General features: G+C 38.6%; 1 protein-coding gene across 2 annotated transcripts; it reads right to left on the bottom strand.

The window, feature by feature from the left end:
- Positions 1 to 12623: 12623 nt before the first annotated feature.
- Positions 12624 to 56223, bottom strand: pdpk1.L (3-phosphoinositide dependent protein kinase 1 L homeolog). Of its 2 annotated transcripts, none has more exons than XM_018234378.2 (14): positions 56040 to 56223; positions 41224 to 41482; positions 39227 to 39269; positions 38568 to 38705; positions 36094 to 36238; positions 34598 to 34695; positions 32576 to 32651; positions 30293 to 30361; positions 28417 to 28513; positions 27192 to 27365; positions 25762 to 25979; positions 24489 to 24546; positions 21202 to 21354; positions 12624 to 13815 (listed from the first exon to the last, which is right to left on the bottom strand). In XM_018234378.2, exons 2-14 carry the CDS (start codon positions 41359 to 41361, stop codon positions 13702 to 13704), a joined length of 1521 nt encoding a protein of 506 aa, XP_018089867.1. In that variant the 5' UTR covers positions 41362 to 41482; positions 56040 to 56223; the 3' UTR covers positions 12624 to 13701.
- Positions 56224 to 64006: the final 7783 nt, after the last annotated feature.

The following is a 64006-nucleotide window of genomic DNA, read 5'->3' as shown; positions in this document are numbered from 1 at the left end:
AATTTTGTAGGCAATTATAAGTGATATATGGTATTGCTTTTACATGGTGCTAAAAATTAATATCCCCTTTATTAGAGTTCCCTATAGATGCTCTCTGGTCCCTATTTCAAACGAGGGTGGGTGTGTCCTAACCCAGCCAGAAGCACAGTAGGAGGGGGACAGCCAATCACAACCCTGCAGTCACACAAGCACAGACAGGATTCAGTTCCCTATCAGGTCCTGCTAGCTGCTGATTGGTTCCTGTACTACAGTGCAGAGAGCTGAGAGCCGCCGGCTCCCCTGCACAGCCTGGGAATTCAGGGAGCAGGAAGTGGAAGAGAAGGGAGGGATTATTAGGGTTTTTGCAGAAATATTTAATAAACCAGCCTGAGACACTACTTTTTATATATATTTATATATATAAATGCATAGAATATATATAGCGCTATAGTAAACTGCTTTGTATTTAGCAGTTTTAGCTACTTTCCTTTGTGGGCTGATACCACAAATGAGCTCTCTTTCTCAGGGGCAAGCCCTCGCAGCGGGGTGGACTCAGGGTGTTGTGTAACTGTAACTATGTGCAATAGCACAATGATGGGTGCCAGTAGTTCTTTAACGGTTGAACATAGAACTGTATTTATTGAACAATAGCACATAGGTCATTCAGCACATTGATCCACAATGGAGCATAGAATATACACAGCATACCTCCCAACTGTCCCTTTTTCGGAGGGACAGTCCCTCTTTTGACAGCTCAACCCGCAGTCCCTCATTTGTACTGGAAAGTCCCTCTTTTCTCTGCACTGAACAGCCAGAAAAAGAAACAAAGTTTCTCACTTAATTGGCTTTTAGCAGAGAGCCCAGAATAGCTAACAGGTGCAAATAAGATACTTTGTAACAATTTTGAGACAGAAAAACACAGTTTAGACAAGGAGAAATATTTTCAAACTTTCATAACCTGCCAAATTTTGTAAAACAAACATGGTAATTAGGGGGTGTGGCCACAGAAAGGGGTGTGTTCAAAAATTGCTGCGCTACATGCGAAAAAAAATGTTTTGTCCCTCTTTTTACTTCCAAAATGTTGGGAGGTATGAACAGCAGCATAAAGGAAGCATATACTCACAGCACATATAGGCTGAATCCCCACAGGCTAGGGAATACACAGCAGAGAGTAAGTTGGCAGCATGTGATGGGTATTGCCCAGTTTTCAGGATATCTTCCAGTGACAGACTAGGGGAATTCCTATCATCCCTAATCTCAACACTTTAGTCCTTACTCCAGGTCAGTAATACCCTGGGATCTTAATCCCTCTAATCCCCTCGGCGGAGCCTTGAGCTGCTCAACTATTTAGCCTCTCTCACTCCTAGAGTGATCTATAATTGAGTATAGCTGTCTAATTACTAGGTCCAAAGCAGCCTAGGGTCGACACTACCCATTCCCTTCCAGCCTGATTGGTTGGGCTAAAGTAATGGACCCAGAGCACATGGTTCCTCAACCTTTTATACTCTGGCACAGTGCCATCTGGTGTACACTGTGAGAACTACAGGGGTTACATAAGCACAAGGTCCCCATAAGGACCTTTTAGGCGACCATATAACTAGGGATGTGCCTGACTGTAATGTGTAAGGGTGTCTAAGATTTTCACATCCCTACATATATATATATATATATAATCCAACTGAAGTAGGAACGCACAACCAAAAGGGTAATCCGAATGCTGGGTGCCAGGCCGTAAAACTTTTACAAACATCTCCATTGTGGACAGCACTCCATAATCAAACAAACTGAGTAAAGCATTAGATCATTGAAAGGTTTATTGGTGGACCAACGTTTCAATTCCGCACAGGAATCTTCGTCAGGTATATATATAGATAGATAGATATAGATATATACGACATTTGGTCATATTCGGGCAATGTTGCACAGTTGAATACGACAAGATTTTGCAAGTGTTTGAATGTGTGGTGAAAAAGACAGATGCGAGTCTAGGATAACTCCTAGGCAGCGTGCCTGTGTGGTGGAATGAAAGGTGGTGTTGTTTACTGTGAGTGATATCTGAGGGACAGGGGAAGATCTTGGAGGAAATATAATGAGTTATTTGAGAGGTTCAGTTTCAGGTGGCGCTGTGTCATCCAGGAGGAAACAGCAGAGAGACAGTCTGTGACTTGGGAAAGGACAGAATTAGAAAGATCAGGAGTAGAGAAGTCGAGTTGGGTGTCATCAGCATAAAGGTGATACTGAAGTCCAAACGACTGAATACGTTTTCCTAGTGAAGTTGTATAGAGCAAGAACAGCAGAGGGCCTAGAATCGAGCCTTGAGGAACTCCCGATAGAGAGAGGGAACGTAATAGTAGAAGTAGAGTTAGAGAAGGCAACATTAAAGGAACGGTCAGACAGATAAGATGTAAACCATGAAAGAGCAGTATCACAAATGCCAGATGAGTGTAGAATGTCTAGGAGGAGTGTGTGGTCAACTGTGTCAAAGGCTGCAGAGAGATCTAGTAGGATGAGTATGGAATAGTGACCTTTAGACTTTGCCAGTAGAAGATCATTACTTTGGTTACTTTGGTGAGTGCAGTTTCAGTTGAGTGTGATGGGCAGAAGCTAGATTGCAGGGGGTTGAGAAGGAAGTTATAAGTGAGATGCTGGTTCTAGGGTTGCCACCCGGCCGGTATTTTACCGGCCTAGCCGGTAAAACACCTGCCAAGGCCGGGGCCGGTATTACAAATTTACCGGCAATGCAGTTGCTGGTAATTTGTAATATCCTTTAAAAAAAAAAAAGCCCTCTTCCTGCCCTCATTTGTGCAGAACTTACCTTTTTTGCAGTGTTCTTCACATCGCCGCGATGTTGCCCCGCCCCTTTTTGTGTCATACTGCGTAGCCCTGACCCTTTTTGCAGCATGGACCGCCTCCTTTTTGTACCCGCCCCCCACCGGCCGGTTATTTTTTTCACTAAAGGTGGCAACCCTAGCTGGATCAGGCATTTGTAAACAAGCCTTTCTAGTAATTTGGATGCGAATGGAAGATGGCAAACCGGACGATAGTTAGCGGGAGAGCTGGCATCAAGGGATGTTTTTTGAGGATAGGAGTGATTAGTGCTTGTTTATATAAGGATGGAAAAGTACTAGTAGAGAGTGCAAGATTAAATAGGTGGGTAAGTGCAGGAGAGCTGGATTGAGGAGATTGGATTGAGGAGGCAAGAGGGTATAGGGTCAAGGGAACAGATTGTGAGTTTTGAGCAGGCTAGAAGTTTGCTAACTTCATCTAGTGTTGCAGGGGTGAAGGAGTGCAAAGTGGATGTGAGTGGACTGCACGTTAGTCTGAGATTGTTGTCAGACAGTATGCTCAGCCTAATGAGATTGATTTTTTCATTAAAGAAATGAGCAAGATCTTGGGCAGTTACATTAAGGGGTGGAGGGGGTGGAGGGGGCATAGGAGTGAGTTAGAGGACAGAGTGGAAATTAAAGTAGAGAAGTATTGTTCTTTAGCTAATGATAGAGCTCGATTGTAGCAGGAGAGCATGAATTTAAAGTGGATGAAGTCAGGATCAGTTTGTGACTTTCTCCACCGTTGCTCAGCTGATCTACTACATCTTCTGAGGTACCGAGTTACACCAGTTTGCCAGGGTTGGGGTTTAGCTGGTCGCCTGTGATGGGTGATAGAAGGTGCAAGGGAGTCAAGAGCTGTTGAAAGGGCATCGTTGTATAGAGAAGCTGCCATATTGGGACCTAAATAGAGCACTGCCGCCAAATGCACGAAGAATGCCCAAGTGTTAGAGCTGTTAAGAGCAATAGCTTTGATTAGATGTTAGTTAAAGGAAAACTATACCCCCCAAACAATGTAGGTCTCTATAAAAAGATATTGCATAAAACAGCTCATATGTAAAATCCTGCTTCATGTAAATAAACCATTTTCATAATAATATACTTTTCTAGTAGTATGTGCCATTGGGTAATCATAAATAGAAAATTGGCATTTAAAAAAATAAGGGCCGCCCCCTGGGATCGTAGGATTCACTGTACTCACAAACATACCAACAAACCATACATGTTAGGTCACATGAGCCAATTAACAGACAGAGGTGTGTCTTTTGCTTCCTCACTTCTTCCTGTTACAGTTAGAGTTGTAGTATTTCTGGTCAGGTGATCTCTGAGACAGCACAGAGACCATCAAAATGGTGGCTCAAGGCAAGAGATGTAAAAGGGCAATATTTACTTAAATATATATTCCAGTTTGGTAAGATTCTTTAATATGCCACTTAATATGATATGAACTATCTGTTGCTTAAGTGTTCATTTGGGGGGTATAGTTTTCCTTTAAGTAATCTAATTATTGGCACTGAAGCTCCTGGCAATCACGCAGTGTTATGCTCTTTAGGTGCTACACGTGGTGTTTAGGTGTATAAACACAGGCATAGAAATGCGAATCAGCTGTTCTCAGCCTGCACATAGGGTAGAACTCAATGGGCGATTTCAGGACGATCCGATGTGCTGAGCAAAAATGTAGGCGTCAAGTCGGATGCAACGGAAATAAGGTAAGCAACAGGAACGTCGGATGGTGTTGCATCGTTCGTCCAATACGACACGACTGTCGAATGCAGACAGCAGACGCTGCACGCAGTGGGAAACTCTGCTTCCAAATATACTTAACTAACAGGCAGAAAACAATGGTTTTACCATCAGGTAACACATTCATGGGCCCTAGAGATGGTGAACCACAACTACTACCATCCCATGAACAGAATTTATATTTCAGATCAGGATGCCACTGGTCCCGCATCTAAAGGATACACAATGTCATGCCAATGCAAATTTAAACTTGGATCCACCTCAAAACAATAGGCAGTGTTTAAATTATACTATGACTTCGATTTTTGTGTCTGGTTATATATTGCTAATGCTAAAACCCTATGGAAAAACACAAGGTGTAGAAAATTAGACCCATTATACCTTACAACAACAAATTCATACCTTGCAGCACAGATATAAACACGGTTGCCTCCTTAGATAATAGATCTAGCAGGTGGGCACAAAGGATCCTTTTTTGACCTTTGGGAAGTGATAGAACAATGGAATTCCAGAATGTAGAGAAAATAGACAATTGACAAATAGCTTTTAATACTACTAATAACAGCTGTTCAAATTGAGCTACCAAAAAAAAAAAAAGGGTGCTGTTATGAACACTTTTGCAATTTTTTACATGAATAATTTTTCTAAATATCATTATTTACACTGCAAATATAAGGGCCACCTGCTGGTCAGTTCTGCTGATCGCCAGACAGTCTGAAAGAAATTTCAGAAGATGTTGCTCTGCTTAGAAAAGAACAAAGAAAAGTGACCCAATGTTTCACTGGTCTTTTCTAAGCAGAGTAAAATCATAACAATTTCCTTGTTTGAAACTACAGGTTGGTAGAACTGCCCAGTAGGTCGAGCTGTTGTTAACAGTCTTTTAGGGGCAGATTTATCAAGGGTCGAATTTCAAGTTTATGGGAGTTTCTAAAAACTCCCATCAACTCCCATCAACTCAAAATCCGGAAAAAAAACGACCAATCGAAATTTATTTTAAAAAAATAGAATTTTTTAGAAACGGGCGAATTTTTTTTAAAAAGTCCATCAAATGACTCCAAATTGATTATAGGATGTTCCCCACAGGCCCCATACACAGATTTGGCAGGTTTTAGATGGCGAATAGTTGAATTCGAATTCTTAAAGGGACAGTACATGATAAATTTCAAAATTTGAATTTCGCATTTTTTCAAATCGAATTTGGACTATTCCCTAGTCAAATTACACTAACAACCCTTGATAAAATCTGCCCCTAAATGTATGTAATAACTGCTAAATTGAAAAACAAAGTGAATGCAAATTGCAAACATGTTTAGAAAAGCTCTTTCAGCAATTGTACAGTCATTTGTTTTAAGGGTTTACAGTTCTTTTTTTTTTTTTTTTCTGTTTATTGAAGTTCACACAAAAATGTGACAGAATGCAATGCTTTGTCCTGTCTATACAAACAACAATAAAAATCTTTACTGAGATACATTCTCGTCTGTCTCATTATATCTCGTGTACATACCTTTTTGTGTTTTAAATGTTTTTTATATTTCCTTATATAGGGGAAAAAAAGAGGGGAAAGGGGGGGGTGGGGTTGAGTGAGACCTTTCGGTGGTTGAGATATTATATTCGTCTTTGCAACAATCCTTCTCTGTAGAGCCAAATATTCCACACGTCCTCAAATTTACTGAGCCTATTATTCATTAAAGCAGTAAGTTTCTCCAAAGGTTTACAGTTCTTTTAATCACTAAAATAGAGGAAAATAAACATGGTTGCCACCTGTCCGGTTTTCACCCAGACAGCCCAGTTTTCAGGAGGGCTGTCCCGGTGGAAACTGCCTGTCTGGATTTCCAAATTAGAAAATCTGGACAGGGCTTTAAAGTGAATGATGCAGTGATCAGCCAATCGTGATTGGCACGTAATCAGACCCCCCACGATCAGACCCACCCCCAACATCGCTGGTCCCGACCCTAAAAGCACCCCCACCCGGTCTGCCACTCAGCAAAAGGTGGTGACCCTAAACAAAAAGGAGCCATTAAGGAAATCAGTGCCTATGGGCTACATGTATTAAAGGGTGCAAGTTAAAACTTGGGAGTATTCTCACAAAATGAAAATTAAATAAACAAGATTCATCACAGCATCAACAGTTTACTAAAGGGAGAGTGAGAACATTGTTGGTGAATTAACTCCGTATTGGCCGATCTGCACATCTTTTACCAGCTGAAATTTCCCCAGCGAATATTCACCAAGGATTTATTAGTATCAATTCTCGCAAATAGAAACTTCTCTCACAAGTGTACTTGAGGATTTTTAGCCCCCGTTAGTGAATTGAGGAGAACTTTGGCGGCGAGAGCTTGATCTTACTGCTGCAGGCAGAGGACATGAGAGAGCGAAGAGAGTCTGTTTCCTATTTGAATGTTTGAAACAAATTTCCTTGGCTGCTGGAACAAAGGGACCTAATTTTAGATATTTCCTCATTCTAATATTTGCATGGTAATATTCATCCAAATCTACGTGTGCATGAAATAATGAGACAAGCATGGCCAGCCATCATTTGTTTGTCCTGTTCCAGCAGTTTTGCATTGATCAATTGTGCTGTCATTTCTGAAGGATTTTCCAATACATTACAAATTTCTAGGATTCAGGGCAGCGGCTGCAGCACAAGTCTTTTTTGGCCTGGTGGAAAATAAAAGGCATCCTATCACTTTTCCTTTCCTATGATTTTCCCCCTCTTCAATTCTGCTTTCCTTTTATACTCCCCATTGTTCTAATCCAGGGGTGTCCAAACTTTTTGCAACGAGGGCCAGATTGTGTGAGGGCCGACTATTCAGCCTGACATCCATTCCGAGGTAGCTAGCTTGCGTTTAGGATCATTCACTCCTGGAGGTGGACGCGTACAAGGCGTTTAGGAAGTGGAGTCTGTTTGGACTTATTCTCCGCGCCTCATTTAAACAAGAAATTGCGTAGCCATAGCCGTAATGTTTGGGCACATGATTAGTGAAATGATCGTCTATACTGCTGCCTGTGTGCTGAAGGTGTTCGCATTAGACACATACGGGCATCTAGTGATACTCCTTTCTATTCTCATCCCTTCCTTTGTTGTTTTCATCTTCTACCCTACTTTAACGGTTTTACCCTTTATCATTGCTTTTTCTCCTCCTATTTTCTCAATTTTTTCTTTCTTTTATATACTCTCCCATTTCCCCTTACACACACAGCACTGTTTCTTTTTAAACCCCAACCTCTTGAGACCTGGGCACGTTGCTGCTATTCCTGGACATATATTCCCTTATCATACACGGATTGAAAATGTTTATGCCTGAATAGTAAGGTGATCGATGGTAGGAATGTGCCTCAGAGGCAATATCAATTCTCTTTAGAATTGATATAAATCATTACCACACCCTCTAAAAGTATTTTTTTTATAACATTACATTGCACTCTTCTATTATTCAGCGCTACAAGATATGTCGGGTGCTTTAGAAATATCCAGCAATATGATTTTAGGAGTTGGTTTTCTTTTAAATACTCATTAAAGGAGAAGGAAAGCTACCGAAGCAGTTGATTGCCAATAGATTAGTCACAATAGTGCAAGCTATAACACTATATTCATTCTGCCGCATGATTTACCATACCTGAGTAAACAGCTCTAGAAGTGCTCTCTGTTTGTTTAGGATAGCAGCTGCCATATTGGCTTGGTGTGACATCTCTCCCTGCTCACTCATAGCTCAGATTACAGCAGGGAGTGGGGAAAAGGGAGGAGGCGAGCGAGAGAGTTGCAAACTGAGCATGCTCAGCCCTAGCCCTGGAGGTTAATGCTGAAAACAAGTCTGATACAGAAGTCCATGTGTACACAATAGAAGGAAAGAAATGTGTTTTTTCTTTTGACAGAGGACTCAAAGCAGCATTACCTTGAGGGTTTACTAGTGTATTGATATACACCTTTCTGATAAAGCTAACTTAATTTGAGCCTTTCCTTCTCCTTTAAAGGGCATGTAAAGGCAAAAAATAAAATCCCATTTTTACTTTAAAAAATGTGTATGGTTTTTATAAGAAACCTGACCGTATGCAAAGAAATTCTCCCTTCATTTACTGCGGTGGATGGGAACTGTCAGACGGTTCCTAACTGCTGAGCAGGGAAACAATCATACTTATGAACAGCAGGGGGAGCCCCCGCCTTACTTCCCAGCCATGCAGAACTCAACAGCTTTGTTTATGACGATCCCTAAGCAGCCCAGACCACACTGAGCATGTGCACAGTCTTAGTCTTGCAAAGATGTTTAACAAAGTTACAAGATGGTGACCCCCTGTAGCCAACTTTGAAAGCATAAATTATTTGTTTGATTAGGCTTGTGGTGCAGTAAGTTCATGTTTATATTTAGTATACAAAATACAGCATTTCTAGCCTTATCAAAAGTTGCTTAGAATTGGCCATTCAAAAACATACATGGGGGTTATTTACTAAACTACAATTCTTTCTTGTCTGGGTTTTTTGGGCAAAAACTCAAATTTTTAGAGGGAAAAAAACCCTAAAATCTTTCGAGATTTATTATACCCCGAAGCTGCAAAAAGTCAGAATCCAAAAATCCACCATCTCAAACCTGCTGAGGTCCTATAGCAGTCAATGGGAGATGTCCTTTTACATTTTAAAGATATTGTGATCTGTGCTGGGTTTCGTCAGATAATCTAAAAAAAATTGGGGTTCTGGGAGATAACCCAAAAAAAATCAAACGATCGGGTGTCAAATCAAAAAAATTCATACCGTTTGAGTTTGCGCTCGATTCTATCACGTTTTTTGAGTTTTAGTAAAGAACTCCTAAAAGTTAACTTGAAGATGAACCACTCCTTTAGTATTAATATTTGGAAAGGTCACCACTGTCCTGCTCCAATCTTCAACATTTTATTTACCTTACAGTCTTGGAAATATTGAACTCAATCGGCAAGAAATAAAGAGAGACCACTTTTACACCTATAACCCTACATGCCTTTTATTAGAAGACTAAATCGAGCATATGTGTGAAAAAAAAAATCCTCATTCAGTAACTACATTTAGGGGCACAAATATCTGGAAAGAAGAAAACAGGTTCATTAAATTATGAGAAATATGATTAAATCCTTGACCAAATAGAAAATTCATATAATAAAGCCAGGAAAAAAAAAGTTGTAAAATATAGTTTACAATAATTATTCACATTCATGGCTGTACATGAATACATACAACAACATGGCCCGGAACATGAATTCAATCCAAATAATTCATATATTAGAATTTAAATAACACAGACTGAACTAGAGGCCAACAATTAGCCACCAAATAACCTTATATAAGAATAAAAATACAAAAAGTGAATATCCTATCATTGCATTATTTGTTTTTTAAATGGAAACGATACCGACAGGCAAAAGTGACTCCATTTATTTAACCATAAAGCATTAGCATCGCCTAGCAGTTGGCCCGATCAGAAGGATTCCGACGGGTTAGGTTTTTGCTCCATTAAATAAAGGTGATTGCTTCTATTAAATAGCTGGAACGGCCATGGGTACAGTTTCCATTTAGTAAGATTTTTTTATTTTCAGTTCTTAAAGGAAATTGTTCAGTATACAAATAAAAACTGGGTAAATAGATAGGCTGTGCAAAATAAAAACGCAATATAGTTACTTAACCAAAAATGTAATGTATAAAGGCTGGAGTAACTGGATGTCTAACATAATAGCCAGAACACTACTTCCTGCTTTGCAGCTCTCTTGGTTTCCACTGATTGGTTACCAGGCAGTAACCAATCAGTGACTTGAAGGGGTCATATCTGTTGCTTCTGAGCTGAATGCTGAGGATCAATTGCAAACTCACTGAACAGTTATGTCCCATGAGGACCCCCTTATAAACGCCGACTAACTCAGAGTTAGAGAGCTGCAAAGCAGGAAGTAGTGTTCTGTTATATATCCAGTCACTCCAGCCTTTATACACACAAATTTTGGCTAACTATATTAGAAACATTTTTTATTTTGCACAGGTTATCTATGTACAGAGTTTTTATTTTTAAACTGAACTGTTCCAGCTTTGCCTGTACATCACAGTCAGCTACAAACCAGGTAGAGAATTAAAAAAAACAAAAAAAAACATGTTTATAACCAACTGCCACCAACCTGAAAAAAAGAGCTAACATTAACTACTATCAAGCTTGTTTTTAATTTTTTTTTTTTTTTAATTTTAACTTCTGTAACTAGACACAGCAGTACTGAAACACTGCCACCAGATAAATGCAATTAGCGGACACAACGTGATACCTAGAGCATAATCATGGGAAGAGGTTTTTCACCAGTAATTTTCTCCTTACACACACAGTCGAGCAGACACATTGTGCGTACTAGGGGGCATATTTATTATGGCATGTAAAAAATGGCAGGATAATACACCATTTATCGCCATGTGTAAAAAACACAGTAAAAAATGGCATAAAACTTTGACGCATTTTTTTCTTGGGAGTGACTTCTGCCGGAAGCAATGTAAAATAAGGGCGGTTTTCATGGTGGAAAATTGCACACACCATTCGATATTTAACACCGTTTTTCCGGCGAATTTAGTTTTACACAGCATAATAAATATGCCCGAGGTGTATGACCTAAATTACTGAATGTGTGTAGCAGAGGTTTCACTGAAATCACTGTGAGCTGCAGTGTCACATTCTAAACCAAGTTTTGGGTCCGAGACGAATGTACTAAGGCAGAGGTGCCCTCACTAAAGTAGTCTCACCACAAGCATTTGCTATGATATGAAGACATAGAAAGGCAAAACACCAAACTGTTTCAACCATGAGCAACTTGAACGAGGGTTGGGGGGGGGGGGTGATAGCAGTTGACCGCCCTCCACTTAAGTGCCACCTTGTCTTCCAGCTTTCAAAGTGGTAAAAGGGACAGTGTTGTCGTTAAGGATTCATCAGACACAGAAGCAGATTTTTCCTCTCTTTTGTGGAAAGTGGACATTAAGCACCAAACGGCATGCACCGTGACATCTCATCTCTTATTACAAATCATTTATATATAACATCTGAATGTTAAGGGGGTTATTTATTAAAGTCCAAATGCCAAAAACCTGAAAAACTTGATTTTTTTTTTTTAGGGATGCACCGAATACACTATTTTGGATTCGGCCGAACCCCTGAATCCTTTGCAAAAGATTCAGCCAAATACCAAACCCTAATTGCATATGCCAATTAGAGATGGGAAGAGAAACTTTTTTTACTTCCTTGTTTTGTGAAAAAGTCATGTGATTTCCCTACCCGCTCCTAATTTGCATGCAAATTAGGATTCGGTTTGGCCGGGCAGAAGTATTCTGAATCCGAGTCCTGCTGAAAAAGCCAGAATCCTGCCCAAATCCTGGATTCGGTGCATCCCTAATTTTTTTTACTATACCCAAATTTTCTGTGATTTTCAGGATTTATTATCCCCCGAGGATGGAAAAAGTCAGAATCTGAAAATCCGGCATCTCAGACATGCCAAGGTTGTATATAAGTCAATAGGAGAAGTCCTGAAGATAGCCTGATCGGGGCTGGGTTTCGTGCAAAATTCCAAAGATTTTATGGGTTTCGGGTAAAAATTTTAAACATTTGTACAATTTGAAATTTCGGACGATTTTTTTCAGAGTTTTTTCTTGAACTGGAAATTTTTAGGAAAATGTATTGATAAATAAAGTGAAATAACCTGTGCGGATTTGGTCGGAGTATATTTCAGAAAAAATTAGATAAATTCGGACTTTGATAAATAACCCCCTAAGTATCAATACTTCGATCAGGGTGCACACATCGCCTCTTTTCTCATTTAAGCACAGAAATGTTTCTGACCACAAAAAATGCAGGTAATAAACCCAAAATCTTGGCTATGACATAAGTACCATCAGTATTTAGTAGAATTCAATGGACTGTGATCAGTTTTGTGGCCTGGTTATCTTGTAAATTAAAAAAGAAAGAACTGAAATAGCAGCAGATACAGATCACGTGAAGCCGGCAGTAACCCAAACACACAACCCTATGCTAAAACACCACTTTGTAGGCAACTCTACATGTCGTCAGATTAAGGCTTAACAGGACAGGCGCTAAATGTTTTAAAAATCCACAAAGTGCTTTATTTTCAGTGGACGACCGACTTCCATTCTGTTGATGCAAAGAAAAGCATCGGCTATGTATTTTAATTTGTGATTAATAAAAGTGTTTTTTTAAAGAATATTAAAATTTGAATCGTAGGTGAGGAATTTTTTTTTTATAAATTCGGTGCGAAAGATCATCAGTTTGCTTTCCCTGCAGCCTGATGCCACTGGTTTGAAGGTACCATGGGTAGACTGTAACGAGGAACGTGTTCAGCCGTACCACATACAGGAAATAGTGGAATAAAACTAAGTTAGGCCAACATCTAAGTGCAGAGCAATTAACCTCTCCGTCTGGTTGGAAGGAAAAGAAAATTAAGAGGAACGCCACTGTTTAATATATGTTGGGTGCCGGTATATACATAGATACAAGGATTTGTGTTAGGGATGCACCAAATACACTATTTGGGATTCCCAGGAATACTCGAATACTTGGTGAAAGATTCAGTCGAATACCAAACCGAATCCTAATTTGCATATGCAAATTAAGGGCAGGAAAGGAAAAAGTAGAAAAATTCTACTTTTGTGACAAAAAGTTCAGTGATTTCCCTACCCGCCCTAATTTACATATGCAAATTAGGATTCGGTTTGGACAGGCACAATGATTCAGCCGAATCATGCTGAAAAAGGCCAAATTCTGGCATAATCCTGAACTGAATCCTGGATTCGGTGCATCCCTAATTTGCGTTTCTACCAACTGTAAGTGAAGCTGGCATAGCGAGGCCTACTCACTAGTTTACAGAGGATTAAGAGCGGTTGTGCATAAAAGCAAGATGCTCAGGGCAATGATACGCACATTGGAACCCAACAGAGGTACAGAGAAGATACAAAGCAACCCTGAATTCCATTATTTCAAACGTTCTGTATTTTGCTTTTTTTTTTTTCCATTTAAATATGAGACATATGACGACGGTGGCCGAGAGATGGGTGAAGGGCTTTTCTTCTGCTCTGCTGTGTAAAGCTCATCCGTTGTGTCAGGGACTTTCTAGCAGCAAGAGGGGAAGCTTAGAGGACACCGAGGAGAAGCACTGGATGCTATATGACGCTGTTCTGATGATTCTGATATCTGTGCCGCCACACTTCCTGGATCTTTTTGCACCATTTGTGAGCATTTCCACTCGGGTCCATTAGATAATAGGTTCTGTTTGGCTGAAAAAGAACAGGGAAAAAGGAAATGAGAATGTAAACTTTACTCAATATTCCAGCCAGTAGCATAGCCACATTTGTGTAATAACTGAACGTAACGTTAGCCGAAAAGCTCTTTACCCCCCCCCCCCATCCCATTATATCAGTAATATTCTCTATGGGCTAATGCAAAGATTACAGTAGCAGGCAAACATCAATAATGGCAGATTTTTGTCCCTTTAACCCTACACCCCCCCCCATCCCAAAACATCAGAATATTCACTTTCAGTTTAGAAAGTCAGATTCATAATGGTGTTATCTGTTATCCACTATTTAACCTTACCATATAGCCTTTTTTCAATTTCTGCCATTGCTACACAGCAGCTTATTTATATAAACAATAGTAGTGTTTCTGAAGCAAACACATCAGTTTTACCAGTGCAGGGCAACACTACATAATATTTTCATTACTTTAAAACACTTATTTTTGGGTGTTATTGTTCCTTTAAGCTGGCCCTTGACACATCAATAAAATTGCAATGGGCAATGTTTGAAAATCTCATCTGCCTATTTTGAACAGTGCATTGTACATTGGTAGATGAGAAAGTGAAAAGGAGAAGCAGCTCCATCTCCCTTCCTGCTGTTCTGATTATTTGGGCTGTGGGCCTGAATGAGCAGAACAATAGAAATGCAGCCATGCTACTATTAGTCACATACAGAGTGTGATTGGCTGGTGTATGCCCGTCATTAGGAGTAAAGCACTGCACACATTGGGGGTGCGATAGGTAGAGGGGAGAAAGGAACTGCATAGACAAGGAATGTTGATGAGCAGGAAAAGCATTCTAAAATTGAGCAGCAAGGTGAGTAAAACCTGATAAATTAAAAATGTGACATTAAAGGAAACCTATACCCCCAAAATGAACACTTAAGCAAAAGATAGTTTACATTATATTAAGTGGCATAGTAAAGAATCTTATCCAGCTGGAACATATATTTAAGTAAATCTTGCCCTTTTACATCTTGTCTTGAGCCACCATTTAGTGATGGTCTGTGTGCTGCCTCAGAGATCACCTGACCAGAAATACTGCAGCTCTAACTGTAACAGGAAGAAGTGTTGAAGACAGAACTCTGTCTGTTAATTGGCTCAGGTGACCTAACATATATGGTTGTTTGGATGCACCGTAAATCATACGATTTAAAATGGAAATGTTCTATTTAGGATTACCCAATGGCACATACTATTAAAAAAGTATATTGTTATGAAAATGGTTTATTTCCATGAAGCAGGTTTTTACACATGCAGTATATTTTTAGAGACCTACATTGTTCGGGGGGTATAGTTTTCCTTTAAGTTAATAGAGGCCATTCCCTGTCCTGTTATGCATTTCTATAGAGTGTATGATCCAGTCCTTTGGCATTTAGTCGTGGTCAAACATCCCATCACAGATATGTCAGTCTGCAAATTCTATTGCTGTTGTCTGATGTACTGGAAACCCAACAAATAGCCAACTGCCAGGCTTTTAAGTTTAGATCCAGGCAAAAGAGATACAGAGCAGTATACTATTTAGATCCGAGATACAGGCCATGAAATCTGAACTAGATCACCTGCTGGTGTGATGTACACATTTTACATACAGGACAGAATACAACAGAGCCCTGTTAGCACCAATATAACCATGGTAATGCTAGAGATGTGTAATGGAACAGCGGATCTCTGCCCCAGAATGCAACAGCACTGGTTGATTTGGCAATAAGGACAGCTTTATACAATAAACCAAAATATCACGAAAAGCATAAATCTAATGTATCATTAGGATAAGCTTACCGCTCTCCTAGTTGGATCCGGGTTGCAACAATAGAAATTTGTCTTTTTTAAGTATAATAGCTATAGACAAAATTGTTCCAAATAGTCTAGGAGGAACTACGACTTCAGATTTCCTAAAAAAATAAGCTAAATGGACTTTTTACCTAGCTACCAGACAACTAATGGGGTTAAATTTTGAATTTGATATCTCTTGCTTTATCTAAATGAAACCCTTTATTTATTAATTTATCTATTGATATATGTATTGTTATATTTATTTATATATTCATATAATTATATATTGTATTAATTATATTGACCGTAATATATATATATATATATATATATATATATATATATATATATATATATATATATATATATATATATATATATATATATATATATATATATATATATATATATATATATATATATATATATATATATATATATATATATATCTATATATATATCTATATCTATATCTATATATCTTTTATATTATGCATCTAAATAGTTTTGGATATTAATGAATTTGTACTTTTGTGGATAAACAAACAACTACAAATTGGCCACTAGAGTTATTATGCCTTAGGCTATTTTACTAACTCCGCCTAAGTGATCTCTTATTGGCTCCCTTTCCTTTAAATACTTTGTCTGTATCTCAAGAAAATTAGCCTACGATTAAGAATCCTTGCGCGACACGAAACGCGTCATATATGTAATGTAAAATAAAGTATTATATTTTTTATATTCAATTTCTGGCTCTTGGATTCTACTTTTGTTGGACGTTCCGGATTGGTGCCTGCCTAATGCTGTTTTGTCGTGAATAAGGACAGCTTGGGGAAAATTTTTTAAAAGAGGCAAACTGCTCCCGTTTTGAGACAATCGACTCATGAAGAAAAGGTTGCAGCCAGTCGGTTAAATACTTCAAAATGTTTTGGATTCTCCTAAAACCCTCAAGTATTAGAAAGAGATCACTGAAGTTCATAGTAGGGATGCACTATTTTTGGATTCGGCCAAAACCCCGAATCCTTTGTGAAAGATTTGGCCGAATACCGAATCCAAACACTAATTTGCATATGAAAATTAGGGGTGGGAAGGGGAAACATTTTTTACTTTCTTGTTTTGTGACAAAAAGTCACACGATTTCCCTCTCCACCCCTAATTTGCATATGCAAATTAGGATTCAGGTTCGGCCAGGCAGAAGGATTCGGCTGAATCCGAATCCTGCTGAAAAAGTCTGAATCCTGGCCGAATCCTGGATTCGGTGCATCTCTAGTTCATAGATCATATGCTAGCATTCCCCAGCAATAAAGAATGAGAAAATATTTGGTTGACCCACATTCAGTGAATCAGAGACAGAAGAGTAATGAATACAGTGTTCCGGCTGGAATGTTCCTTGGACTGTACACAATTATGGACATGTTGCAAGTACCGCAAAGCCTTCCTTAAATATTTATCCTTAAAGGAGAAGGAAAGCCCCAGGGCGCAAAACCCCTCCCCCCTCCCCTGTGTTGCCCCCCCTCCCTCCTCCCCCCTGGCCTACCTGTCCCCCTGGGCAAATGCCCCTAACTTGTTACTCACCCCTCTGCGCAGGTCCTGTCCACGGAGTTCACAGTCGCCATCTTCTCCCACGCGCGTCTTCTTCCTGCTCTGACCGGCGTCTTCTGGCGCATGCGCAGTAGGAACAGGTACCGGTACAGCTCTATTGCGCATGCGCCGAATGTCACGAAGTGAAATCGGAAAACTTCGTGACATTCGGCGCATGCGCAGTAGAGCTGTACCGGTACCTGTTCCTACTGCGCATGCGCCAGAAGACGTCGGTCAGAGCAGGAAGAAGACGCGCGTGGGAGAAGATGGCGACTGTGAACTCCGTGGACAGAACCTGCGCAGAGGGGTGAGTAACAAGTTAGGGGCATTTGCCCAGGGGGACAGGTAGGCCAGGGGGGAGGAGGGAGGGCAACACAGGGGAGGGGGGGAGGGGTTTTGCGCCCTGGGGCTTTCCTTCTCCTTTAAAGGCTTTATAAACTTGGGGGGGGGGGGGTTCCATTATGGCTGTAAATTAAAGGCAGACAAGAGAATGATATTATTTGTCTGTCTAGTGTTAAGCTGCATCACTGCATATATAACGGAAAGTCCAATATAAACCCTGCATGTAAGAATGAAGCATAGTGATTACCAGGTGTAGGCAACTAAACCTTGCAGCCATCAGCTGCTTTGACTAGTGACCTGCAATTCAACTGAAGTACTGCATTCCATTGTCTCAAGGGATCTGGACAACGCCCTACATTTAAAGGAGTCGTTAAACTTAAAGAAAACATTTAGTATGTTATAGAATGGCAAATTCTAAGCAACTTTTTATTTTATGTCTTCTGACAATTTCCAGCTTTCAAATGGTGGTCGCTGACCCCATCTAAAGAACAAATGCTCTGTAAGGCTACAAGTGTATTGTTACTGCAACTCATCTTTCTATTCAAGGCCTCTCCTATTCATATTCCAGTCTTTTATTCAAGTCAATGCATGGTTTCTAGCGGAATTTGGACCTTAGCAACCAGATTGCTGAAATTGCAAACTGGAGACTTGCTTAATAAAAAGCTAAATAAGGCAAAAACCACAAATAATAAAACATGAAAAACAATTGTATATTTCCTACATCATACTAAAGGGGTTGTTGCTTTCTAAAGGGTTTATATTTTATTAATTTTTGACTGTTTTTTTAATATTGACATTTAAACTTTAATTTTTCACCTTTTTATTTTTTCTAAAGCCAATGGGGGGGGGGGGGGTCGCTGACTCTGTAAACGGTTCTGATTGGATACATTATTTGAGACATTTGTTATCTTTGGCACTACTGAGCAGAATCCCCAAATCTATTTCTGGTGAAATAACAACTACCGTATATACCCGAGTATAAGCTGAGTTTTTCAGCATCCAAAATGTGCTGAAAAAGTCTACCTCGGCTTATACTGGGGTCAGCGGTACCCGATATCACACAGCGCCATCTGTTGGTTATATGAAAGAATAACAGTGACTGCAATATCACACAGCACCCTCTGTTGGTTATACGAAAGATTAACAGTGATGGCAATATCAAACAGCACCCTCTGCACATGGTAGTGGGGCAGTGGGACAATTCACACAGTAATCCGTTTGGCAATTCTCTGTCACCATCAACTTTGAAAAGAAGTCCGGTTGATCGCTGGGGGGGGGTCGCTTTGGCAGAATGTGCGCTGCTGGGAGACAAGGCTGTAGTTGTGTCTAGGCTTATACTAGAGTCAATAAGTTTTCCCAGTTTTCGTAGGTAAAATTAGGTACCTCGGCTTATACTCGGGTCGGCTTATACTCGAGTATATACGGTAAACTGAGAAAAATGTTTGGAAGTGAACAACCCCGCACACTCCCTTGGTAAAGACCAAAACTTTTGTTGTACAAAATGGCCTCTCCAGGGTTAGAATGGCTGCTTGGGAGCGAGAGGGATGCAAACCCTGGACAACCAGGTCCAGACCAACGCTTTATAAGGAACTGATGAATTCCGTAAAGCAACAGACGAATTCCGTTTCAGTAATGGAAAAAAATTCAGCATACAGCAACAGAACCTCTACTGACCAGTTACTGGTTCATTTTCAATACAATAAAACAAAATATAAAGCATTTAATTAACAGAATACGGAGAGTGTCTGAAAAAACAGCAGGTTCCTGTAAAAAGTGGCTGTTCTCTTTAATACAGGTATGGGACTGCTTGGGACCTGGGGCTTTCCGGATAACGGCTCTTTCTGTAATTTGGATCTTCATACCTTAAGTCTACTAGAAAATTATGTAAACATTAAATAAACCCAATAGGCTGGTTTTGCTTCCAATAAGGATTAATTATATCTTAGTTGGGATCAAGTACAAGCTACTGTTTTATTATTACAGAAAAAAAGGAAGTGATTTTTAAACATTTGGATTAAATGTATACAATGGAGTCTATGGCAGCGGGCCTTTCTGTAATTCGGAGCTTTCTGGATAATGGGTTTCCGGATACCTGTACTACGAAAATATTTAATATTAGGAAAAGCCACAATTTGCAGCCTGAATGGCTTAAGTCTTTTGGAGGGTAAAATAGCTATACATACTATATGGAAAAGCTCTTGGCCCATTGTTCCACAACCTCTTCCTATCACAGTATCTATCTTTTTGGGGAACTATTTTTTTGGGGCCATCTTTTAGCAGAATACGTCCCACCCCCCCAGTGGTGTAACTACATATTACTTTGCCCCACAGCAAATAATTTTCCAGACCCCCAAAATGTCTAGAGGTTGACCCGTTTTACCAATATTTATTAAAATTGTATATGAATTAGGGCCTCATGGGGCTCCTATACCTCCTGGGCCTCCCTGCAGCCACAGGTCTGCTTCCTCTGTAGTTACGCCCCTGAGTACCCCTATCATGAAATCAAAATGCTGGTGTGACTCAAGAACAATAATCTGTGGGATTATTTGGAAATTGGAGTGGAGAAGCATCATCAGAAGAACCTGACCAACTTGAAGCAAAACCTCTAGAGACTAAAATCTCTCCAGAACAGCATGAAAAGCTGGCACATCCTCATGTAAAGGCAAAAAAATAAATAAAATAAAACCCAATTTTTACTTTTTTTAATGAAACAGAAATCTATCCAATATACTTTAATAAAAAAATGTGTACCGGTTTTATAATAAACCTGACTGTATGCAGTAAAATTCCCCCTTCATTTACTTGCATTGACTGCTGCGGATAGGAAATTTCAGACAGTCCCTAACTGCTCTGCAGAAAAACGCTCATTCTTTCAAACAGCAGGGGAAGCCCCCTACCTTACTTCCCTGACCTCGAGCAGCTTTGTTTGATTCCCTTTAGAGCAGCTAGCGACCATGTAGAGATTCGTATCTGCAGACCCAGTGCAGTCTGTATATTCTGATTCATTTATCAGTCTTGCTTTACCGGCTTCTATGGCAGATATTATTTGACTTGTGCTGTTGATAATTTATGACGACCCCTAAGCTTAACCTCCCAACACAAGCCCAGACCACACTGAGCATGTGCACAGTCTTGGTCTTGCAAAGATGTTTAACAAAGTTACAAGATGATGACCCCGTGGCCAACTTTGAAATCATAAATTATTTGTTTAATTAGGCTCCTAGTGCAGTAAGTTCATGTTTATGTTTAGTATACAAAATACAGCATTTCTAACATTATTCTATTTCAGACTTTAGTTCCCCTTTAAAAACTCAAGGCTGTGTTGTAACTATTACATTGCTTTTGTTTTAAAGGGCATGCAAACTGTGTCACTGAACTAATTATTGTGAAAAGAAAAAGGGACACATACCCAGCCCTCCCATTTTGCTACCCTGTATAACGAACCACTCTTTATACATTATATTTCTAAGTGCCCAGGGTAGGTAGGATCCGAGCACATTCAGCTTAAGCATATAACGGCCCCAAACTACCTTATTTAAAGTTATTAAACAATCGACACTTATACACACTACAAAAAAAAAGCAAAATGTTGGAAGGTAACTAGAAATACAAGGTAATGACCAGTTTCATAACTATATATCAAGTTGATCCATTGTACTGATACTTACTGTGTGTACGAAAAAAGTTTTAAAATTCTTAGCCTCTGGGCGAAGTTCTTGTGACCATGGGATCTCGCCTTTCAGTACTTTGTTAACGGGATCTACATAATATAAATGTGGACCTTCTGTCAGGAGTAGCTGCCGCCGCCGCGCAAATAGACCCTAAAGTAAAAGACAATTGAAAGCTTTTTACATTTTTTTCATAAAATAGAATTAGAGCATTTTTTTAAGTATCACATTGACATCCATTTCAAATTGAACGTTCACCAATTGTAAATCATCTTAAGCAATACTTATATATATATATATATATATATATATATATATATATATATATATATATATATATATATATATATATATATATATATATATATATATATATATATATATAATCCTCCAAAGAAGCAGCCGCACTCAATGGCTATTGACAGGGTATTTAGGGGTGGTTTTTATAATACTATGTAACTTTGACAAAGGCTGAGTTGCAGCCGAAATAGTCAAAGTATTTTCAAAGTTTCCAAATAAAAGCATTTATACTTATGGATAAATCCTGTGAGTGCGGCTGCTTCTTTGGAGGATTGTATGCTTGATACTGTGGCGTGCACCCAGGCAAGGAGAATCCTTCCCAAAAGATTTGGCCAAATACCGAACCGAATCATAATTTGCATATGCAAATTAGGGGTGGGAAGGGGAAAACATTTTTTACTTCCTTGTTTTGTGAAAAAAAGTCAAAAATTTCCCTCCCTGCCCCTAATTTGCATATGCGAATTAGGATTTGGTTCAGCCTGGCAGAAGGATTTGGCTGAATCCTGAACCAAATCCTGGATTCGGTGCATTCCTAATATATAAATATATATATATATATATATATATATATATATATATATATATATATATATATATATCTATCCTCCGTGTAAGTCCGCACACGTCACTTCATAAATTACTTCGGGTGCAGTGTGTAGATTGTAGTAGACAGCATTCCAAGGTTACACGCACACCGTATTGAAAGTCAATAATTTATTTATTAGCACATTAATGCATCCGCATCGACGTTTCGGTTCATGGTCTTGAACCTTTCTCAAGATGCTTTACCATATAAAATTTAGCAATAAAGTTACAAAATTTAAACCAAACATAATCCCGCCCATCTAGTGACACCACGGCAAATGATTGGTGGAATCCAACGTCTCAATTATTACAAAAAATTAATATATCAATGAAAATACAAACATATTCATACTTAAAGAGAAGGAAAAGAAAAAGAAAAAATTGTCGGGTGGCATGAGAGGAATCAGATCTTATAATTTTGCAGAAATTAACGCTGGTCTAGAAAACAATTAAGTGAGCAATACTCATTGAGTCCATTAGGTGAAATAGTACCAAGTGTTTTAATCCAAAAGGATTCACGTTGCAGTAATAGCCGTGATCGGTTTCCACCCCGACGGGGTGCCGGGACATGGTCAATTGCTAAATATTTAAAAGTGGGTAACCCATGTCCCATCTCTAAAAAATGTTTAGCCACTGGTTTAGTGGTCTTATTAGCTCTAAAAGCAGTGTTAATTGCCGATCTGTGGCCATCGATGTGTAATCTGAGCATGAGGTCTGTCTTGCCGACATAGGACAATCCACAAGGACAAGTGATCAAGTAAATGACATGTGTGGTTGTGCACGTAATATGGTGTCTAATCAAAGATCGATGTCCTGTTCGAGGATGTACAAAACTTGTCCCGGGTGTCATATCGGCAAGACAGACAAGAGGGGCATCTGAAACAACCACACTTATTAGAAGATAGCCATGATGGTTATATATATATATATATATATATATATATATATATATATATATATATATATATATATATATATATATATATATATATATATATATATATATATATATATATATATATATATATATATATATAATACACAAAAGCCATGAATATCCTGTAAATTATATCCTTATAAACGGTGAGTTCTGATGTCATCAGTTATAAACGGTGAGTTCTGATGTCATTTCTGTCACATGACTCATTGAAATTTGTGTATTATAATAAATAAAGTACCCCCAGTTGTAAAATATGAGAATATTAGAAGTTACCTCGGAGTTCCATGACCTGTATAAAAACACTCGGCCTTCGGCCTCGTGTTTTTATATGGTCATGAAACTCCTCGGTAACTTATAATATCCCTATATTTTACAAAAGGGGGTACTTTATTCACTATATATACTTGTAAAGGGTGAATACTGATGTCATCAGTTATAAACAGTGAATAGTGACGTCATTCTGGTCACGACTCACTGATTCTTATGCATTATAATAAATAAAGTACCCCCTGTTGCAAAATATGAAGATATTAGAAGTTACCTCAGAGTTCCATGACCTGTATAAAAACACTCTGCCTTCGGCCTTGTGTTTTTATATGGTCATGAAACTCCTCGGTTACTTATAATATCCTCAATTTACAAGAGGGGGTACTTTATTCACTATATATTAGGGATGCATCGAATCCAGGATTTGGTTCGGGATTCAGCCTTTTTCAGCAGGATTCGGCCAAATCCTTCTGCCCGGTCAAACCGAATCCTAATTTGCATATGGGTGAGGAGGGAAATTTAATGACATTTTGTCACAAAACAAGGAAGTTGTTTTCCCCTTTCCACTCCTAATTTGCAAATGAAAATTAGTATTCGGATTGGTAATAGGTTGAATCTTTCGCGAAGGATTCGGGGGTTCGGCCGAATCCAAAATAATGGATTTGGTGCATCCCTAATATGTACCTTAAGGTTAGTTAAGCGACCTGGGTGCTCAAGTAAAAAAATTAAAATAGTCTGTCCATGGTACTGGCACTCACAGGATTTGCATAAAGAGACAAAAAAGTCAAAATTTTTAATGAAACAAAAGGTTTATTAAAGTGACGTTTCAGTTTAGTTCCATTGTGCTCCATTTACTCCCAGGGTAATTTCCTACAGGGCAGGCTGCCATCTTACCTCAGCTTTCCAGTAACTTGGCACACGCAAAGTACAGTACTTCTAGCTGACATTATGGGCTATTTCCTTGTCCTTATAGTACATAGTGCAAAGCAGTGAAAGTCATAATATCAATTTAAGCATTCTTAATTTGTGCAATAGATGATAGATATATATAGACAGATTGATGGATAGAAATAATGGGCAATGCTCACACAAACAAAAATGCTACTAGTGTGATTGTACAACTTAAAAATGAATTTTGTTCCAAAATAGACTGTACATTCAAGAGAGTCTCAAAACAAAATATAATTAAACTTACCTTTCTTTTGTCTACTGGACCCATTTTTAGAATTAAATTATTTTGTACAAACTGGTGCCTGGGAAGATAAAAACCATACCATGTTCAGTGCAACCTACATCATGTTCCAAGACTTAGCATATCAGTTAACATATTAGCTGGTACAGTATCTTTCATTTCCATTCATGGCAATGGCAGTACAGTTAATTTAAAGAATTCATTCAGTACCATAGACTGTATCATAAATATGTTTGTAATGTGGACAGTACATATGTGTAGATCTTTTTAATTCATCCATATTCAAAATGATAAGATCTTTATTAAAATGTTCAGGAATCACTGGACTAGGGTAACAGATGACATGGTAAGCTGTCCAATGTTATGTTATACCACCAACAGAAACCTATTAAGATGCAGTAGGTGCTATTGCTTCAGCCAAAGTAGGGGTATTAGAAGAAGGGTCATTTATTAATTAAAGGGCAAGTGATGGGCTGGGCAGAAACAACAAAAGAGGGAGTGATGGTAACATAATAACAGAGAATTGCTCATTCAACAAAGTAACTCATCAGGTAAGATTAGAAGCTGTAGAGTCAGAAGTACAAAAGAAAAATATTAGGACTACGACACATGTGAAGATTAGTTGTCTGCTACAATCAGCTCTACCACGGATGATTTATCTCCTGAGTACTCTTTCCCACCAGTGATAATTGAAATCTCCAGTAGGAAAACATACATGTCGCTTCGGTATTTAAAAGGGGTGGTTAACCTTAAAGTTAACTTTTAGTGTATAATAAAATGGCAAATGCTAAGCATCTTTTCAATTGGTCTTCAATATTTATTTTATATATATATATATATATATATATATATATATATATATATATATATATATATATATATATATATATATATATATATATATATATATATTTAAATGATTTGCCTTTTTCTTCTGGCTCTTTCTGGCTTTCAATCTTTAGCCTAAAAGGATATACAAATCATGGCTGAAAGTAGAAATTCACATTGAATTTAACGTTACTGATCCTGGGCCTAACGCTTTGGCTGTGTTAATTACCTAGTAATTGATGGTTTATTGGGGAGGGCTTGAAAAGAATGATGATCAATAAACAATACGGGTGATAATAAAAATCTAGCCTTATAATCTGCTTTCTAGCAACTCATCAACAGGTATATTATTAGTTCATTCTAAATATACTATTTAAACAGAAAAAAAACCTATCATTTCCTTTAAAGTGCCTTAAATTCTTAAAGCTTTCCTGTATTTTAATCTTACCACTGATTTCCTCCTGTTTGCTTTTCCAGAAGTAGTCGCTTCTCTTCTTCAGAGAACTGGAGATCAAGTTCAAACGAGTTGTTATCAAGGTCGTGTCTGTATTGCTCTATGTTGCTTCCAGACCTCTGGGAAAGAAAGGGTTCTAGAGGTGCCAGTGAAGGGGAAGACGCTGATGTTGCTACCTGCATGCATCCAAACTGACTCAGGAGGTCATCATACTAAAACAGAAAAACATCCAATTAATGTTTTTAATTAATTAAGCAAATTATTTTAAAACCTCAGTTTCATATACCATGTTCAAATCAATGACTAAGTGTTTGCAACACGAAATGCGTAGGGCTGCTACTTTGTGACATAAAGTCTTTACTTGTTCTTATCCACCTGGTGGAAGATTGCCTTATTTGAGAGCATGCTCTCAAATATGCGGAACTAAAAGCTGAACTTTAACTAAAAAGTCGGCTATTTCAATCAACTACACATGTGTTTGCCCGGGGAAATTTGAAGAAAGAAGATTCCAGAAGAGGATTACTCTGTGGTGCTCACTGGTATAAACCCGGGCCGGTGCAGTTTTCTGCTGAAAGGAGCACTGGCCGGAGGTTTCAGGTAAGTAAATACAATCACTTGGGGGTGCCTAATATTTGGCACCCCCAAGTGCAAGATGACTTTCCTTCTCCTTTAACAGGGATGCTCGCCTTCCAACAAATGTCAGAATTTAAACAGCCCGTCACCAGAAAACGTTCTCTACTTTCTCTGTTGATCATCGTTTTTTTTAAATAATCAGATGTCAAGATAATTACTGTATATATTCAGACATTTGTCCAAAGGTAGACATCTCCATTAAGGATACTGACACACTCCAATTAAAGACAGAAATGATGTCAGTATCACGGACATATTGGTGCCTTTTTCATGTAAAAATCCTTCTTTGCTTTACCCCTAGCAGTATAGCATTTTGAAGTAAGTTAGGTTAAAAAAACACACACGTCCATCAAGTTCAACCTTTTAACTTTTTTTGACCTGCCTAACTGCCAGTTGATTCAGAGGAAGGCACAAAACCCCATCTGAAGCCTCTCCAATTTCCCTCAGAGGGGGGGGGGGAATTCCTTCCTGACTCCAAAATGGCAATCGGACTAGTCCCTGGATCAACTTGTACTATGAGCTATCTTCCATAACCCAGTATTCCCTCACTTGCTAAAAAGCAACCCAACCCCTTCTTAAAGCTATCTAATGTATCAGCCTGTACAACTGATTCAGGGAGAGAATTCCACATCTTCACAGCTCTCACTGTAAAAAACTCCTTCCGAATATTTAGGCAGAACCTCTTTTCTTCTAATCGGAATGGGTGACCTTGTGTCAGCTGGAAAGACCTACTGGTAAATAAAGCATATTCTAAGCTATTCAATGCTGTAGTAGTGCTACAAAAAGCTTACATTCCCATAGCAGTCCTCATCATCTTCGGACATTGCCGGTAAATATGCTGTAAGTTTTGGTGGAGTTTGCAGGTGCAGATCTTGCCATGTCACGGTCTCAAAAAATGGATGTGCTTTAAGCGGTCCATAGCCTCCAAACCCTTCGCAGCCTAATCGCTTAGTAGGATCTAGAACCTAAAGACAGAAAATCAGGTAATAGTAATAACTTATGAGATCAAGCATTGGTTAATGCTACATATACAAATTTACTTGACAAAATTCCCTTTGCTTGAAGTATTGATAGCTTTTTAAAGGGCAACTAAAGCCTAAAATAGAATAATGTTAGAAATGCTGTATTATGTATACTAAATATAAACATGAACTTACTGCACCAGCAGCCTAATAAGACAAATGATTTATGCTTTCAAAGTTGGCGCAGGGGGCTGTCATCTTGTAACTTTGTTAGACATTTCTGCAATATCAAGACTCGCACATGCTCAGTGTGGTCTGGGCTTCAGTTGGGAGGTTAAGCTTAGGGATCGTGATAAATTATCAAAACAGCACAAGTCAAATAATATCTGCCATAGAAGCCAATACAGCAAGACTGATTAATAATCAGAATATAAAGAATGCACTGCATCTCTGGATACAAATCTCTACAGGGAATCCAACAATGCTGCTCGAGTTCTGGGAAGTAAGGTGGGGGGGCTTCCCCTGCCATTTGAAAGTATGATCGTTTACCTGCACAGCAGTTGGGGACCATCTGACAATTCCTATCAACAGCAGTAAAAGAAGGGGGAATTGCACTGCATACAGTCAGGTTTATGATAAAAACTGTAGACATCTTTTAATTAAAGTATATTGGAGATAGATTTCTTTTTCATTAAAGAAAGTAAAAATGGGATATTATATTTTTGCCTTTACATGCCCTTTAATGGACAATATATCACAGAAAAAGAAAAACAGTGCAGGTTTATATATTAACACTGTAGATTAACTAATGGGCAGGTTACAGTATAGTGTTAAATGGATATGTTGCAGCACTCAATAGGCCAGCAATTTCTAGGATGGTAAAAAGGGTAAATTACTAATTTTAATCAAGTGGAAGAGCTTGGGCAAGATTTGTAAAATGGGCAAATCCTAAATTTCTGAATACTTTTAATATTAAACCAAGATCAATAAATAATACAACTCATTTCCAACACCAGACAGTGAGTGATTCTCAAATCAGTAGTTCAGCACTTACCAAAAGTTTTTCTACTAGGTCTTTAGCCTTTGGAAAGAATTTTTCAGGGAAATTGTATTCCAGCTTTATTATCTTCTGAAATATAAGATATTCATTCCTACAAGAAAAAGAAAAATCATTAAAAAAACATATATTCTTGTAAAGCTATGTCTATTCAGCATGAAACTGTTTGAAAACATCAGGAAGTATATACATCAAAAGAGAAAAAAGTAATGGGCACGATTTACAAACTCTCACTCCGTTAATCTCAAATGGACTGGACATATTTTGGGTCAGGGCGCACAGGCAGATTCAGGGAGATTCGTCGCCCTGGCGACAAATATCATCTTCTTCGGGGCAACTAATCTCCCAAACTGCCTCCCCGTCAGCTAAAATGTAACTCGACGGCGGTATGGCACCCAGCTCGATTTATTTTCCGAAGTCGCCCGAAGTCTCAACGTCCCCCGAAGTTTCAACTTCGGGTGCCTTCGGAAAATAATAAATTTTAGCCGGTGGGAAGGCAGTTCGGGGAGTTTAGTCGCCCCTGAAGAAGAGGAGACTAATCTCCCTGAATCTGCTTGCCTTTAGTCATTGCCTGTTACTTGTTATCCCTGCTAGATGCTCGATTGGTGGCACCATAATTGTATGTTTTATATTTGTCACGGTAACACCGTGCAGAACTAAGCCTTTCTTTTTTTTTTATACATTTTAAAATCATTCATACTTGATTTATTTCGTATGTTTCTTTAATTTACAAGCAGTAGATTTTTGTAATGATAATCTAGTTAAAAATAAAGTATAACAAATAATAGAGTAAAATACAGATAAATGTTTGTACTAGTCAGAGAACTATTAACATGTCAGTATCTAAGAAGCCGAACTTCCGCACAGAACTAAGCCTAACGGCTGTGTGAAGTAGCGTTACTTAAATGGAAACCAGTCATGTGTGTGGATTTCAGACAGAAATTGCACACAGCGGTGATGGCATTTCAAGGCAAAATATACCCCCCTTTTTTTTTTTACATAAGTTCATTAAAAATCTAAAAAATCTATATATTTTTTTTCTTCACATTACACAAGTTAGGAATGATCAGAGCTTTTAAATCCTTGGCAAAGGAAAATGTAGCAAACTTATCCTTGCAAATATCTTTTACAGTATAAATGATTTGTTTAAAGGACAAGGAAAGTTAATCTAAAGAAGTAGCTAGAAATGTTGTACATGATGTTTTGTGCTTCTGTACCAGGCCAAGGCAACCACAGCCCTTAAGCAGTAAAGATCTGTGTCTCCTCATCTTCTTTTCTGCTGATTCACTGCACATGCTCTGTGCTGCTGTCACTTACTGAGCTTAGGGACCCACTCACAATATACAGTACACGTAGAATAGAAATGTCACAATATAAGGCTGATTAGTAATTAATACAGATAATTACCGCAGAAACAAGTGCAATTAGCATCAGAATTTAATAATCAGCCTTGTAGCATCAGCTTATATTACAGACAAACCTAATTTTCTGCTGGATAATTAGTGACGACCCCTAAGCTTAGCTTCTCAACAGCTGCTCAGAGCCCACTGAGCATGTGAGTGTCACAAGACACTTTCCAAGATGGTGACAAGTTTGAAGTCCTGGATCATTGCTGCTATTGACAAGCTGAAACTTTAGGCTGGTGCAGCAAGTTCACTATATAAATATGCCATTTTTAGTCCTATTCATTTTTAGGGTTTCCTTCTCCTTTAATACCTGGATCAGAGGGTTGCATTGCACTTTAAGATCTACCCATCTGATAGTACCAGTGCATGCATAGCATTACAAATAATTAAAAAAAACCCTATAAAAGGCCTAATATAAAAATGATATATCAGTCAGTACAGGTAATGTATAATGCCTCTGTACTTACCCAGCTCTGAACGGTGGCAATCCTGCTACCAGCTGATAAACGATACACCCTAGTGCCCACAGGTCTGAACTAGATTACAAAACAAGAATAGTTACAAATACAACAGAACACTGGAGAAAGTTCACATACGCTGCTCTATGAAGAAAATATTGTGTATGTTAATATTTCGTAAATTTACTGTATAGTTAACAAGCACAGCTAATACTATTAAACAATAGCAGTGATCCCCAACCAGTAGCTCGTGAGCAACATGTTGCTCTCCAACCCCTTGGATGTTGCTCCCAGTGATCTCAAAGCAGGAGCTTATTTTTGTATTCCTGGCTTGGTGGCAAGTTTTGGTTTCATAAAGACCAGGTGCACTGCCAAACAGAGCCTCAATTTAGGTTGACAATCCAAATAGGGGCTACTAAATGGCCAATCACAGCCCTTTTTTGGCACCCCAGGAACATTTTTTTATGCTAGTGTTGCTCCCCAACTCCTTTTAGGTCTGAATGTTGCTCACGGATTCTAAAGGTTGGGAAACCCTGAACAATATTATACTAATCTCCATTAGAAACAAAACACAAATCTCTTTAAATAAAAAACCCAGGCAAGTGACAAATCACATTTGCTAGTGTTTTCTATAGATCAGTAGGGGTTTCGGTAATTTAGGTTGTAGCATATTGCACGCTATTCTCTCATTTAAATACTGATACACCAGTCACACCAGGACAACTGGACAATCAGGACAACTGGTGACAAAGAACTACCCCAGCCATAATGATGATTGAAATCAGAGTATAGTAATAACCTGATGTTATATAAATATGTCTATAGAGTCAATAGCCGCAGTGGGTCCCTAGGCGGAGAGACCTTCTGTTATTTCATAGCCATTATTATCTGTAATACAGGTATGGGACCTGTTATCATTCTTCTTCATACCTTAAGTCTACTAGAAAATCATTTTAACATTAAATACACCCAATAGGCTGGTTTTGCTTCCAATAAGGATTAATTATTTTTAATTAATTGGGATCAAGTACAATGTACTGTTTTATTATCACAGAGAAAAAGGTAATCATTTTTAAAAAGTTGGGTTATTCGATTATAAAGGAGCCTATGGGTGATGCCCTTTCTGTAATTGGGAGTTTTCTGGATAACGGACCCATACCTGTACAACGAACATAAAAACGTAACTGATTCAGGCAATGGCGGAAATGCTGCCAAAGGTGGTGGCCGCCAACAAAATCAGGCAACTCTTTAGTTTGGGAGGTACAGGTATTTACAAAGTTTTGGGAGGGGCCTGTACAGTAAATCTGCATGGGGTGAATTAGTTGCTTTTCTTTAAATTTTGTTTTTATTTTCCAAGTTATACTTAGCCACTCCCCTTTGACCATGTTAAATATGTACATATATATTGTTCGATTTCACAAAATCATTCTGTATAACAGATCACTGCTTAGCATTTATACAATCGGGCCTTATACCCTAGTTTTCATTGGAGGTAGTGGCCGGAGGAAAAAGAAGAAGAAAAAGTATGAGAAAGAAGCAAAGAAGAGAAAAAGAGAACGTTCTAGCGAAGTAAAATCAAGTAGCATAAAATCCAATACAAACTTAACAATAACAAATATAACATTGTGTTGTCACCGTGTCATTACACCCCTAAAGTCACTAAACCCGGGGTGTAATCTGGCTTATTATGGATAGAGGCAACAGCACTTGGTGACCCTCTAAAGTTTTAATGGAAACTGACAATAGTCCCATGATTTAGTTGGTTTTTAAAAAAATTACAGCGTGGACATTACCCTTTATAAAAACCAAAAGTAAGGGTTAACATATATATTGGTTGACTTTGAACATAATTGACCGAAAACTATACAGTGTAGCCACAATGCCAAAATATTAATGTATGGAATGTCTGGGTCAGTAGCACAATGCACCCCATAGATCAGTGATCCCCAACCAATGACTTGGGAGTTCACGGCAGCCATCTTCCGTGTCTTCGGGAATTTCGGCACATGCGCAGTTGTTGTGAACCGGGAAATTGCTCCAACTGCGCAAGTGCCGCCATGCCGGTGTCATTCTCAGATTACCGAAAACCCGGAAGTTGGCTGCCGTGAACTCCGATCCCTGAATCTGCATGAAGGGGTAAGTAAAAATGTTAGGGGCATGTGCAGCTAGGCTGGGGGGGAGGAGAGAGGGGGGTCTATGTAGGGTAGGAGGTAGGGTTTTTTAATAAGGGGTTTGTTTCTCCTTTAAGTTTGTAAAAGTGCTACAATAACATTGTTCCATTTAGTGGCTTACCTTTTACATGCTGATTTTTCAGTCAGTAACTCAGGTGACACATATTGTGCTGTCCCTACAAATGAATTTGCTCGTGCTATTTCCAGAATAAAAGAAAAAAAAAAGGTAAAAGATCAGCTACAATCCTACAATAATGTCAGCTTTACAAAGTTCATTGGTAGGGCTATACTTATTCATATGCTGAAATTTATTGATACCCATTATGCTGAATAATTAGCCTGTATGGCTACACACACCACTTATTTGACATGTGTCTGACCTGAGTCAGAATCAGTGTTCCTTTCTTTATTAGATTAGATTCAACTTTATTGTCATTACACATGTATAAATACAGGGTAGCGAAATGTTGTTTAGCATCCAATCAGTAGTGCAAGAATCAGCAAATGCAATATCCATAAATATATATATAATATTCAATATAGTACAATGTACTGTAAAATGCAATGTCATTTGTAGTAGATTATGTACAAATAAATATGGATCAATATGAACAGGTGTACAATTGACAATATAAAAACAAAAGTATTGAATTAAACACAAACATGGTTATTTGGGGGGGGGGGGAAAGAGAGGAATCATGAGAATTTAAAATACTTGGAGCTTCAATGCGGAACAGAGTTCAGAAGGGACACTGCTGTGGGAAAAAAACTGTTCCTAAACCTGCTGGTTTTGGTCCGAAGGCTCCTGAAGCGTCTTCTGGAGGGAAGGAGCTGGAAAAGTCTATGAGCAGGATACGAGGGGTCACTAAAAATACTGCTAGCTCGACGTAAGCATCGTTTCTTCTGGAAATCCTCAATAGCAGGTAGTGGGATCCCTGTGATGTATTGGGCAGTTTTCACCACCCTCAGCAATGCCTTCCGATCGGCGACAGAGCAATTCCCATACCAAACTGTAATACAGTTGGTTTTAATAGTATTGAGGAGCAGGTTATTATCAGTGCACCAAACAGCTAAGTGCTGAACTTCTTCCATGTACTCTGATTCATCATTGTTTCTGATGAGTCGATCACCTTGGTGTCATCCGCAAACTTAACGATGGAATTAGATCCATACATAGGCTTGCAGTCATGAGTGAAGAGGGAGTAGAGAAACAGGCTCAGCACACAGCCTTGTGGCGCACCCGTATTGAGTGTAATGGTGGTGGAGAGGTTGTAACCAGACCTAACATGCTGGGGTCTAATAGTCAAAAAATCCATAATCCAATTGCAGAGGCGCACATTGATTCCAAGATCCCTAAGTTTAGTGATTAACTTGGAAGGGTCAACAGTGTTAAATGCCGAGCTAAAATCAACAAACAACATTCTAGCATATGTATTTGTATTTTCCAAATGTGAAAGCACACATCGCTGTAGATACCGCATCCTCTGTATAATTGGTAAGGGTCCAATGTAGAGGGTACACACTTCTTAAGGTGTGCCAGGACCAACCGTTCAAAGCACTTCATAACAAAAATCACTCAAATTTATTGAGTTTTCAAGCAAAACCTTCAGGAAAAAAACTCTAACATCACGAAGGCGGAACATCTTTAAATGGTTCAAGGGACCTCTGTCATTGACGTCTACATGATCTTGACAGGTTTTAGATGGTGGATTTTCGGATTTTAGCTATTTCCAGGGTCAGGGTATAATAAATCTAAACATTTTTTAGCTTTTTTTTAAATTTTAGTAAGTTTTGACCAAAAGATCATCTTGAAAGCTTGAATTTTCGTGGAAAACACAACTGAAACCTTAGTAAATCTGCCCCTTAAAGAAGTAAACCGTTGCTACTAAAATCCCCTACCATACCTAGACCCCCTCCCTGCTCCCCCCCTAACTCCTTACTTACCCCTCGGTGCAGAATCTGCACCAAGTGGTAATTAAAGAGTTAGGGGCATTTAGCAAAGGTACCACCTAGGCTGGGGGGGAGGGAGCAGGGAGGGGGGTCTATGTAGGGTAGGGGATTTTAGTAGCAAGGGTTTGTTTCTCCTTTAATGTGCAAGTTAGTTATACAACTGTAACTACAAGCAGAAATCCATGAGTATTACCTTGTTTAATGTCAGACGATAACACCTTTGCGGTCCCAAAGTCTGTTATTTGAATGTGCATGTCCTCGCTAAGTAGAATGTTTTCTGGCTTAAGGTCCCTTAAGAAAACATAAATGAAAACATTGCTATTACTTTTATTGAAAACAGTGGTTTACATTACAGCACAGCAATTTAGGTTCAAAGGGTTCTAAGGCAGAACCTAAACATCTCCCCCCATATTCCCTTAATTTTTTATTTTAACATTTACAAATATATTTTCTATGTTTTAGCATTTGAATTCAACTATCATCATGGTAAAGCGTGTGCCAATTATCAAGCTCTTGATTAGAGTTAAGACGCAACCGCACATTCCTATACTTGAAATCAATTCTTTAAAATGCCAACCAAAATAGGAGGTACATCGGCCCAGACTTTAACTACTGAATGATTATGATAGCATGACTTCTCATTTTAAAGGGACACTGTACCTCTAATTTTCCTGCAGAATTGTGCATAGTACAGTTGGCATAGATTTATGAAATCACCCATTAAGGGCTTTAAAGTGATACCGACATTGAAAAACTACTTTTTAAAATATGAATGTACATTAGGGGGGTTATTTATCAAAGTACGAATTTATCTCAATATTTTCTGCTACAAACTCCGATCAAATCTGCTCGGGTATTTTACGCTTATTTATTATTACATTTTCCCGAAAAATTTGCTTTGTGGGTAAAAAAAACAGATTTTCACAATCTTTTCAATTTTTTTGATCTGATTTTCAAGAATTTTATGATTTTTTTTCTGGATTTTCACCAGAAAACTCAGAAAACTTTGGAATATTGCACAAAGCCCGGCGCACATCAAAAAAATCATTGGGACTTCTCCCATTGACTTATTTGCAAACTCGACAGGTCTGAGATGCCAGATTTTCAGATTCAGACTTTTCCATCCTTGGGGTTTAATAAATTCCGAAAAATTTACAAATTTTTCATGATTTTTGCATTCAAAGTTTAGTAATTAACCCCCTTAAAGTTACCTATAGGTCATGTTGATCGTTTCTTGCTGAAAGGTTTGTTTTTGTAAGCAATTGTTACTTGAAGTTCCACCAACCTGACTGTCCCATCTTAGCCTGTCAGTTAAAGTTTCTAATGCTAATGGACTCCTGCTGCACAAATATGGCAGCCCCCTCATAGACAAACATGGGGAATTGGATGGGCAATGTAAAAGCTTTAAAAATACTTTATGGCAAAACTATAAGTAGCAGTGAAGACCAATATTAAGATAAATGTAAAAAAGGTATACTTTCTAGAGTATCTCTTTAAGAAAACTACGGAATTCTTTTCACGATAGAATGTGCCACATACAACACCTTGGAAAGTGATAAGGACCTCATGGCCCGCCTGCAAGTAATGCAATATCTGGTTAATCAAGGCTAAAGCTCCAACATGAGCTAGTTATACTTGGGGGAATAAAGCAAAATTATTTCAGTTTCAAAATCCCTATTAGGTCCTTACCTGTGAATAATTCCTTTCTCGTGCAGATATTCTAAAGCACATACAATTTCAGCAGTATAAAATCTTGTGCAGGTTTCATCAAACGAGCCAATCTTTCGTATGTACTTTAGTAGTTCTCCGTTCTTAGCGTAACTAAGACCAAAATCTGTAAGCTTGGTTAAGGAAGGACAGGCACATGCGACAATATTTCATAACTGATCCATTTAACTTTACACTTCCATATGTTTCCATGTTTTTTTTTGTAAATTGTAATGTTTTTTTTTTTTTTAAACTTATTTTTATTAAAGGTCGACCATGTACATCAATGAAAACCGTTTGGACCTACCAGAGGTCCGAAATAGTAAATAAAACAACACGGAATAGTACGTACATGTGTCATAAAGTGAAAGAATAGATAAAGAAAAAAGGAGAGAAAAATCGAGAAGTAAAGAGATAAACAAAACAATAAGCTCTGATATAGCAAATTACAGAGTACGGATCATTTCCATAGGCCAAAGTCAATTACCTTAAATATGAGGCCAGAAGTCTGTTAGTCTGTTGAGTCTTGGGGGGCGATCTTGGAGTTGTTACATTCCCAGAAGGTAAAAAATTGTAATGTTTAAAGTGATATGGATGCTAAAAACTAGTCTTCAAAATTTTAATGTACATTAAAAGTTTCCTATAGGTCATGATGATTTTTTGCAGATAGGTCTGCTTTTGTAATTAATTGGAACTATTTTGTAAGTACTGTAAATTTTGAGTAATTGTAAGCAATTGAAGTTTTCTAATGCGAAGGGACTACTGGTGCACAAATATGGCAGCCCCCTCATAGGGGAACATGGGGGGGGGGATCAGATAGGTAACGCACTGGTCACATACTATTATTGCAAAATAGAAAATAGCATGCAATGACAATGTTATGACAGTTATAAAACAAACAAAAAAAGGCTTCATTTCCGGTGTCAGCCTAGCAATAAGCATGCACAGAGATATGGAGGCAGATTAATGGGCTATTATTGCTTTTAGACAAGTAAAAACAACTCTATTTAACCTAATATCAGATTAGGTTTTCTTAACTAGTAAATGCCCCCCAAACTGCCCATGCCTCTCTCATAAAGTATACTGGAACTAGCATAGAAAGCACATTATCACATTATCCGTAGGGGCCTATTTATCATGCTGTGCAAAATACTGGAGAAAGACATCAACAGTGATGTTGCCCATTGTGACCCATCAGTGATTTGATTGTGACAGTCACCTACAAGTTAAGGTGGCCATAAACAGAGAAATCCGCTCATCTATGTTGCCAAACAAGTGGATCTCTCTCTGATATGCCCACCTTGAGGTGGGCGATATCGGACTGATCTGATCGTGGGCCCTAGGGCCCAACATTCGGATCATAATGCAAGGAGTATGGGCGGTCAGATTGTGGGACCGCATCAATGAACAGATGCAGTCCGCGATTCGACAGGATTTTTAGCCCTGCCTAATTGATATCTGGCCAACTTTCGGGCAGATATTGATCAGGAAAGCTGGCAGAGGGCCCCATTCACGGGCCAATAAGCTGCCGACTCAGTCTGTCGGCAGCTTTTATCGGCATGTGTATGCCCACTTTTAGAAAACAAAAGCAAAGATCTGATTGGTTTCTATAGGCAATATCTCTTTTCTACCAATGTTTTACACAGCGTGATAAATAGGCCCCTTACAGGGGTGATTCACCTTTAGGTTAACCTATAGTATAATGTAGAATGGCCAATTCTAATCAACTTTTCAATTGGTAAATTGTTTTTTTATAGTTTTTTGCCTTCTTCTTCTTCTAACTCTTTCTAGCTTTCAAATGGGAGTCACTGACCCCATCTTAAAAAACAAATGCTTTGAAACCTAGCAACCGGATTGCGGATATTGCAAACTGGAGAGCTGCTCAATAAAAAGCTAAATAACGCAAAAATCACAAATAATAAAAACAAATTGCTTATTGTCTCAGAATATCTTTCTCTACCTCATGCTAAAAGTTAACAACCCCTTTAATGTCACCTAAATTAGGGAACACATCACTGGGAATCTACTAGCTTAGCTGGTTTTGCTACGGCAAAAATAAAGAAGAAGAAAACACTCTGAACAGCTTCCGTCCGACATTCTGGAAATAAGGGATGCACCGAATCCTGGGATTGGGATTCTTTTTCAGCAGTATTTGGATGAATCCAAGTACCTGGCCAAACCGAATACAAAAACATAATGTGTCTTTTCGTCACACAAACAAGTAAGATATTTTTAACTGTGTGGTTCTCTTTAACCCTTCCTTGCCCTAATTTGTATATACAACTGCATATGCAATCTGGTATTCACCAAATCTTTTATGAAGGTTGTGGCCTAATCTTTTATGAAGTAAAAATAGTGAATTCGGTGCATCCCTACTGGCAATATATGTATTTTGCTCCATAGCAATGAAGGATTCGCCCCAACCACCCTCAATTTTTTTTTTGAACAAAGGATACAGAGCTTTTCATCATCTTGAAATGTGAAGTAAAGTTTAACGAAGAATGAGTGGTCCAAACAGGACATAACTTCTTTTTCCCTGGTCACATAAAGTACCTTGTTCTCCTTTAAGATATGCCGCTTCTGTAAAATTTTAACTAGAACATAAAGAAAATAGTTCAAATGGGTTTGTTATAATATAAGATATACTTAAAGTGATACTAATACCAGTCGATAAAATCCATAGGAAGGTGTCAGTAATACTAGTGGAGTTTAGGCACCAAATAGAAGAGGGGGGTGGTGGTTAGCACAGCTTTTCCAAATGATATGCATCCAATTCCTTAATAGTTGCTCTGTGCTGCAACTGCTGCAAATGATCCAAGTATAAGAGAAGGGAGAGGAACTCCAGCAGTATTACTGCAAACAACTTTTTATTTCAGGCAGTGGTAAACACAACATGTTTCGGGTTCAATACCCTTTATCAAGTTTAGGCACCAACTTATCCTATATATTTTTAAATAGGCCAAACTGAATGAGGTTGTGTCAAAAAGTGTGCCACAAAAAGCAAAACATAGATTTGTAGAAAAAATAGCAATATACAGTATTTTCTTGAAATACCAATTACCAAATGCACTGCTGGGTAGTATTATTGGATGGAAGTCTGGTGGAAATTACTTACTGGCAAATTCTCTTCCTGTTGTTAACTCTTTGGCTAAGACAACCTAAAAGGTGAGTGAAGAAATAGTTTGTCAGGTTTGCCTGTATATCAACAACATAAAAAGTATACATTTCTTTGGAAGTTCAGACAGAGAACCTTTTCTACATAAGCCCAACTGAATCATGTCAGAATGGGTGGGTGTATTTTCCCTTTAACACCTGGAAATGTAAAATATGATGGCGTTGCCACGAATATAGAGCAACTACTATTTATTATTACAAAAAAAATTTAAATAACGGAAAAAAAAATTTTGCTTAAAATGGACACTGTGGGAAATGGTCTTCCCGTAAATATGATCGTTCTGGATACTGGGTTTTTGAGTAAGAGATCCCATACCTGTACAGAGTTTAAATAATTGACATTGAGTCAATAATAATGCTCATTCCAGTAAAGTGGTAAGCATAAATTTTAAAGGAGACATATAGGAGAAATAAAGCCTTCCTAATTCTGTAGGCAATAATGTATACTATATGGTGCTGGTTTTAGTTTTGACTGTAATTTAATATCTTTAAAAATGAGCCCCTTTATTTGAGCTCCCTATAGACGTTCACTGGTCCCTGTTTCAAATGAGGGGTGGGCGTGTCCTAATGGTCCCTCCCAGAAGTACAGTGGTAAGGGACAGCCAATAACAGCCCTGTGGTCACACAAGCAAACAGGCTTCAGTTCCCTATCAGGTCAGCCTAGCTGCTGATTGGTTTCTATCCTACAGTACAGTTTGTCGAGTGCCGCCGGCTCCCCCGCACAGCCTGGGAAAGTAAAGTGGAACGGATGGGCGATAAAGTAACCAATAACAACTTTTTGAAGCACGTTCCATTTATATCTAAAAGAATAAAATGCACTGGTAGATTCTTGCTTTTTACATAAAGGGACAGATTTTTTTTTTTTTTGCTCAAATGTGAATTATCCAAACCCGATTCAAGTTTTAATTTGAATTCTATCACACTCTGTCCCTTTAATAACTCAAATTCGACTATTCGCCACCTAAAACCTGCCGAATTGCTGTATAAGTCAATGGGAGAGGTCCAGGGGTCAATTTGTTGATGTTTGCAGCCTTCCAAACATTAGAATTTTTTTCGGAGAAAAAAAAAACTTGAATAGAGTTTTTCTAATTTGAATTGAATTTGATTTGAGTTTTTGGGTCGATTCAATTCGTCCGAGTGGAGAAAATTGGATTTTATTAAAGGAAAAATATACCCACAAAATGAATATATAAGCAACAGATAGTTTATCAAATTAAGTGGCATATGAAATAATCTTACCTAACTAAAATATATATTTAAGTAGAAACATCTCTTGTCTTGAACCATCATTTCGTGATGGTCTGTGTGCTGCCTCAGAGATCACCTGACCAGAAATAACACAGCTCTAACTGTATCAGGAAGAAGTGTGGAAGCAAAAGACAGAACTGTGCCTGTTAATTGGCTCATGTGACCTAACATGTATGGTTTATTTGGTATGTTTGTGTGCACTGTGAATCATACGATCCCAGGGGGTGGCCCTTATTTTTTAAAATGGCAGTTTTCTATTTATGATTACCCAATGGCACATACTACTTAACAAGTATATTATTAGGAAAATGGTTTATTTACATGAAGCAGGGTTTAACATATGAGCTGTTTCATGCAATATATTTTTAGAGACCTACAATGTTTGGTGGTATAGTCTTCCTTTAATAAATTTCGAATTTATGGGAGTGTATGGGAAAAAACTCACATGAATTCAAAATTTGACCCTTGATAAATGTGCCTCAAAATGTCTCCTTTAACACAGAACATTTGCAGAAGCAAGGAAAGTGTTATTTTCTGTTGCTCCTTTACTTGACTGAGAAAGGAAAAGGACTGAAACTCGAAGGTGGGCATAGTTTATTTTCAGATAAAGAAAAAAATCTCAAATACAGAATATGAATAACTGTTACAGGCACATAATAGTACAGGAATGGATGGATATTATACACTTACTGTCGAAAAAGATCCTTCACCCAAGATTTTTCCAAACTTGAAATCCTGGGCTCGTTTCTTTCGAGGCTGCTGTTCTTGCTGCCCTGGGTGCGGCAAAGGATTTGGATTTGTTCTGGACTCTACAGCCTTCACATCCATGTTGGTACTTGGTCTGCTTCCAAGGACAGGTGAAGAGCTGGAGTCTAAAGGAGCTTCTCACAATTGAAGACGACGGGCAGGAACATAGGACCACACTTGACTGAATAGGAAGAGCATCATACTGAAAGAAAGCAGCGGCATGTTATGGTTAACCATGTTGCGACTTTATCAGGCAAATAGAAATAACATTTACTATAGATATATATATATATATATATATATCTATATCTATCTATCTATCTATATATAGAGAGAGATATGTATATATATATCTATATATCTATCTATATCTATCTATATCTATCTATCTCTATCTCTATCTCTATCTATATCTATCTATATATCTATATCTATATAAATAAATAAAAAGGCAGAAATTTCAAAATAAAAAGGATTAAACATAATTTAAATAAAGAAAAGGTTTTTCAAAGCAGTTATTGCTGGCACAAGAGCAGCATATTTACTAGTAGTCACGTGACTACTTATCCAGGAAAAGCCGCCAAGGTAAATGAGCTGGCATGCACCATCTACACACCCACAAACTTCAAATTGGGTCTTTCAAGATTTTATAAAACACGTCTGTGGGAAGAGAGACTGTATAGAATACCTGGAAGACAAGATTTATTCATGGGGGGTATGCTATAATCTGGGTCCCTGTAGCAGATCTGCCCGAATTGTTACACCCCTTGTCTTCTTCATTTTATATAAAAAAGTTAACTTAAAAGCTACAAATACAAAATGAAAGCCAGTTGCAAATTGTCTCAAAATATCGGACTGTTTTAAAATTACAATTTAAATGCAAATTAGAATTATTTGATTTCAATGGACTCTACGGGAGATGGCCTTCCCTTCTGGATAAAGGGTTTCCCGACAATGGATCCCATACCTGTATATAAAAAACTTCCATAACAAGAAAAACATTTAAATTCTATTTTAAAATGTCCTGATCTCGTGTTTACTCGTAGCGACTAAACATCAGAGTTATTGCAGTGATCTGAATTGTCTATGAAACCTTCCCACTGACATGTACGGGATTATTTTTTTTTCATTCATTGAAATTGGATTACAAGAAACGCCTACATAATGGAATTTCTGTGAGAAAACTCCTCTAAACACAAGGCATCCCGCGCTACAAAGCCTGCGAGTAAGTAAACAGTAGATGGTACTTTCCAAGCACCTGGCTGCCTCAGCTATTCTTGAATACACAACCCCAAAACAAAACCACACGGGTCTGTCCCTGACACTCAGCAGCACATTCACTTTATATTATGGCTGAAAGTTTCTTTTTAGCACATTTGTACATGTCAGCGGTCATATGGCACCAGCAGAAGAATTTCAGCAGGACTTTATTCAAATACAAACACGTACGTTTTTTTCCAGACTGACAAGTGGCCAAGTAATGGACCTGTACAAGTTTCTATCAAGTTTTATTTTCCCTTTTTGAGTACAGTACAGGTAGGGGACCTGTTATCCAGAATGCACGGGACTTGGGGGTTTCCAGATAATGGATCTTTCCGTAATTTAGATCTTCATACCTAAAGTCTACTACCGGTAAACATTAAATAAACCCAATAGGTTTTGCCACCAATAAGGATGAATTATATCTTTCTTTGGATCATGTACAAGTCGGGATGCAGGATTCGGTTCGACCGAATCCTTCTGCCCGGCCAAACCGAATCCTAATTTGCAGATGCAAATTAGGGGGGGGGGGAGAAAATTCCTGCAACTTCACAAAACAAGGAAGTAAAAAATGTTTTCCCCTTCCCACCCCTAATTTGCATATGCAAATTAGGATTTGGTTCGGTATTCGGTCGAATCTTTCGAGTACGAGTTCAGCCGAATCCAAAAAAGTGGATTCAGTGCATCCCTATGTACAAGTTACTGCTTTGTTATTACAGAGAAAAGTGGATTCCTATTTAAAAATTTGGATCATGTGGATAAAAAGGAGTCTATGGGAGATAGCCTTTCCATAATTTGAAGTTTTCTGGATAACAGATCCCATACCTGTACTAGGTTATCAGGGGCTGCCATTAGAAGTCATTGGACCCCATATAAGCTTTGTCTGGGTCACCATAAGCACATAGTCCTAAAAGAGGTTACTTTTTAATTATTATACTTGTTCTCCTTGTGTACAATTTTCTACTACAGGTCTGGGATCAGTTATCCAGAAAGCTCCAAACTACGGAAAGGCTGTCTCCCATAGGCTCCATTTTGTCCAAATAATTAACATTTTTAAAAATGATTTCCTTTTTCTCTGTAATAATAAAACAGTAGCTTGTACTTGATCCCAACTAAGATATAATTAATTCTTATTGGAAGCAAAACCAGCCTATTGGGTTTATTTAAAATGATTTTAGTAGATTTAAGGTATGAAGATCCAAATTACAGGAAGACCCCTTATCCGGAAAACCCCAGGTCCCAAGCATTTCAGATAACAGGTCCCATACATGTACAGGTATAGGATCCACTATCCGAAAACCAGTTATCTAGAAAGCTCTGGATCAAGAGAAGGCCATCTCCCATAGAATCCATTTTAATTAAATAATCCCGATTTTTAAAACGGATTTCCTTTTTCTCTGTAATAATAAAACAGTAGCTTGTACTTGATCCAAACTAAGATATAATTAATCTTTATTGGAAGCAAAAGCAGCCTATTGGGTTTATTTAATTTTTTAATGATTTTTAGTAAACTTAAGGTACGGAGATACAAATTACGGAAAGATCCATTATCCAGAAAATCGCAGGTCCCAAGCATTCTGAATAACAAGCCCCATACCTGAACTGTAAAATTGTAAATTTTTGCATATTGATGTATAATTAAAGGGGTGGTTCACGTTTTGCAACTTTTTAGTGTTACAGAATTCTAAGCAACTTTTCAATTGGCCTTCATTTTTCTTTTTTTATATATATTTTTTTAAATTATTTCCTTTTATCTTCTGACTCTTTCCAAACTTCAAATGGGGGGTAACTGACCCCATCTAAAAACAAATGCTCTGTAAGGCTAGACAGATTCAATCATTTGCAGTTGTTTCTATGTGCAAACTATGTTCCTAGTTTATGTGGTTAAAGTATATTTGCTCTACAATCAATATTTATCAGCGTATGCTTGAGCTGATCCTCTTGCAAGCAAATGGCAACATATACTTGTTCTATCAGTAAGATTTTCGGGGGAAAAGTTCAGTATAATTTCTTATTCTATGTAAAACTTGTTCGTGAAATTGTGAACATTTAAAAAAAAAAAAGAGTGTTAAATGCCAATTCTGTGTATGAAAATGACATTTCCTTTTACTGTAAATTAGCTGTTTTCAAGAAATGTCCGAGGGCAATTTGAAAAGCCTAACCTAAAGGGGTAGTTCACCTTTAAATTAACTTTTAGTAGAGAGTGATATTCTGAGAATTTGCAATTGTTTTTCATCTATATTATTATTTGTCATATTTGAGTTATTTAGCTTTTTATTCAGTAGCTCTCCAGAGTTCAATTTCAACAATTTGGCTGCTAGGGTCCAAATTACCCTAGCAACTAGGGATACACCTAATCCAGGGTTCTGCCTTTTTTCATCAGGATTAAGATTTGTCTGAATCCAAGAGGTTGATGAACCAAATGGTTAAAATCATGTGACTTTCCATCGCACAAACAAGGAAGTTAAACATTTTTTAATTGTGTGTGCAATTCTCCTCGACCCTTCCTAGTCGTAATTTGCATATGCATAGGGGATGGATTCAGTTCGGGAATTGGATGTGAATTGATCTGAATAAGAGACTGAAAAGTGACTAGAAAAGCGTCTGAATAGAAAGAAGAGTGAGAAAAAGTAGCAATAACAATAAATCTGTAACCTTAGACACTATTTGTTTTATTTTAGATGGGGTCAGTGACCACCATTTGAAAGCTTGAAAGAATCAGAAGGCAGTAAATAATTCAAAAACTATATAAAAAATAATTAATTAGCTATTCTGTAACATACAAAGGGGCAGATTTATCAAGGGTCGAATAGTAAATTAGAATTTTTCCAATAGTTTTTTGGTCAAAACTCACAAATCTGAATTGTAAATAATCCAAACGCTATTTCAAAATTGAGATTTATCAAACCTTTACCCTGGGAATAATTTGACTATTCGTTACCTAAAACATGCTGAGTTCATGTATAAGTCAATGGGAGAGGTCCAGTGACCCATTTGAAGATGTTAATAGCCTTCCTGACCCTAACCCATCCCCTCCCAATCCACACCGGCCCGCTGCTGCCCCTATATTTATAGACCAGCGCTCGCCCCACCCCACAGTAATGTCACAAAAGGGGTGGGTGCAAGTTTATAAATTTCGGAAGTGCTAAATTGTGGGCAGGGATAGCAGGAGAAAAGCTTGACCAAAACCCGCGCAAAACCCGAAGGTTTTGTGCAGGAGTCGGCATGAACCCACCCTACGCACAGGTCCAGCGAGTTTCGGGCCGGCCCACACATCACTACTTCCTGACATTAGATTTTTTTTTTTCGGAGATTCGAGTTTAGTCGAATTCGATTAGAGTTTTCAAGTTAGCAATAATCGTTCGAGTTTTAGACATTTTTTATCCTCGAAATTATAAATTTCGAGTATATTGGAATATATTAGAGTAAAAAAAAAAAATTTGGATTCGAAAATTCGACCTTTGATAAATGGGCCTCCCCAAGTTAACTGAAAGGTGAACCACTCCTTTAAGGGCTGATCAGTCACAAAAGTGAAAGTCAAGAGAGGGGGCAACTACAATATAGGGTTTTTATATATTGAAGATAAATTGCAAATTGTTTAAGAACTTTGGTGCCTTATAAGAAATACTAATGATTTTTAGGATCCCCCTAAAGGACTTTTTTATTAATCAATCAGTGCCCCATTTGCTCCCCTATATCACCTGGGCCCCTAGCAGTCAGGGAGTGCTCCATCTGTAGTTACATCCATCCCTGTGGGACGAGACAGACATACATCCACTGACAGTGCAGGTCTCTGCAAATCCACCGTTGAAGCAAAACAAAATTCCAGGCAAATAGAGGCTGCCACTGGCCTGAGGCTAGATACAATACAATGACTCCCACAAAGCACTCTTGTTGTAATTGCTCATTACTGCTTGTGATTTCATTTATTTACACATCCACCTCATGCGTTTTGTCCTTGTATTCTCAGATTTGCATATACACAACCGCCTTTTGTAGAAATGTATATACAGGTTTGGCATCAGTTATCCAGAAAAATCAGAATTACGGAATGGCTCCATTGTAATGAAATAATCCAAATCTTTAAAAAACGATTTCCTTTTTCTCTGTAATAATAAAACAGTACATTGTACTTGATTCCAACTAAGATATAATGAACCTTTATTGGAAGTAAAACCAGCCTATTGGGTTTATTTAATGTTTACATGATTTTCTAGTAGACTAAAGGTATGAACATCCAAATTACAGAAAGATCCATAATCCGGAAAACCCCAGGTCCTGAGCATTCTGGATAATGGGTCCTATACCTGTATTCTGGAGCGCCATTTTCTAAATCCCTTTGAAGAGTGGAACCAGTTACTCTGGAGTATATTTATTATACAGTAGCATAACGTATATAACACATAAGAACACAAGAACTATTAACAGCGTATGAAATATATCCTCATGTAAAACCTTGGCATCTAAAAGCTGGCAAGTTCATGTAATATTCAATGGGAGCTGTTTATGACAAATGAAGATTAATAATTAATTAGATCTGAGTTGGGATCAAGTTCAAGGTACCGTTTTAATATTACAGAGGAAAAATAAATAATTTTAATAAATATAATACAGAGTAACCTTAGTAAAATATTTACTGGTTCTGCTCTTCAAAGGGATTAACCTAACAATGCACCAATCCAAACACAATGAAGTTGTAAAACGTTTTGAGGGAGTTGTTCACCTTTAAATTGACTTTTAGTGTGATGTGGAGAATGATATTCCTGAGACAAATTGCAATTGGTTCTCATTTTTGAGTTGTTTAGCTTCCAATTCAGCAGCTCTACAGTTACAATTTCAGCCGTGTGGTTGCTAGGGTCCAAATAACTGAAGCAACCATGCATTGATTTCAATAAGAGACTGTATTATGAACAGGAGAGGCCTGAATAGAAAAAAGAGGAATAAAGTAGCAATAACAATACATTTGTAGCCTTACAGAGTATTTGTTTTTAAAGGGGTGGTTCACCTTTAAATGATCTTTTAGTATGTTACAGAAATTCTTAGCAACCTTTCAACTAGCCTTAATTTTTCTCTATTTTTTATACAGTTTTCAAATTATTTCTGACTCTTTCCATCTTTTAAATGGGGGGTCAGTGTAATGCTCAGTAAGGCTACATAAGTATTGTTATTGCTACTTTGTATTGCTCATCTTTCTATCCAGGGCCTCTCCTATTCATCATATTCCAGTCTCTCATTGAAATCAATGCATTGAAGAAATTACCAGCAGCACACTGTATAACTCGCAATAGTGCTTAATGAAGCATTTATTCAGCCCACATCATAGAAAAAGGCAACTTTTCGGTCTACCAGGCCCTTTATCAAGCCCCATGTTACACCATCAAAGATCCTTTTAAAAGATAAGGAAAGTCATCCTGCACTTGGGGTTGCCAAATGTTAGGCACCCCAAGTGATTGTATTGACGTACCTGAAACCCCGGGCCAGTGCTCCTATCAGCAGAAAACTGCACCGGCCCGGGGTTATTCCAACGAGCACCACGGAGCGATCCTCTTCCGTCTACCTCTTTCTATGCACGGCTGCTGCCACGCTGTAGAACGAAAAGCAAAACTTGAACTAAAGTCAGCTATTTCATTCAACTGCGCATGCGTTTGCCCCAGGAAATTTGAAGCAAGAAGAAGCCGGAAGAGGATCGCTCCGTGGTGCTCACTGGTATAAACCCGGTGTTTTACTACTGAGATGAGTACTCCACAACTGTGTGTCTCATTCAAATCAATGCATAGTTGCTAGGGTAATTTGGACGCTAGCAACCGGATTGCTGAAATGGCAAACTAGTGAGTTGCTGAATAAAAAGCTAAATAACTCAAAAACCACAAATAATACAAAATGAAAACGAATTGCAAATTGTCTCAGAATATCACTGCCTTCATCATACTAAAATCTACTCTTAAATTACTTAAAAGGGGTTGTTCACCTTCTAAACACTTTTTTCAATTCAGTTGTTTTTAGATTGTTCCCCAGAAATAAAGACTTTTTTTAATTACTTTCCGTTATTTATTTTTTTTACTGTTTTTCCAAAATCTAAGTTTAAAGTTGAATGTTCCTGTCTGGTATTTCAGTCTGGCAGCTCAGTAATTCAAGCAGCAGACTCTGCTTACAATTTTGCAACATTTAGTTGATACATTTCTCAGCAGCATCTCTGGAGTATTAGTAACTATTGTATCAATTCTAACAGCTGCCTTTAATGAAACCCTGCTCAGCAGGGACAAAGATAAGAAATGGATCAACTAAATGTATCAATTCAGAACAGTTTACAGGGTCGGCGACCCCCCTCCAAGAGCTGCTTCAGAAGGTGAAAACTTCAATATTAGAAAAACGGTCACACATAGAATATACAAAGTCATTGGAAAAAGTCATTATTTCTGGTGATCTATCTTAAAACAACAGTTGTTTGAAAGTAAACCACCCCTTTAAAATTGGGTCAGTGACCCTAATTTGAAAGCTGGAAAGAATAAAAAAAAGAAGGAAAATAATTATAAAAAAAAAAAAAAAGTTAAAAAAATAATGAATACCAATTGAAAAGTTGCTTAAAGGTGAACCACCTCTTTAAAGACACAATTAGCAAACTATAATAGACTAGGTGTGGGCCCAAAAATCAATCAAGATTAAAATTTTGTTCTTGATCATTTTTGGGTGCAGACCATTAATCCATTATCCATTACGGTATATAGGTTATGCACTGAATCTATTTTGTCCTCCATAAACAATTCAGCTGAAAAGAACACAAATCTTAATTTGCGTATTTAAATTTAAGGGGGGAAAAAAGCATCAAATGTGAACAAAAAAGAAGTCACATTCAGTTGTCCACAGTTTTAAAGTCACATAACTTTACGGGTAGAATTTTAAAAAAAATCACCAGTGTGTCCCAACTGAATGGGAAGCAATCTGTTGTCAGTAAAAGAGTTGTGATCGGGGTATCAGCGATCAAAACACCACGTGGGCTAAAATAGCACTTGATAAATAGCACTAGATGTTAATGAAATAATGTTACGGTAGCTCTCCACTCGACTTTTCCTGCTTCAGCCTTGCCTGCTCTTTTTTATTTTTGGCCACTTTTACTTCCCATGCAACCAGTACTATCAACTCATGCCATATCTGATACCTTGTTCTGAGCAAAGGATGATCTAACCAGATATTTGGAAAAACAAGAGAAGACTTAATAGCAAAGGTTTCCAATATTTTGGGCGTGGACCTTATTGTGTGTTTTTTTTTTTTTTTAAAGTATCACTTCAGAGCAAGTTGTTTACAATAAAATCCTAGACAGGCTGGCACTGGATGCCACTGAAGTCTTTGTTTAGTGAGTAGTTAAAGAGCAATAACAGTAGTGATAAGGACAGGCCACTTCCGCTGTCTCCAACACATAATAGAGAAGGATTTAGCATTTTATCAGGATTTGATAGCATCTCTCGTTACATATTAAAATAAACATGAATAGTGGCTCTTGACAAGGAAATAAGGATGACAGAAAAATGACTTCTTAAAGGGGTTGTTTAAATTAACTTTTATTATGATGTAGAGAGTGATATTCTGAGACAATTTGCAAAAATGTTTTTTGAGTTATTTAGCTTTTTATTCAGCAGCTCTCCGATTTGCAATTTCAGCAATCTGGTTACTAGGATGCAAATTACCCATGCAACAAATAAAAGACTGGAATAGGAATAGGAGAGGGTCTGAATAGAAAATGAGTAATAAAACGTAGCAATAATAATAAATCTGTAGCCTTACAGCGCATTTTTTTTTTAGACGGGATCAGTGACCCTCATTTGAAGGCTGGAAAGATTGAAAAAAGCAAATAATTTAAAAAGTATAAAAAATAAATAATGAAGACCAATTGAAAAGTTACTTAGAATTTGCAATTCTAGAATATTTTCACCTAACAGGTGCCCTTGAAGTGGTGAAAGCCCCCAGGACAAAGCAGACTTTGCAGAGCCCAATTATATTCACATAAAACATTGCCCAACCTACAACTTATAGCAACCCCTGACAAACACTGGCTATAAAGTAGGTGTGCCACTACCATGTCCTACTTTATCTAATATCCGTAAACTATTTAAAGGAACAGTGGCATCACTAAATAAAAGTATACAAATTAATGCAAATGTAATGAAAGTGCCCTGGTAAAACTGGTGTGTTTGCTTCAGAAACACTACTATTGTTTATATAAATAAGCTGCTGTGTAGCAATGGGGGCAGCCATTCAAAGGAGAAAAAGCTCAGGATACACAGCAGATAAGCGCTGTAGAACATAATGGTGTTATCCGTTATCCACTATGTAACCTGTGCCAAATAGCCTTTTTTTAAAAAATTTCTGCCATTGCTACACAGCAGCTTGTTTATATGAACTATAGTAGTGTTTCTGAAGCAAACACATCAGTTTTACCAGTGCAGGGCAACAGTACATTATAGTCATTACTTTAAAATATTCATTTTTTGGGTAGGTGCATCATTGTTATTGTATACATTATGTAGATGTGACAGTTTATGTGAATAATAGAATGATGGTATTAACTCCCGGACTCGGAGACCCCTATCTATCTATGCTGCGTCCTGTGCGAGAGATATTCATGTCTGCTAGAAGATTTTTCTCTCTTTCTATTTTTTCCTTTTTGTTTTTTTTTTTTTCTTTTCTCATTTTCTTCCTTTTCTTACCTTTCTCCTCTCCCCTCTACGACGATTGTCTTATGTTGTTATCAGCGGCTCTTAATACACTCAGGGATGTAGGGTCGCTCCCTCGATATCATTGTGATACTATATGATGTATGACTAAATGGATGCCTTATTCTGTTCTTTGGCTTCTGGTCAGTGATGTCCTACTGCTTGATCCTCCTATTTACAGCTGTGCCCCAGGGAAAGCACGTGTCCATACTCCAATGACCAAACTGGCCAACCACTGCTATGTGCGTCCTCCTCAGTGGTTACACACATAGGGGTATATTTATCAAAAAGTGAAGTTAGAAGTCGCCACAGTCCTCTAGAGTGAAATTCTTCCACTCTCCATTCATTTTTATGGGATTTTGAAAGGCATATTTATTAAAGGTTGAACTTTCAGTTTCACCCATTGATGAATACTCTTTTAAAATCCCATAGAAATGACGGGAGAGCGGTGGAATTTCACACTAAAGGACTGTGGTTATCTCTAACTTCACTCTTTGATAAATATACCCCAAAAAGTCTTACTAAGCATGTGTACTCAACCATTTATAGCAAGTGGACTAAAAAATAGATTATACAGCGAAACCTCAATTTTACATCCCCTGATTTTACGTTTGCCCTTTTTAAATTGCATTTTTTGCTGTCCCACCAATAAATCAGGATTTCTCTAATTTTACAGTTTCTAGATTTTATTTGTAATGGATGAATATTGCAAAGCTGCTTCGAATTATGTTTTCTTTTATTAGGCATGTTTTTATTTTGAGGTTGACTTTAAAGTATGGTGATGTGAATTTCATATGCCGTATCTGGAAAATCCCAAGGCCCCAAGCATTCCTTTAATGGATCCTATACCTGAAAAACGAGCAAGAAAGAAAACAATGATGCTAAACCCATGACTGTACTGTCTGCACTGGCAGATTTAGATGTTCAAGCCAACTGAAGCTCCCGTTAGAATATGGTCTTGGATGCACACATTGAGCAATGTCATGCCTTAAAGGAACAGTAACACAAAAATTAAAGTGTTTTAACGTAATTAAAATTTAATATACTGTTGCTCTGTACTGGTACAACTGGTGTGTTAGCTTCAGAAACACTACTATAGTTTATATAAACAAGTTGCTGTGTAGCAATGGGGGCAGCCATTCAAGGCACAGGTTACAAAGCAGATACCAGATGCACTCTGTAGAATATACAGATGGCCACACACACTAGAATCCTGCAGCGGGTCGGGTAACCGCGGGTTACCCACAAAAACCTGCGGGTTGAAGTTCCAGGTGCGAGTATAGATGCGGGTCGGGCCGCGGGTCTTCTAACTAGCGATTTTTACTCTTTTTCTGATCACACCTACCTCCGATGATGAGAACAGCCACAGCAGCAGATAAGATAATTTTGTAACAATTTCGAGATAAGTAAATAAGTAATTGCAACAATATAAGATAACAGGTCCCTTGGAGAAAGTTAGACTCACAGCTTAAAGAGCAATTCACCTTCATTAGCAAAAATGTAATAACTGAAAAAAAATCACATAAATATCTTCAAACTTTCATAACCTGTCACATTTTGTAAAATGAACATCGTAATTAAGAGGTGTGGCCCCAAAATGAGCGTGGTCAAAAATGTCAACTTTTTTGTCCCTCTTTTTATTTCCAAAATGTTGGGAGGTATGTTGTATGGCTGCCCCCATGGCTACACAATAGACTATTTACATATACTATAGTAGTCTTTCTAAAGCAAACACATAACTTTTACCAATGCATAGCACCATAAATTATGTTTTTATTACTTTGAAATGCTGTTATTTTTTGGTGTTACTGCTTCATTTAATTGGCCAAAAATATTGGCCACTATGAGGTTAGCCTAAGAACATGTGGGCGGTGGTTTGCCTAAAGTCTGGTACTACAGTTCTTTGAGTATTGTTTATATCACAAGTCAAACCTGTGAGGACACAAACCCTAAAACACCATTTATGAATACTACCACTAGCACTCTTAACCGGATATTACCAATACTACTACTATAACTAGGCTACAAATTCTTAGACAACAAACAGCTATTAAAATATTCACATTAAAGGGATGGTTCACCATTTAGTTAACTTTAAAGTACGTATTGAATGACCTTTTCCTAGCAACTTTGCAACTCGCTTCATTATTTATTTTATTATCGTTTTTGCAATTATTGGCCACTTCTCTTCTGTCTTTAAAATGGGGGTCCCTGACCCTAGCAGCCAAAAACGAATACCCTGTGAAGCTAGAATTGTATTGTTCTTTTTATTACTAATCTCCTAAACAGCCCCATTACTATTCATATTCCCATTTCTCGTTCAAACAACTGCCTGGTTACTAAGGTAAATTAGACTAGCAGCGAGGTAGCATCTGAAATACCAAATGGAGAGCTGCTGATCAAAAAGCTAAATAACTGAAAAATTATATAAAATTAAGACCAGTAATCAGAATATCCATCTTGAAGTCATATTAAAAGTTTATTCAAATGTGAACTATCTTTAAAGGGGTGGTTCACTTTTAAATGAACTTTTAGTATGTTGTAGAATGGCCAATTCTAAGAAACTTTTCAATTAGTCTTCATTATTTATTTTCTATAGTTTTTTATTATTAAAAGCATTTGCCTTCTTCTTCTGACTCTTTCCAACTTTCAAATATTAAACTTAAAGTGGTGGTTCAACTTTAAATAATTGAGTATGTTGCAGAATGGCCAGTTCTAGCAACGTTTCAATTGCTCTTCATTATTAATTTTTCTGATAGATTTTTAAAATGATTTGGCTTCTTCTTCTGACTTAGTCCAGCATTCAAATATTAAACTTAAAGGGGTGGTTCACCTTTACATTTACTTTTAGTATGTTGTAAAATGGCCAGCTCTAAGCAACTTTTCAATTGCTCCTCATTATTTATTTTTTTGATAGTTTTTTGAAATGATTTGGCTTCAACTTCTGACTCTTTACAGCTTTCAAATATTAAACGTAAAGGGGTGGTTCACCTTTACATTTACTTTGAGTAGTTTGTAGAATGGCCAGTTCTAAGCAACTTTTCAATTGCTTCATTATTTATTTTTTTACTTTCAAATGGGGGTCACTGACCCCATCTAAACACAAACGCTCTGTTAAGGTGGCCATAGACGTAGACTATGTTGCCAAACGACCGGATCTCTCCTCGAAATGCCCACATTGAAGCGTGCGATATCGGGCTGATCCGATCGTGTGCCCCTAGATAATGCATCCGATACAGGCGGTTGGATCGAATAAATGCACAGATGTGGCCGCGTTCCGACTGAATTTTTTTAACCTGCCCGATCGGCCAGATATCGATCTGGAAAGCCCGTCGGATGGCCACACACACTAGAATCCTGCAGCAGGTCGGGTAACCCACAAAAACCTGCGGGTTGAAGTTCCAGGTGCTAGTATAGACGCGGGTCGGGCCGCGGGTCTTCTCACTAGCGATTTTTACTCTTTTTCTGATCACACCTACCTCTGATGATGTCACTTCCAGTTACGACAGCACTTCCTGATTCTCAATGGCCAGCGGGTCCATGTTGCGGATAAGGTACTTGCGGGTCCAAGCGGGTAAGAATGCGGGTCTGGGATGTGGATAAGGTACTTGCGGGTCAGGTCGCGGGTCCAAGTGGGTAAGAATGCGGGTTGTGGGTACAGGTTCCAAAAAAAATGGACCCGCGCAGGACTCTAACACACACGGACCAATAAGCTGCCGACTCGATCTGTCGGCAGCTTTTACCGGCCTGTCTACGGTGGGCCGTAAGGCTACAAAAGTTGTTACTTTTTATATTTCTATTCAGATCGTCTCCTATTCATAATCCAGTCTCTTATCCATATCAGTGCATGGTTGCTGGGTTAATTTTGACCCTAACAACCAGACTGCGGAAATTACAAATGGATGAGCTACTGAATAAATAAAAAAACCGAAATAACTCAAAAATCAAAAACAATAAAAAATCAAAACCGGTTGCAAATGATCTCGGGATATCACTCTCTACACCATACTAAAAGTTCATCTTAAGGTGAACGATCCCTTTAATTTGCTCAAGCATCCGCATACGGTACCTAACGCACGCAATGGCCATTTCCTTGTATACACCAGCAGTTACATGGCAAGGCGACGAGAGAAGCAGGAGGGCTGGATAATAAGAAGGATTGTGTGAATGAAAGGGAATCTATGAATGGTTTCCACAACAGCAGAGTGTAGGACAGCCCTGAATGACAAAGTCAATGTGACTGGCTACGTTTGCTTCCTCCTTTAACAGAAAGGGAAGTAACCAAGATAATAAATTGCTAAAGCAAATGTCTCCTACACACACACACAGAAAAACAAACCACGACAATCAGTATCAAGTAGAAAATATAAACAAGGCCCTACAGACACACGTCACTTTTAATAAGTGTCCTTCTTCCTGACTTCCACGCACATAAGCGTCTCTCCAGCTTTACACAAGGGCTGCAGCCGATACTAAACAGCGGCAACCGTGCTGCTGGGGTACAGCAAGTCCCAGCATCCTCCAGCAGGACTTATTTGTAGTCCAGCACCGCACGTTTCCAGCGTTAAAGAAACTAAAGCCCTGGAAAATTCCCAGGTGTCACTGGGGCTGGAGAAAAAGGGGAAAAAAGGTGTCACTGTCCACACTGGAAAGCTGAGGTGAGCACTCATACATGGAACACCCATTAGTCCAAACAACTACAATTCCCAGCATCCCTAGGAACTGCCGTTTCAACAACAACAACTGAAGGGCTGCAGCTTGGATTTACCTGATAGGTCTACTAAAACATACCGCCGGCTGTTTCCGGGACAGTCCCTTGTTATTCTTAACGCCGCCCTCCGTTCCCGGATCGCTGTTTAAAAGTCCCGCAGCGCCGTTAACGTCTAGCTCCTTGACTCCTGCCGGACAGCTAAACCAGACGTCACGGTTGTCATCTCGCGAGACGATGACGTCACGCCGACATGATGAAGCGTTGTGACGATGCACGTAGCTGCCGTTTGGGGAGGGGAGTGACGATTTAGGGCGGAGTACGTCTATGTGTCACAAGGATAAGACGCTTCTAGCTTTGACGGGGAAAATAAAAAAATAGTAACCACAGTGACTTGAGCTCCTAATGTGTGCTCAAGTGCCTAAGTCATTCATTGTTTTCTCTGCTGCCTAGAACTCAAACTTGTGTCCTTGGAGGGTGCAGGCAATAACACAACCGCTGCCATTATAGTCTCTGCTTCCAATAGTTCCTTAATTAGGGTTCCCAGGTGTAGTTTTCAAAACCAGCCAAAGTCAGCTACAAAACGAGCCAAGAGGCACTTCAAAAATAGCCCAGTGTGTGCAGTGAAAAAAGTCTAAAAAATAAATGAATATATGTGAAAATACGCCTTTTTCAGAATTTCACTGTTTCTCAGATTTTTCCATGAAGCTAAATAGGACAGATTCACCCATCACCAGGGACTTAACCACAGGGAGGGGCACATATTGGTCTAATATTGAGGGTTAATTAACCCTCGATATTCGACCGTCGAAGTAAAATCCTTCGACTTCGAAGTCGAAGGATTTACCGCATTTCCTTAGTTCGAACGATTGAAGGAAAAATCCTTTGATCAAACGATTAGGTTTTAGGTGGTGAAGTAGGTGGTCGAAGTTTTTTTTAAATAGTACTTCGACTATCGAATGGTCGAATAGTCGAACGATTTTTAGTTTGAATCGTTCGATTCGAAGTCGAAGGTCAAAGTAGCCAATTCGATGGTCGAAGTAGCCAAAAAAATACTTCGAAATTCGAAGTATTTTTTATTCTAATCCTTCACTCGAGCTAAGTAAATGTGCCCCGGTGTGTCCCCATAAGGCTGTGATACATATACAATTTCGATAAATATTGGTAAAGCTGGTCAACCTCTAGACATTTTGGTGTAGGGTTGCCACCTGATGGTTGATCCCAATAGATAATTATATAGGAAGGCCGGTATTTTTTTCTGGAAAAGGTGGCAACCCTATTTTGGTGGCCAACAGATTTTCCCCCAAAATTGTCTGAAATTGAGGAAGGTCACTGGAAAATGCTTAAGTGTGACTGGAGACTGGGGTGCAGAGCCCAACATCTGGTAACTCCCAACTTCTACACAAGTCAATCCCCATTGCATTTTGGGTATTGTAGTCCTACACTTAACTTGCCAGTTGGCAAATTATTAAATAAAAAAATAAAAACTAAATTACCCAGCATGCATTGGGAGATGCAGGCTTGGCACATTAGGGAAAAAAAACTTTGGCTGGTTTCCAAAGTACAGGCTTGATGAGGCTTGATAAAGGGCTCGGATAGTGCCAAGTAGAGTCTCCTGTAAGCTGCCAGTCCACATAGGAGCTACCAAATAACCTATCACAGCCCTTATTTGGTACCCCAAGGATTATTTTCATGCGTGTGTTGCTCCCCAAATCTTTTTACATTTGAATGTGGCTCACTGGTAAAAAAGTTTGGGGAGGGGACCCCTGTCCTAGACTGTCTGGTACTTATGTTATTAGGATCAGTGGGTCCAGACAAATAGGATTCAGGGTGTAAGTGGGCATTTTGGATACCTGGTGGTCACATGCTTCCCAAGCGCTGTTGAACTAGTTAAATTACACGTCTGTGGGCCAAGGACCTGAGAGCATTGTAGCTGCATTGTTGCCTGTGGCAGAGGTCAGGCTAAATTAGGCATGGATTAGCCTGGAGTAATCAGCATTTTTATTTTGTCAGTGTCCACTTAATACATACATAATGCACATGGGTGCTAAACATGGAGTTTACTATCTCAGACAGGAACATCATTTAAAGGTGTGTAAAGCATTTTCCAATATTTTCCCTATAAAACTTTTTTATTTTGTTTTTTACACTGATCACAATACACTTTCATGACAAATTGAAAGCAGAAACGCTGGCGTCTTTTACTTTTTACAGGGTGATAGGCTGAAAAAGATTGTACATTTTTTTTAGGGTACCCGGCTTCCCCCATACATTTCCTAACATATGGCACATAAACTATACACATGTGTAGGGCAATATAACAACTTTATTTTATTAAGGTTCCCATGGCTTCTGTAGTATAATGTATTTGCTGCAACATATACGACCACTGAAATTTAACTTCCCGCCGTATGCAAATTAGTTAATGCTAGCGCAATTTCACTTTTCTTGCCGAATTAACGCTAGCGAAACGTCACCATCGTTCGCTGCCCTGGACACAACATCGCATTTTAGTGAATTAGCGTTGTCCTGGCGAATGTTCACCTGGCGAAGTGTGGCGATGTGAGCGAAGCCATCGCTGGCGAATTTCCGCTGGTTAGTGAATTTGCCCCTAAGACTTTTGCAACATTGATTTAAAAGTAACAATCAGGGGTAAGAGGGGAACTCCACACAACATAACTTGAGCTTTTTGAAAAGTAAACATAATTTCAAGCAAATTTGCAATATACATCAATTAAAAAATATGCAGACTTTTCATGATATAATGGTTTGGAACAGTTCCCTAAGCCTAGCCACCTGCATCCTCCAAACCCCACAGTTCTCTGCACAAGTTATTTCAGTAAGCAATGAAACATCCCAGTGCAATGCATTGTGGGTTATGTAGTTCCTGCATGCTGTCTGTAAGCTGTGGAAAAGTTGTTACAATTTGTAACATCAGTGTTTAGTCCCTCCTTCCCTGCCAGGATTTCAAAAAATGCAGAAAGAGAAGAAATGTAAAACAGCTGGATTTCAGCATAGAAAATGGCATTTATTCATACTTTTTGAAGACATAGGTAACTGTGATGGGTATATTAGGGGTTTCTGTGTTATGTGGGCCTCTTTATCAAATTTTGGTTTGGAAGCCAGCGTTCCCCTTTAAGCAAATGCTGCTTTCATTAACTATTGTTTTTACAAATAAATTTAAAAGCACTGAAAAGTTTTAATAAGGAATGCACCGAATCCACTATTTTGGATTCAGCCGAATCCCGGAATCCTTTGCTAAACATTCGGCCGAATACCGAACGGAACCCTAATTTGCATTTGCAAATTAGGGGTGGGAAGGGAAAAACATTTTTCACTTCCTTGTTTTTTGACAAAAATTTCCCTCCCCACCCCTAATTTGCATATGCAAATTAGTATTAGGATTTGGTTCGGCTGGGCAGAAGGATTCGGCCGAATCCTGCTGAAAAAGGCCGAATCCTGGCCGAATCCTGGCTGAATCCTGAACCGAATCCTGGATTCGGTGCATCCCTAAAATGTATATAGAGTTGCTTAGAATTATGTTTTCATTTATTAGGCACATTTTTACTGTTGGGTTGACTTGGCCTTTTAAGGGGGCAGTCATACAATTCAATCAGTCATAACAAAGAGTTTTTCTCTCACACCTTGGGTAACATTGCCTGTGAATAATGGTTAATGGCAGTGATCCCCAACCAGTGACTTGCAAGCGACATGTTGCTTGATGGACATGTGTCTTTTTTCAACCTTACTTATTATGTTACTATGCTCACCAACCCCTTGGATGTTGCCCCAGTGGCCCCAAAGCAGGTGCTTGTTTTTAAATTCCTGGTTCGGGGGCAACTTTTTGTTGCATGTAAACCCGCTGTAGTGCCAAACAGAGCCTCCTGTAGCCTGTTAATCCACATACGATCACAACAGATATTTTGCAAACTGCCTGAACTTTTTCATGCTTGTGTTGCTCCCCAATTAATTTTACATTTGAATGTGGCTCACGGGTAAAAAAGTTTGGGGACCTCAGTTCTATGATTTGTTGTAGTAGATGTAGATAGGAGTTGTCAGAATAAGTTACAGTGCTTCATAAAACCTGCTGGTCTGGAGTCCAATCAGGTGTGTGGACTGGGAGGAGACAACTTCTGTGTAAAATACTGCCAATTCACAACTTTTGTGGAGAATTAAGCCTTATTTAAAGTGTAGTTAAGGACAGCAGCAAACCTGACATACTCGGTAACAGTTGTATCTTTTACTTGGGCAACTTTGACATTACAAATGTTGCATCGATCACCCTAACCTTGATGTTTTTTTAGTTGGTTGCTCTATAAGTCCTAAACCTCAACTGCCATGTTCCAATACCTTCTGTAGAAGTATAAAGGCGTGGGACACTTGACAAAGGGCACAGCCCGAAACATGTTGTGTACCTCTACTCCCCACTAAAGAAGTTTTGCAGTCCAGTTGCTGCCTTGGATTTGTCCCAGACCTTTATACTACTACAGATTGACTTAATAGGGATATCAGACACAGGATACCCTGTTGGAAAAGCCGATAAACACATGCGGTGAGCTTCACTTGTTTTCTAATTTGTTCCAATACCTTTCACTGATGAGATCTAAAAAGATTGCAAATTTGTATTGATGGCTCAGTATTAATAGGCTGTATCTGTGCTATTAAACCAACAGTTTTAGATGCATAATTGACCACAGCAGGGTCGGACTGGGAGGCATGGGGCCCACCGGGGCTACTGCCCCAGGGCCCCCTCCAGCCGCCACTGCCGCTCCGGAGTGCTGCAGGCGGCTAGTGCGCATGCGCGCGGCGCCGCGTTTGTGCGCATGCGCGCGGCGCCGCGTTTGTGCGCATGCGCAGCCCTTCCATTCTACCGCGACCCCAAACAAAGTGGGGTCGCGCCGCCCCACTAAGTAGCGGATCTGGGCCGGCGGGGCCCACAAGAGCCCGGGGCCCACCGGGATTTTTCCCGGTGTCCCGCCGGCCCAGTCCGACACTGGACCACAGGGGCATAAAGAATTCATTTGCACGTCTACACTCATGAGGGTTAAGATCCCGGGTTTCTGGTTTCTTGCATGTAGAAGGGCCTTTCAGCTACATTTTGGCAGTTTTTCCTCTAATTTTACATTTGGATATATGTTATATAGAGAGATCGGTTAGAAAAAAATAATGTATACAGGTTCATAGATCAATGCACTCTTCTCTCTTCTTCTTTTTAGTACTTGCTGAATGATCGTGGTATAGTGTTTACAAAAACACTACTGCAACAAGTGACAAAACACAGGAAGCTAAGTAAGGCGACTGTGGTCTTAAGGCATTGCAATTTTTTTTTTATCACAGTGTTTTGTGATGTGGATAGACCACAGATGTGTTTACTGTGTGGGATACATGCTCGCAAACACCCCCTCAATACCTTAAAGTGACAGCATTGCTTAAATATGTTTTAAACAGTACAGTATAATGTAAAAGTCACGTAAAATGATTTAAAATACGTGGCCAAGTTAAAAATATACTTATAAGTATAGCGTGTCATAGAAATTCTACATCCTGGGAAGTACTGGATGGAAACAGATGGTAAAAATAATATAGCACAAAAGAGAATCAGAGTAGTCAGTGCACTAAATATACTCTGTGATGCTGAACAACTGACAACATAACACAGAGATAAAAATCCAAATTTTAGCAGGGTATGGAAACGCCTTATGTATACACATACTGTATCTCTGTGCATCTTGCAATATGTCTGTTCATACAAAGCATTTCTTTTGCCTTTCATAACCTGGTTCATCCATGTCAGCAACACATGAGTGAAGCTCTACTTCACAGCCATACAAAAGACCTAAAACATTTGTATGTATTTTAAAGATCATGGAGTCATTTAAGACCACAAGTGCAATGAGCAATTTCAAACTCAGTCGCCATATTTCTTTCCCCACAATGCATCATTAAATCCCAGAATTAGAAGTCCTTCCTTCTGGCTTTGGACTCTTTTTAAACTCAGGCTTTGCTTGGAACCATTTTTTCTTATCCAAGCTATTTGCCACTAGTACTGTTTTCCTGGCTTGAAATGCTGCTTTGCTTGTCAGGAATTCATTTTTTTGATGGAACTGTTTATAAAATTAGATGCCACTCTTAGTAAATCAGCTCTAGGTCCAGGTTAGAAAACAATACACAAATGTATATGTTTTTTTCTGTTGACAGGGTTAATCATTACCTGGTGTTTCCAATGGTTTTGAGCTTTTGAAGGTCAAGGTCTTCAACGTCCAGCCACAATAATCAACATCATAAAGTAAAGGTGGCCATAGACGTGTCACGGCCGGCACACAATACCAGAACAAGTGCCAAGCACCCTGGTCTCGGCTCAGCTTCACCAGTAGTGTGACCACCGTTGGCTTCAGGAGGAGCCTTTAGCTTACTTGGGTGCCACCTGGACTTAACGAGGGGTGCAAGGCGAGATGTTCTGGCTGGCAAAGGGGCAGGGCTGGTAGCAGAGTCTTTTTGGACCGAATGTCACGGTACAACGGATTAAGCAGAATCGTAGTCAGGCAGGCAGGGTCGAGGCAGGCAGATAGCAAGGATTGTCAAACAGTCAAAAGGGTCAAACAAGGGGTTAAACAGAAGAGTAGTCGTAAGCAGGCAAGGTCAGGATCCAGAAGTCAAAATAGTCAAAATAGCCAGGCAGGGGTCAAAACAGGAATCAAACAGGTTCAGAAGAAAGCAGGACAAAATAGCACAAGGCTCAAGAGCACCAGGAATACAATCCTATCACGGGCACAGAATTAAACCAGAGATCCCTTTAAATATCGTTTGAATTTCGCGCATAAGACTAGGAAGAGGCGCGCGCACGCGCCCTAATGCACCGGCACCTGCAGAGAAGTAGATCGTCGCGGCGGGCGTCCCCGCCGAGGGGGCGGCAGGCGTCCCTGCCGTCCCCCCATTAGACTACCAGGGTAAGATTTTCTCACAAGACGTAACAATTACGATCTTTCTTGGAAAAGATCTTTGCAAGAAAGATTGTTTGTTTCAATAAACACGTGTAGAGCTGAATCGTCAGATATACAGGTAGCTATACAGGTAGAAACAATAGAATTGTACCTGTATCTGAAGATTCAGCACTAACAATGGGCGATGTTTGGATGACTTCAAAGGCACCCGATCAAAATTTTCCGTCCAGCCCAATTGACGAGCCGACCGATATCCAAGTCTTCTGCTGATATCGGTCAGCTCTTTTCCCACCATACACGCACCGAATATCGAGCGAAAATTAGTTTTGTACGATATTATCTGTGCGTCTATGGCCAGCTTTAGATGCAACTTGCACTTCTAATCACAACAAAGCAGCCAGCTACTACTCTATAATTAGCCAACTCCTAAGCATCTTTCACACAGCAAGAATAGCCCCATAAACAAGTCTGTCTGAAACTCCACATTGAGCATTTTTCTCAGGGAGTCATATTTCCTGCAAGTGCTACAATGCCACTTATACAAGCAACCATTTAACATATTAGAAAATAGCAGTTGTGTTACAGTTCCAACTGATAATTTAGGAAAATCTTACAGTGGGCCTTAAAGTGGTTGTTCACCTTTAAATTAACTTTTAATATGATATCAACAGTGATATTCTGACAATTTGCAGTTGGTTTTCATTTGTTTTATTATTTGTGGTTTTCGAGTTATTTATCTTTTTTTTTCGGCAGCTCTCAATTTTGCAATTTAAACAATCTGGATGCTAGGGTCCAACTTACCCTACCAACCATGCATTGATTTAAATGAGAGACTGGAATATGAATAGGAGAAGGCCTGAATAGAAAGATGTATAATAAAAATAACAATACATTTGTAGCCTTACAGAGTATTTGTTTTTAGATGGGGTCAGTGACCCCCCCATTTGAAAGCTGGAAAGAGTCAGAAGAAGAAGGCAAAATAGAAGGCAAATAATTCAAAAATTATAAAATAGAAAAAATGAAGGCCAATTGAAAAGTTTCTTAGAATTAATCATTAATCAACCTTTACTGTTTTATCATAGATCGTGGTGTTTGAGGAGGTCTTACCA

Source organism: Xenopus laevis, chromosome 9_10L, assembly GCF_017654675.1.
Source record: "Xenopus laevis strain J_2021 chromosome 9_10L, Xenopus_laevis_v10.1, whole genome shotgun sequence".
Taxonomy (NCBI): Eukaryota; Metazoa; Chordata; class Amphibia; order Anura; family Pipidae; genus Xenopus; species Xenopus laevis.
Note: the sequence above shows the minus strand (reverse complement) of the source record. Positions and strands in the feature narration are given on the sequence as shown.

What these genes read in the sequence shown, in the direction of transcription:
- pdpk1.L (XM_018234378.2), bottom strand. Translation starts at nt 41,361, where the DNA reads ATGGATGTGAAGGCTGTAGAGTCCAGAACAAATCCAAATCCTTTGCCG. An exon ending in GTGAAGGATCTTTTTCGACA is followed by an intron (nt 39,270 to 41,223) that starts GTAAGTGTATAA and finishes CTCACCTTTTAG; the next exon opens with GTTGTCTTAGCCAAAGAGTT. An exon ending in ATCGTCTGACATTAAACAAG is followed by an intron (nt 32,652 to 34,597) that starts GTAATACTCATG and finishes TTCTGGAAATAG; the next exon opens with CACGAGCAAATTCATTTGTA.